Source organism: Aplidium turbinatum, chromosome 15 (genome assembly GCF_918807975.1).
Source record: "Aplidium turbinatum chromosome 15, kaAplTurb1.1, whole genome shotgun sequence".
In the NCBI taxonomy this organism is placed as follows: domain Eukaryota; kingdom Metazoa; phylum Chordata; class Ascidiacea; order Aplousobranchia; family Polyclinidae; genus Aplidium; species Aplidium turbinatum.
The window spans coordinates 18,992,252-19,053,547 of record NC_137486.1 but is presented as its reverse complement, the minus strand read 5'-3'; the positions used below and the strand labels follow the sequence as shown (position 1 = coordinate 19,053,547).

At 38.2% G+C, this 61,296-nt stretch overlaps 2 protein-coding genes across 3 annotated transcripts; both read right to left on the bottom strand.

Moving 5' to 3' along the window:
- Positions 1 to 15,140: 15,140 nt before the first annotated feature.
- On the bottom strand, positions 15,141 to 25,033 carry LOC145784331 (synaptojanin-2-binding protein-like). The gene is made up of 4 exons (XM_082596134.1): positions 24,552 to 25,033; positions 21,656 to 21,792; positions 21,097 to 21,210; positions 15,141 to 16,594 (listed from the first exon to the last, which is right to left on the bottom strand). The coding sequence occupies exons 1-4, from the start codon at positions 24,604 to 24,606 to the stop codon at positions 16,478 to 16,480; spliced, it is 423 nt and encodes a 140-aa protein (XP_082452260.1). The 5' UTR covers positions 24,607 to 25,033; the 3' UTR covers positions 15,141 to 16,477.
- An 8,781-nt stretch (positions 25,034 to 33,814) lies between these two features.
- LOC145784483 (uncharacterized) lies at positions 33,815 to 41,548 on the bottom strand. Of its 2 annotated transcripts, none has more exons than XM_082596308.1 (11): positions 41,308 to 41,548; positions 40,369 to 40,573; positions 39,803 to 39,881; positions 39,069 to 39,220; positions 38,871 to 38,921; positions 38,714 to 38,751; positions 38,095 to 38,324; positions 37,709 to 37,890; positions 37,187 to 37,286; positions 36,248 to 36,340; positions 33,815 to 35,285 (listed from the first exon to the last, which is right to left on the bottom strand). In XM_082596308.1, the coding sequence occupies exons 1-11, from the start codon at positions 41,509 to 41,511 to the stop codon at positions 35,060 to 35,062; spliced, it is 1,560 nt and encodes a 519-aa protein (XP_082452434.1). In that variant the 5' UTR covers positions 41,512 to 41,548; the 3' UTR covers positions 33,815 to 35,059. The 2 variants fall into 2 exon arrangements, with proteins under 2 accessions (XP_082452434.1, XP_082452435.1); XM_082596309.1 differs by having other exon boundaries at positions 33,815 to 35,282.
- Between the last annotated feature and the right edge of the window lie 19,748 nt (positions 41,549 to 61,296).

The following is a 61,296-nucleotide window of genomic DNA, read 5'->3' as shown; positions in this document are numbered from 1 at the left end:
AAGCATCGTCATTAAGTACGTTGCAAACAAGATAAGCATAAGTTTCGCAAAAATGTCAACAAAAAAGTGGATTCCTGTGGTTTCATTGTAACATCAAAAAATATCATGCTCTACAAAAGTACGTTAGTATGAGAAAAAAAACACCTATGCAAAAACAACAACTGTTAACTGCTAGCATGAAGGACGAGCAAGAGGACTTACACAATAGGGTGGAGTGAAAAAATGTTTTTTGTTCAAATCAAAAAGTCTAGTTTACCAAAATTCGGAGTTGACCCCAAAAACACCTTCAAACACAATTTTGGGTCGGTGCCCCCCAGGGGGTGCAAGCACACCCCCCTAAAGTTTGAAAAACCCCAATTTTATAAAAAAAAAAAATATCTCATTAACCACAGACGATAGAAAGTCGGTTGATGGCTCAAAATCATCAGAAGGTACAAGTTTATATTACCTTTAAGAGAAGTATTTTTACTAAAAGCACTACAAAGTGGTCATTTTTGCAATAATGTAATTTTAGTCGTAAATTTACGTCAAATTTGGTCGATTTTGTATATTCAGTTGATATTTTATGCTTAGTACGGTGTAAATGCGTACAGTGGCGCTTGGCTACAAAACCGCATTGTTTGTTTGTTTGTTTGTTTGTTTGTTTGTTTGTCATATTTTTACCCTGCATTGCGGGAAAGCGGACTTGAGCGCTATGCATCGGTGTACGCCTTCCGACGTACACCTGACCCACGCTGCAGCCGACTGCAATGTCTGTTTCCGGTTGTCTACTCTACTTATGACTTAAATTTGGTACTACCCATTACTCGAAATCGATCACTGGGTAGAGGCAATTATCGTAAAGTTTCTTGCCCAGAGAAACAACAGCAAGTGCGGGTGGCTGGAGTCGAACACGCAGGCTCTCGACTGCGAGCCCAACGCGCTAACCACTCGGCCACAGCTGCCGATTGTTAATGACGGATAGAGCAGGTGCTGCTATTGCTGCCACTCTCAAAGCATTTGGTATAGTAACTGACATTGATAAATCACAAGTTATTGACCGAAGTAAATTAAGGAGAGAACGACAAAAGTACAGAGAAGAAATTCAGAAGGAAGAAGAATTGCAGTTCGATATTGTGGATGGACTTTATGTTGATGGGCGAAAGGATGCCACCATTACTAGTGTGAAACAAGGGAGCAACTATCATCGAACCAGAATCATTGAAGAGCACTATGTAGTTGTCGGTGAACCCTTTGAATTTTACATCACGCATATCACACCAGAAAATGGAACTGGTCAACAAATTGCTCAAGCCGTGTATGGTGCAATTGAAGGCACAGCAATGGAAAGCATGCTAAACATCATTGGGACAGACGGAACAGCAACTATGACAGGGAAAAAATCTGGTTTCATTACTTCCCTTGAAAAAAAGCTTGGGCGTCCATTTTGCAATGGGTGGTGTGCTTGCTGCATTTCAATGAGGTCCCTCTAAGGCATATATTTCAAGAATTAGATGGTTCAACAAGTGGTCCAGAATCGTTTTCTGGAACAATTGGCAAGCAATTGAATGGAAAAGTGTCAGCTTGGGCTGTGGCGAATTTTCAGCCTATCTTAAATGACGAATTTCCTATTCTTCCCGATGAAGTAATTGAAAGTCTCAGCAGTGATCAGTATTATGCTATGCAAATGTGTCAAGCTGTTATGACAGGCGTAGTTACACAGGATATGAAATACCGTGAAGTTGGTGGATTATGCCATTCCCGTTGGTTGACCTTAGGATGTCGAATCCTGCGTTATTACGTTTCAAAGAAGAGGCCTTCAAAGAATTTGCGCACTTTGACTGAATACCTTGTTCGAGTCTATTTTCCCTATTGGTTCCGCATCAAATATCATCATGGAATTAAAGACGGGTCCAAAATTTTTTTCTTTATGCTAAATGCCATTTCTCATTTTCCAAATGTACTGGTAAACAACGTTGGACTTAAAGTTTTGCAAAACAATGCTTTTTTTCCCACCATGAAAACATAATTTTGGCAATGCTGGGAGATGATGACCGAAGCGTTCGTAGCCTATCACTGCAATAAACAAAATTCTTCAAAGCCGAAGTCAAAGCATCCATCAAGAAAGTGGTTCTGCTAAGATAGGCTACGAATGTTCATTCTTCCGAAGTAAGATGCGGGAGCCAAAGCCTATCACGATATGTCAAGTTTAGACCTTTCCGAATTTCACGAGCCGCCTGCATCAGGAACATGACGAATGAAGCTGTGCAACAAATTATGACAGATAAACTTGAGCTAAACCATCCCTGTCATAACCAGGCAGTGGAAAGGCATGTGCACTTGGTAACTGAAGCTGCTGCAAGCGTTGAAGGTTTTCACAGACGAGATGGCATGATCAGACAAAAAATTAAGTCTCGTATGCTAATGCCGTGCTTCAATACCAAAAATCAATTTAATGTCTGATGAACAATTTGCTGAAATTGATTTATGATAAATTTGAACTTGGTCGTATAACTTACACCTATTTGAACATTTTTACATCAGCTCACCGTAGTTAAGTGCATTTCTTACAGCAGTTTTCTTCGCTAAGAAAATTGTAAAGTAGCCTAAGTATTTGCCCAAAGTAGATTAAAGTACAAGTTTGCCCAACGTATTTTTTTCTGCTTTAGAAAAATTTTGCCCATACTTTTTCTTCAACACACGAATTTTTTAAGTAATATGCCAAAATTTCGCACCAATCTATCTTCACATTTTTCAAATCAAGGAAAAAATTGCTCAAATAATTTCTCAACTTTGCACCTTAGAGCAAACACTGCATTACAGTTAGCCTACCATTTTATGATATTCATATTGTTAAATGACAATGAATCTGCTTGATTTTTCACTTCTATGACACATAGGCTACTAAGCACAAAGATTAACTTAATTTACAAAATCGACCAAATTTGACGTAAATTTACGACTAAAATTACATTATTGCAAAAATGACCACTTTGTAGTGCTTTTAGTAAAAATACTTCTCTTAAAAGTAATATAAACTTGTACCTTCTGATGATTTTGAGCCATCAACCGACTTTCTATCGTCTGTGGTTAATAAGATATTATTTTTTTTTTATAAAATTGGGGTTTTTCAAACTTTAGGGGGGTGTGCCTGCACCCCCTGGGGGGCACCGACCCAAAATTGTGTTTGAAGGTGTTTTTGGGGTCAACTCCGAATTTTGGTAAACTAGACTTTTTGATTTGAAAGAAAAAAAATTTTTCACTCTACCCTATTACACAAGGCTAATAAACGCTCGTCAACCTGATATAAAAACAAAATATTGCTTGAAATTATGTTAGTAATATGGAATATTAAAAACAAATGGTCGCCGACCATCAAGACAAGCAGTTTGATATCTTTAACTAAACCGTAGGGTGGCAATTGACTAGTAGACCGCATATCGTCTCGTTGTCTCCCTGTCGGTATGGGAACTTGTGTAACTTTTGCATTGTGTATATTGCTTGCATATTTCAAACATGAATCTATATGTTCTTAACCCTTTAATGGGCGGTAGTCACGTGACATATGTTTTGAAAAAATGTTTTATTGTTAAGCTTAGTTATATACCAAAATATCAAAACCATGCCAAAACTTCTTATTTTCACTTTGGTTCATGTCGAAAACGCCCGGGAATATTTTTACCGCTGCCTATAGCTAAATGGGAATATTTTTCCCACTGCCTTGTGTGCGGTTTGTGCTAAAGCTCATTTTCAAATAAAACACAAGCTAAATCAAAGAAAAACAAAAAGATCATCAACTCATTTCAATAACACATTTTGGTTTATTTTTCATGAAATTTAGCAAAGCTATAGGTACAATGCAAAGTGGTACTTTGCATTGCATTGGTTATGCATTGCATTGGTTACAGGTTGTCAGTATTACAGTATTGGTTACTTACAGGTTACACTAAGTAGGCTACTATGCATTGGTTACAATGCAAAGAAAAACAAAAAGATCATCAACTCATTTCAATAACACATAACTTTGGTTTATTTTTCATGAAATTTAGCAAAGCAAGGTACAATGCAAAGTGGTAGGCTACTTTGCAAGTGCTGCAAGAAATTTTGCTTCGCTTGTCATGCTCAGCTGTTGAGCATAGTTTGCATCTCCTGTAAGATTCCAGCTCAGCAGGAAGGTGGCAGCCAACATTAGAAAAACGAATTTCTGGTGATACTCCAATTGCTTTGCCATTGACACTGTAGTGTTTGTTCATATAGTACACAGAGGAAAACCCTTTTTTCTTCCTTGAACTAAAGTTTTCTATGAGATGCTCTGCCACATGTTTGTTGAAGTCAATGTGTTTCATTGCGGCACCATGGTTTGCATTGAAAATGCTATAAAGCACATATGAGTTCACTAAAGCAGCATCTAACAGATAATAAAATAGCCTGAACCAGTACTTTTTTGATCTTCTTGAGACACTGTAGGACTCCTTCAGTTGATCAAAACGATCAACTCCTCTCATGTATGCAGAGTAGTCCATGACTGCTTTTGGACATGGGACACTGGCCTTGCTCCCATCTTTCTCAGTTCTGCTTACAGGTTGCAGTAAATTGGGATTATGGGCTGTTGTGAGCATTGCCACAGGCCGATTGTCTTGCCACAATACTGCACCAACATTTTCTTTAGTGAAGCCTTTATGCTCACCCCTTTTCATTTTTGGCTTTTTCTTCATTTCAGCAGGTAAATCTTTCCTGTTGGTTCGCACTGTGCCTACAAAAAAGAGATTCTTCTCTTGCAGAAACTTCATCAGGTCATGAGAAGTAAAAAAATTGTCAAATACAACAAGTAGTGATACTGTGGTAATATGTTTTATTTACGTAACTCATAAAAGTGTGGTTATATTTTATTTAGGTTATTTAAGTATGAGAATGGTTTGTTTATATTTTGAATTAAGATGAAGGCTGTCTAACTACCTGATGAAATTTCTATCTATCTAATTTATCTAGTTTGGCTATCTGACTCCATGAATTAATTTCCACAAAATTGTTATTCGAATTATAATTTTAAGTTATCAGAAGGTGTTCGTATAATGTTGTAGGTCTATAACACAATTTGAATTTAAACAGTACAGAATAATGAAATTACAGGATCGTGAAACATTATCACGAGTTATTACATTTTAATTAAACAATCAATTTAATGTTTTTCTGAGAGCTGAACTGGTCTAACTGAGCTGGTTGATGTGAGCTTGTCCGATTTGATAGAGCTCTTTGTCTAATTGAGCTGGTTTGATGTGATCGAGCTCTTTGTCTAATTGAGCTGGTTTGATGTGATAGAGCTGGTCTGATTTAATAGAGCTATCGTCAAAGGACGAACAAACCATTTTATTGTGTGCGCCCTTTTTTCTATTTTCTTTGGGAGGTGGGAGCATTTGCATGGAAAATTACAAAAACTTTAGTAAATTACGCATGGTTTGAAATGGTTCATCTTAGTTAAAGAAAGGGAATTTATATGACGAAATAATGGATCGCTACAGAGGCCCCCCCGAATTTGGGCTAAATTGGAACCATGGGTACCAAGTTTAGCTCAAATTTAAGGAGTTAAAAACGGTAAGGAATAAAATCGTAACAGATATGGTACAAAATAAGTATGTTGAAGTTGAGTGTTTGTGATAATGATGTGGTGTTGTGATTGTGGTATCGTGTCGCGACGTGATTCTGCGTGTTTCTACCGCCTTCCGCAAAGGAATGTCTGAGTTTGTGCTGTGTTGAAGAGTCCACCTCGTAGAAACATTAATTGTTTTGTAAGCGCCGTTGAAAACCGTAGCAGGCATTCATTGTTTGTCTGGCTCTTTCTGTTGAAAAGCAGACCATGCCGATTGAGTTGATGCAAATGCAGCAGCAGCCTTGTCTCCTTTTTGTTTGCTAGAGATCAACGCAGCTGGAGATCATTGACATTCGGCCTTTGCATTCGCTGTGAGGCGCTAGAGAGTCGGTTGCAAGTGGCTCTGAAGCACTTTTTTCGTTTCGGGCGGCAGTACGCATAATCACGTCCTTCTGTTGTTCATGAATATGATGCAAGATTTCTGAAAAAGGCAAAGCAAATTGATTACAAGTTCAACTTTGAAATATTTAGCGACTTGGTTTATAAGTCGACCTGTACAAAATGTAAAGATACGATTTGAAAGGCGAACAAAACTAATTAAAACAAAAGAACATAGGCATCGACAGGTCTAAATACCATTCACAAAATCGTAAATGTTCATAAGTCTGAACAGTCGTTCAGCAACTGCAAACAAAACACAGAAATAAAAAAAGATACAGTAGGCTACATGATTCAAAACCATGCGGTTGTTTCATGCAGTATGGAAAGTAATGTTTCGTGGACATATGCATGCTTGTCCAACATAGGTTAAATAGGTTAGTAACATGCCGTGCCAACCATTTGCATGCCACACTCTCAATTGCAGTCACTTCAACCATACACAATAAAACCAAAAACGTTGAGCAAACAACTTATACAAAGAGAAAGGTTGAAATTGACAACCACTGGTTGTCTGGTTCTGCGTTGGAAGAAATGCAGACAGTTGCAGAAAAAGACAACGATTTCGTATTACTTTAGAAAAGCAAATTGACCAGCTTGTATGGCCAGACATCCAAGAATTGCCGCAGTGGCTGAGGTGCATCTTTTTCCGAAGTAGGCGTACTTGAGATGGCTATATTGGAAGAAGCTGTAACTGTCCTGCAAAGAACTGCATGGTTTAAACAGCATGTATTTAGAACAAACAAAAATGACCTACAAAAATGACCTACATTGCTGCTCTGCAGACTGCAAAATAAACAATTGGACGAATGCTGGAGTGGACAATCCTTAAGACCATTCGTCTTAGCACAACAGCTTGGCACTGTTAAAAATACACAAACACTACAGTAAAAAGTTACGTAATTACAATATTAAAATACAACGTAAACGAAAGATATTGCAGCTTTGAATCACATGAGCTGCCCGTCCACTGTTCGCCGGATGACGTCACTGATTGATAAGGTTGTTGTTTAGCTACATTTCTGGGGTTCGAAGGTCCATCACTGTTGTTCACAGCGTGTGACATCATTGGTGGCGATAATAGCACTGTTGACGAAAAAACGTTATACAATAACACAATAAATCGAAAACTGTTCACCCAACCTGAACACTAAGATTTGCCACGTCAACCGTATGGGTTGTCTTGAAGATTTTCAGCAATATGCTACAAGACGGTTACCAAACGTTGATCAGACATATTTTGATAGAAATAGAAGAAATTATGCAGTGTCATTTGGGTCGAAGGAGACTGGCATCATCAATGGATTGTTTTGCTGAGTAAAAGTTTAAGTGTGATGGATAGTGCTGTTTTGTCGATCTCAGCACCAGCACACGTGACAGCGATTCTGCCTTCTCAAGAGACAAAAGATATTGCTAAATGCCAAGCAAGCTTACACAAAAAGTTCCATTGTCAGGGTAAAAAAAACAAACTGCGCATAGACAGTACCGTAGTGCAATGCAAACAAAAAACAGAAACAACGTTTCTTAAATCATGTTAGCTCCTAGTAATATTTAAAAAAAATGGGGCACACGAAAACTACAACCTCTTTGGGTGGCTTCGCATAATTTCCCCTGTCTTTGCGCCACAGAGTTATACGAACTGATTGCTTCAGCTGAAAACGTAAGGGTGGCAAAGTTGTGAAGCAAAGTCTTCACAATAATTTCTCCTATTCGGAGATCTCCTTGTCGGAGTAAAAAGACGCACAAACTCACGGATGGTTGCTTGGAAGCGACACCATAACGCTTTGCAGAGCTGTGCCTGCACGTGTACGTCTGTATAAAAAGTGAGATTGAGGCTCGAACCTCGTCATCTCGCACGCTAGTTGCATGTTTAGGTTAAGGCAAAAATAAAAAAAATATATTAAAATGAGCTAAGGATTTAAGTAACATTTGACACTGCGATTATTCTACAAAAAATTACATAATTATGTTTCCCTGTAAAGGCAACTTGTTGGCAATTAGTAGGCTTTATCTAAGCAACGTTTAAAAACATTACATTTGGCGAGTAGCGCTTCGGCATAAAATTAAATTGTCGACATCGGCTGCTGAAATGAGTAGTCTGCCGTTGAACGATTCGCTTTATTGAGCGAACAAGAAAAATCAGTTACGTTTAACAAGCAATAAATTGCCGGCATGGTGCTTTAAAAAAGTAGGCTACAATACGCTACAGAAAAATTGTTAGAAAATCGACGCGTGAAATCATAAAAGGTGACATGTTTTTACAAAATAATTGTGAGCTCGTGTTTTTTTTTTATTATTGACGTAGAAATAAAAGTTTTGTAGCATAATGTACTTACCAGAGTCTCCATATTTTGGTTATCTTGTTAAAGTTACTTTTATTTTTAAAAACCTACTTGCGTGCGGGGTAACCAATGTGGTAACAATTTATTATTGGTTATATTTAACGTATAAGGATAGTTTATATTTAAGTATGAGTTTAAGTATGAGAATGGTTTGTTTATATTTTGAATTAAGATGAAGGCTGTCTAACTACCTGATGAAATTTCTATCTATCTAATTTATCTAGTTTGGCTATCTGACTCCATGAATTAATTTCCACAAAATTGTTATTCGAATTATAATTTTAAGTTATCAGAAGGTGTTCGTATAATGTTGTAGGTCTATAACACAATTTGAATTTAAACAGTACAGAATAATGAAATTACAGGATCGTGAAACATTATCACGAGTTATTACATTTTAATTAAACAATCAATTTAATGTTTTTCTGAGAGCTGAACTGGTCTAACTGAGCTGGTTGATGTGAGCTTGTCCGATTTGATAGAGCTCTTTGTCTAATTGAGCTGGTTTGATGTGATCGTCTGATCGAGCTCTTTGTCTAATTGAGCTGGTTTGATGTGATAGAGCTGGTCTGATTTAATAGAGCTATCGTCAAAGGACGAACAAACCATTTTATTGTGTGCGCCCTTTTTTCTATTTTCTTTGGGAGGTGGGAGCATTTGCATGGAAAATTACAGAAACTTTAGTAAATTACGCATGGTTTGAAATGGTTCATCTTAGTTAAAGAAAAGGAATTTATATGACGAAATAATGGATCGCTACAGTACGTCATAATCACCACACTTGATGCCCTGACAAAGAGTTTTCACTACTCTTGAGCCAAGATTATCACCTGCAAATTGTTCGGCTTGTGTCGATTTTCCTGTATATATTTCAAACTGTGACATATATCCAGTGGCTCGGGTTCCAAATAGCGACTGTCAGAACAGCGACTGTCAATAGAGCGACCACACGACAGCGATTCATTTAAAACAGCGACTGTCAATAGAGCGACTACACGACAGCGATTCATCAAAAACAGCGACTGCCACAACAGCGACCTCACTTCTTTTATTAAATCCAAGGCTTACGCGCACATGCACTCTTTCACCCCCTCCACACATACCTTCCATCCCCCACACCTCTCTACACACGTATGCACGCACAAATAGGCAAACACTGCGTAGTGAAAGATTGAAACCAAAAGGGACTTTAAAACAACATTTTATTTGGACTATCCATAGAAGTCACATGATTTAAAAAGAAATAGGCTAGTCAAGCCAAACAACAGAAAGTCGTCAAGCCTTGCAATAAAATTCAGGGTCTAGAAAAAGATTGAAACCAAAAGGGACTTTAAAACAACCAAAAGTCTTGCAATAAAAATCAAGCCACGTTTATTTCTAAATTGTGAGCAAGGGCTCGAAGGAACTACCGCAGATCATACTGGCCTCGATTTTGCTGTACAACAGTGATTCGTGTGTTCATTGTCACGTATCTTTTCATTCGCTGAGTCAGGTCTCTGCCTTGTAGTAGCTGGGTTCGGTTTGCCCGTTGAAGGGCTTCCTCCCGTCTTAAAGCTTCGATGAATCGAAAGATGGATGGATGATGAGTTTCCGTTGATCCCTGAAACGCATTGTGCCAACTCTCTAGCTGGTTGTTGGTTCGTGGCAGTCCCGCATCTTGTCTGGCTTTCACACTCCACATATGTACGGGAAACAATGGCTGTCGTCTGTCTCCCCGTCTGTTTCTTCGGCCCACGTAGTTGTCTTCGAAGTAATTTACGAGAGGCATTACTTCTGTATTACTCATTACTGGTGAAGTAGGTACATATAGTGCCTTCACTACTTTACCTTTGCTTTGCTATTTTCTAACCCTACAAGTTAAGGTTTAAGATGACAAAATAGCAAATGAAAGTTACAGCAGCAAAGGCATAAAACAGCTTTTGCCTGGATGGTATTCACACACTTTACCCTATATTTGGTCGATTCTGACTCATGACGTTTTTGACCAAGAAGCTGAGCATCTGTACTTCCAATACCTTAGCCTACTAATTCTAACTGTAAACTTGTAAACTAAAACTACCCAAGACTAGGCAATCATTGTCAAGCTGGTGCCATACAGAACCACCCAATTTGGCCTCCAAGTCAAAACTGCCATACAGAATCACCCAATTTGGCCTCCAAGTCAAAACCTGCTGACTGGCATGATATAAATCCAAAAACTTCTCGCTATAGCTAAATTGAAAACTAGTTGTGTTCAAACTTGGCGCCTACAATAAATAAAATTCAAAAATATGCCACATAGGTGCCAGATGGGGCATTTTTATGGCACTTAAAGTGTTAAGTCGCTATCATAACAGTCGCAGTCGCTATCATAACAGTCGCTGTTTTAATGCAGTCGGCATTTATACAATCGCTGTTTGGAATGTCGCTCACTTCATTACGTCGCTATTATGAAGTCGCCATTATGACAGTCGCTGTTTTGACAGTCGCTATCCGGCCTGGATGCCATATCCAGTGACAGGATCAGCACGAACCCAAACCTTGTAGCCACGCTTAATTGGCTTTTTGGGCATATACTGCTTCATTGAGGATCGCCCCTTGAATAATACCATGGACTCATCTATGGATTGGCAGTTAGAATGTTTGTATTCTTCTTGAAATTTTGTATTCAACTGCTCAATGAGAGGGCGAACCTTTTGAAGTTTATCATAGCCAACCTGTCTATGTGGTACAGCAGTTTGATTGTCACTGACATGAAAAGCTTCAAGCAATTTCTTGAATCTTTTGCATGTCATGACATTTTTCACTGTGCCAGTTGCATAGAAAGGATCAGAAGACCAATACAAGTCTACTTGTTTCAGGCCAATAATACCCATAACAACTAAAACTCCGAGAAATGCTTTGATCTCCTCGACAGTGGTTTGAGTCCAATTTTTTATTTGTTTCTGCTGAGCATATTTATTGGTTTCATCTGTAATAAACTGCAAAAGATTGATGTCAAAAAAACGTTGAAAAAATTCTCCTGGAAGAGCACAATTGCGAAATGAATGGCAAACTTCAGGTGCAGTTGGTTCATCAAAACTCGGTAGAGATGAAAAATAAGATGAAACTTCTGTACTCCAGTTTGGTTGGTCATTATTCACAACTATATCAATGTTACTATCATCATCACTTTCGTCAGCAGTATCAGCAGCAGGAAGTGCTGACAAAGCAATATGAAGATCATTGGCAGCCCTGTCTGCAGTACGACGAGTCCTCTTAGGAAGTTGGACAATATTATTCGCAGTTTGCTTTCTTTTTGCTGTTTTTTTTGACTGCCTTGTTGTCATTGTGGATGAGTAGCTGCAAGATGGATCATTTTGTGAAGATGTGGTACCGGTAGCTGCATCAGATCGGGTTACCACTGGGCCTTGAAAAGTTATGGTATCATTGTAATCTTCATCAGAATCACCTTCATTTTCTGAATCACTTGCATGATCTGGAACATCACCATCATCGTCTTGAAAAAGTTGTTCAAGCGTTTCAGCAATGTTCATCGATCTGGGTCTTGACATTGTGGTATACACACTTAGTCTACTGCTTTAAAGCTTATCACCACGTAATACAAATATATTCCTGAAATAGTATACAGTACGATAGTAATAAGGCAAGATTTGGCTGAATGTGTGTGGTACAGGATACTGGTGCCATAGCTTATTCCAGTAGGCAGAGTCATTCAGATAATTCAAAGTGGCTATTTTTACCCACTTGTTGCCATGGTTACAATCAGGTGTTGCCAGAGTTAGGATTAAAGTTAGGAAGGGTTAAGGTAAGGGTTAGAAATAAGGTTAGAGTTTAGATCTTTGCCCAGGACTAAACAAATTTCCAAAACACAAGTTTTTGTTTTTAACATTTTTAAACTTTTCTCAAGTTAGCGTAGAATTCCTCTGGCAATTTATCTGGCAACGCTATTGTGGCAATATTTCCACTATGTAGTGTAAATACAACCACAGCCAAGATAATTTGGGCCCTGTATTAATGAGATCTTCGGCCCTAAATCAAGACACTTCTAAGAAGGATATGCTTAATCCCAAAAAATATGTGGTGGTTTCTTCAAGTTTACGGGCCCCTAAAATCATGGAGGGCCCTGGTCTAAAATTAGCCCATGGACCCCTTGTCAACAGCTATGCCGTCCAGTACAATAACATATTCTTAAATCCAACAAAAAATACTTTATTTTATTACTATCAAAATAGCATCATTGGTTGTCAACATCTATTTCTAAAATTTTATCAACCTAACAGGCAGTGGGAATATATTTCCCAGGGTAATGAGGATATAACACTGCTAAACATTGCAAACTAACATGACTCTGTTAGAAAAACTGCTGTTCTGTAACCTTGTGACATAAATTCTCATCAAAAACACCCAAAAATATTTGTTTTAAAGTTTTCTCTCTGCTCAGAATCAACATGTTAACTATCATCATCATCATCCGTTCAGTCGTTTACGACTCTCGGTCACTCTATACGTCATCTTTCTCCACATCTCTCGATCCCACGCAGCCTCCTTCAATTCATGCACTCCCATGCCACTGTCATTTACAATCGTGTCAAGCCATCTTGTTTTCAGGCGCCCCCTTCCTCTTCCTCCGCTCACCAAACCAAGCATGATGTCTTTTTCCATTGATTTGCTTCTCATTATGTGGCCAAAATATGAAAGTTTCTGCCTGACGATTCTAGCTTCTAGGGATATGTCCGGTTTAATTTGTTCAAGAATTTTCTCGTTTGTTATTTTGGCTGTCCAAGGAACACGCAGTAACCTTCTCCAACACCACAATTCAAATGCGTCAATCTTTCTTCTGTCTGTTTTGTTCATTGTTGTCCATGTTTCGCATCCGTAAGTTGCAATTGGGAATATTATAGTTTTGATCAGCTTCTTTTTTGTTTCTAATTTTATATCCTTGCTCTTCCAAATGCTATTCATGCCAACAAATGCATTTCTTCCCAGCGCTATACTTCTCCTTATCTCTGGTGAGTTATTAGAATCCCAGCTTATTTTTGAGCCTAAAAATATGAATTCATTCACTGTTTCAATTTCTTGATTTTCGATCTTGATGTTTATGTTATCTGCTTTACCAGTTGTTATAATTTTTGTTTTTTTGATGTTGAGTTTCAATCCAGCCTTTTCACTTTCCTTTTTCACTTTGATGATTAAGTCTTCAAGATCTTGTGCGTTCTCGGCCAAAAGGGTAGTGTCATCTGCATATCTCAAGTTGTTTATAATTCTGCCACCGATTTTCACTCCTATATTGGAATTACTCAACCCTGCTCTCCTCATGACCATTTCTGTGTACATATTAAATAGAGAAGGAGATAAAATGCATCCTTGGCGTGTTCCTTTTTCAATTTTAAACCAAGCTGTATTTCCGTATGCTGTTCGAACTGTAGCTTCTTGATTTTCATACAATGACCTTATGAGTTCCAGCAGATGCATTGGCGTTCCCATGTCTCTCAGACTACTCCAAAGAATGTTATGTTGGATAACAATGTTAACTATAACAATGAAAATTTCAAAAACACCTCTTTCATCAACTAAATGTTTCCTGCTTCTGTTAACCGCATGACAAAATTGACTTCGGAAACCAGAAAACAGTTTCTCACACATTCACATTGGTGGCGCTCACGATTTATCTGGAAATATATTTCCCAACGCTTGCAAAGCGCAATAAAAGTACATGGGAATATATTTCCCACGGCTTTATAAAGGCTGTCGGTATGGGAACTTGTGTAACTTTTGCATTGTGTATATTGCTTGCATATTTCAAACATGAACCTATATGTTCTTGACAAATAAAACATTGATTGATTAAATCACTAGGCCATTCTATTACTTTTGAGAAAATCAATGTTGTTTAGTAATCGTTGTTGGTCACATTTAGTGTTTTAAACAAGTCACCTGCAGGCTGCAGCACAACTCACATTTATTTCAATTCTATGGCTATTACATTCTAGTATGATTGTATCAATGACTTGTCCTAATAAAATAGATAGGCTACGTGATCAAACTAACCAAAATAAGGGGAACAGCTGACTCGAAGACCATATATCACTTCGTTGCTTCCTGTAGTCTGTTGTATCGCATCTGTGATTGCAGTGTAGCCTACTGTATGTTATCGCAATGGGCGCAAATAAAAAAAAAAACACTACAGCAGGCTACCGTAGCCTACCTACTCCAAGATACTAGAGCAAAATTGAATAGCTACTCAAGATAATTAAGTTTTCATATTATTCTGATTCATATAAAATTGAAGCAACTTGAACCGAAACAATGCAACCTACTGCAATGTGCGCTTGGCGTAGGCCTAGCCTACTTAGCGCAAGATCGTTCTTCTCATCTTGTAGCTTAGACTACATGCTTCGTCGTATGAGCTGTCTTCTTCCGAACTAAGCTTATATGTTTGGGCATAAAATCATCAGCCACTCGACAGTCTCGTCATCCAGGGCCTTCAATCTAAGCGTTCCATGTGGTGGTTGATGGATTGGGCAGCCATGGACGACATGGTCTAGTGTCTGGTCTGTGGCACCACACTCGCATCCCGGTGAGGAAGCCAGGCCCCACCTGCACATGTCTGAGTGAAAGCGACCGACGCCGGTTCGTAGACGGTTAAGCCGGACTCACGCAAGTCTTGCGACTCAAACCAGCCTACATGCTGGTTTGAGCCTACTAATTCTGCATTATCGCTACTTCCACGTGGTAGTTTTGTCTTAAACTGACACTGGACAGCGAATGAACAGGCGGTAAAGTCAAGTAGAAACTTTCAAAAACAAAGTCAGTAGGCCTAACAACATTGTATTAAATACACTTTATTGAGCGTCATCTCATAACCAACTTACCTGCTTGAAATGTGAGCTAGAGCTAGTTAGGCTACATTACAGATACGGTACCGTAGTTAAACTAATGTTACGGTAGCCCATGCAAAAAACAATTGTTGTTACTGGGGGACCTAGTTAGTAGTTATTGAATTGCAGCTTTTTCCAAAAAAGATTGGGCCTAAAAATCATTCATCTCGACCTCAAAACAACTGGCTATTTCAAACGTATCAATAGGTTATGGCGTGAAACCAGCTCAATGGCACTGCTCGTATTTGAACACATAAGTAAGTACGTAAGTCAGCAAAATTCTATGTTAATGAGAGCTTTCACTACTGCAATGCCGCAATTGCAAGCACCATGGAAAACTTGGTCGGATGTAATGAAAAATTGCGATTGATACTTTTGAATCAACTTAATTTTTTAGCTTTAAAGCTGTTTAGTTCAATCGAATGCAAGCCTAAAACATCCAAAACAATTCGGTAAATCAACAAAAGAATGCATGAGTTAAAATAAGTTAGTTTGATTTCATTTGTGACATCACAACAAAGTTGTTAAAACGATATAAGAGTGGATGTGTTTGCAACAAGATAATTTCAAGCTGGACCAGAAAAACTTTGAAAACTATTTATGCTGTAGTTGATCTAACATGGAAGTTTAACAAATAAATTCTTGTTTCTCTTTGAATTGACTTGTACTCTACAAAGTGGACGTTAATATGTTAAGGTATTCTACCTATTTTTTTCTTAAGAGTGGGTGTGTGGCAAAGTTCGGTAATTACAAACACGGAAATTTAAAAGTTATACAACTTACTGCCTTGCTGGCGCTAGGCACCCCGTGATAAGGAAGTAAACTAGGTTCCACTTCCTATGACCAAAATCGCTCGTCTTGAAAAAATATCATGGCGATCTCAGAAACATAACATTTTTTTGGTTTGTAATTTAAGACAATCTTTAAACATTTCAAGAAAATCTTAGGATAAAGCTTTTCTACGCAATCTGTACAGTAATGCTAAAAAAGAAACATGACATAAAATAGTTCACTTAACCTACTGAAGACTTCGTAATACTTTATGGAACGAAAACGGATGTACATTACCCTAACCACAACATTTACCACAACAAATTAGCAGGAAGCAAATATGGCCAATTACTTTATGCAATAAGATATTGTCTGAAGACAATAACCTGACATTGGTTAACAGATAGATGAAATTGTCGAAATTAGATACGCGCAATAGAGCATGGTTGCATAATTGCTGAAAACAGGACATCTTTTGGATTGATGATCGACTTTGGCTATCAGTATGTCCGCCAGTAATAGATTGCCGCAACCAATGAAGTGAAGCCAACAACAAGAATGAACTTGGTCATCATTGACATTCCATTCAATCGCTTGTGATTTTCATTATATTCTTCCTGCGTTGATAAAAGTAGAATAGAATATGGATGACCATTAGGGTGGGTCAAAAAAAACTTTTTGTTCCAAAACATCGCGGCAACCCCTTTAGAATTAGATTATGAGGTTGGTCCTAGAAACTCCCCCAAAAAAAATTGAGCAGGTTTGTTCAAGTATTCGCCAAGCAATGGCCCTTTGAAATTTTTAGTATGGGCCATATGGGAAAACGTATGGTAAAAAAAAAAAATTTTTTTTGGGGGGGTTTTTAAGTAATTTTTTTATCTCTATGCCCTTGCTAACATCTAAAATAATTCATTTCTGACTGAAATCACCACATATCTGGTATCGATCGATGTTTAAAAGATACAAGAAAAGTTTAATTTGATCAAAAATAGTAGCAATATTATGCCTATTGTTGTAAAGGCAATCTTAGTTGAAAGCCTGAACACTGCGTCAAGGTGTCGCCCATCATCCAGGTTTCTCGTATTTGCTGTTAGATCAGGCAAACGAAACTGAACTAAACTCCCAATACGTCAATAATTACATCTTGGAGGATGACAATGTGGCTTTTTTGAAATCTAGATAATCGCGCCTTGCCCTTTCTACGCAATGAAGAATTACATAATTTCTTTCTTCTGCATCATGGGTTAAAATCCCTTTGTACTCTTCCATAATTCTCACTTCTCGGTCTGCCACATCGTTTACAACTTTGATAATCTTTATCACATTTTCCAATCTTTTATAATTCTGAAGCTCCGGCCATCTTTCTACTGCATACTACAAGAAACCAATGTCTCCCATACTGAATTGTAGCCTATGAAACAATAAAGCAGATCTTGCACCAACAAATTCATGCAATTTTGTGTCAGCAGAGACCGAAGGAAACACTGGCTTTTGTGGAGCCAAATGAACACCATGATTTTTTTGTTAGTTGTGATACAGCTTGTAAGCATTAAGCAAGTATTTCTTTATCCTCTGTGGAAAGCTGATGTGAGCATAAAGCGAATGTCACCAGCTCTCCTGTCAAATACCACATGTGGCCCGTGAAGGCTTGTACGGCGACATTTGCAGTTCCTGAAAATTCAGTTACAAATGTATACTCCATCATTTTCTAATAAAAAGGTAAATCATTGACAGCCGCTTCAGAAGCAATGGGACACTGGAACCAATAAGGACCATAAAAAATAGCAACAAATTTTCCGAATTGTTGAAGACCTTGCAAAATGTGTGGCTCCAAGTCTAGTTGGTTTCGCAACAACAGCATCTTCAATGCGTAAATAGGTGTTGACATCCACACAACTAACAAAAAAATCATGATGTTCATTCGGCTCCACAAAAGCCAGTGTTTCCTTCGGTCTCTGTAGACACAAAATTGCATAAATTTATTGGTGCAAGATCTGCTTTATTGTTTCATAGGCTGCAATTCAGTATGGGAGACATTGGTTTCTTGAAGTATGCAGTAGAAAGATGGCCGGAGTTTCAGAATTAGAAAAGATTGGAAAAAGTGATAAAGAGTATCAAAGACAAGTTGAAAACGATGTGGCAGACCGAGAAGTGAGAATTATGGAAGAGTACAAAGGGATTTTAACCCATGGTGCAGAAGAAAGAAATGTAATTCTTCATTGCGTAGAAAGGGCAAGGCGGGATTATCTAGATTTCAAAAAAGCCACATTGTCATCCTCCAAGATGTAATTATTGACGTATTGGGAGTTTAGTTCAGTTTCGTTTGCCTGATCTAACAGCAAATAAGAGAAACCTGGATGATGGGCGACACCTTGACGCAGTGTTAAGGCTTTCAACTAAGATTTCCCTTACAAAAATAGGCATAATATTGATTGATTGAATCTTTATCCTCGGACTGGGAATGCTTCTTGCAGAGCTTAATGCTGGCCATTTCGCATACTTGTAGAGGCTTTGAATCACTGACGCAGGCCCGGTCACTGAGATTGACAGAGTGAAGTTTCCGATTGTTGAAGTCTTGTTGCCGGGGAACTATTCCATCCATTAGATGCCGCTGAATGGAGAGCAGTCCTTAACGTGCGTTGCTCAAGCGCACACCCCGAGAGTCGAACCAGCGCCGCTTGATCTTGAAGCTTCTTCGTTCCAGAAGTGACGCGCTAACCAATTGAGCTATCGGGGCGGGCTATTGCTACTATTTTTGATCAAATTAAACTTTTCTTGTATCTTTTAAACATCGATTGATACCAGATATGTAGTGATTTCAGTCAGAAATGAATTATTTTAGATGTTAGCAAGGGCATAGAGATAAAAAAAACACTTAAAAACTCCCCAAAAAAACAATTTTTTTTACCATACGTTTTCCCATATGGCCCATACTGAAAATTTCAAAGGGCCATTGCTTGGCGAATACTTGAACAAACCTGCTCAAATTTTTTTTGGGGAGTTTCTAGGACCAACCTCATCAGTACGGTAATTACGAGTCGGTTCGTTAAAACCAGGGCTGTGGAGTCGAAGGGATTTTAAAGTGTCCGGAGTCGGCCACTTATAAACCGAGGAGTCGGAGACGTATATTTTTCGCCGGCTCTACAGGCTGATTTAAATAACTAGTCTACTGCAAAATGACAAAATTACACTTAATAAAACCATTTATTACTTTAAAGCTTCATTATCTTAAATTTTTAAAATCATTTTACTTTTATATTCTGAAAACGACCTACCCTGGCTAATAAAAACGATCCTTTTTACAATATAGACGTTGAATCAATGGTAAAAAGACCAATTTTGCTAACGGGAATAACTATACAAAAAAAAATATTTTGAGAAGTTTTTTTTACCAGTTCTGTCAGTTTTAGGTTAATCTGCGTGTGCTTTTGGATTGAAGTCTCCTACAAGTCAGCAGTTGTGAAGTGAGCAAATGGCAGTTGAGCAAGTGGCAACTGAGCTAGCAACATTTCAGCAAGTGGCTGAAGTTGACAAATGATGAAACTGAGCAAATCGAAGCTTGGCATGTCACAAAATCAGTTTAACAAGCGATGACCAAGCAAGTCCAACTGAGCAAGCAAATCTCACTTGCTGACTTGGCAGTAGCTGAAATGTACTTGCTGAGTTGTGACATGGCTAGTGGTCTGACGACTTCTGGATTCATCAAGAAGGACTCAACTAATCTGTAGAGATTAAATACATATTGCCAAAATAGTGGCAAACAACGTCTGAGCAATGCTGTAATAGAAAACAAACTTGCTGCTCAAAGCCAGAACAAGCAATAGCTCTTTAGAAAACGGTTTGTGATTGGTGGTATCAAGGCTTACGTCCAGTGGTGAAGATTTAGATTGAGTGGACCGAAAGGCAGTTGCTATATTTATCGTCAGGCAATCCTTTGAGTGTCTAGTCAAAGACACAGCCACATGTTCTTGAGCGGTTTCGAACCGGCGTCCTTTCGAACGTCGAACCAGGGATCTTACCACCAGGCTATACAGTATACGGGTCTGCTACTATTCGGTGAGTCCGATTCGGTGAGTTCCTAACCTCTAACTCTAACCCCTAGCCCTAAAACGGCAATGATAATTAGGCTACGGTACCCAATAATTTAAAAAAAAAATTGAAAAAAATCCCCCGTTAAGGGATCGGACTCACCGAATCGGACTCACCGAAACGGGCCATTCCGACAGTATACAGTCAACAACGTTTATGACATAATTTATAAATCCAACACACGAGTGTGGGAAATGCAAAGAAGATCGGTATATTTGACGGAACGGACAGGAAATGATAAAATCGAGTTCGCTAAAGAGTTTTGCGATCTGGAAGATATGTTAGATTCGGAATGGCCCGTTTCGGTGAGTCCGATTGGGTGAGTCCAACTCGGTGATTCCGTTTCCAATTCGGTGATTTTTTGATTTTTTTTTAAATTATGGGGTACCGTAGTTTTATTATCATTGCCGTTTTAGGGTTAGGGGTTCGGGGTCAGGAACTCACCGAATTGGATTCACCGAATAGTAGCAGATCCTGTTAGATTAGACGCCGGGGGCAGATATGATACGAGGTGGATGGAAAAAGTTCAGACAAATATCAGGAACAAATTTGCGCCAAGTTGAAAGGAACACTGTATATATATGTCGTCGTGTGTGAGAAGTGTGATGCGGTTGAACGCAGAGAATATCAGACGTATGCAACAGATGATGGAGATTGATTAGGATGATGTGTGGCAAAACCCTTTGTGATAAAATCCCCAGTGATGTGTTGAGAGAGTGGACTGGCATTGAGAGTATTGCTCAATATCTCAAAGGGCATCGACTCACGAGAATGGGGCATCTTAAACGAATGGATGAGGAATGTGTTGTAGAAAAAGTATAAAAATTAATTGGGGATGCATGAAGAAGACCGAAAAAAAAACATGAGAGGAAACAGTAAATGGTTATAAGATACCATAAGGAAAAGTTTAACTATTGATGATGAAAATAACCGAACAAAATGAAATGTCATTGCAGAAAAACTGGACAACCCTGATAATTCGGATAATATCAAGCCCCTTGCTGGTGAATAAATGATACATCCAACATACCACTAACTGCTTTTCTGCACTACTCCAAACCAAAAGTTCAACATCTTCACCGGCATTGATGAAGAAATCTACTGCCGCAGAATGCTTTACGTTCAAAAGAGATTCTCCATTAATCTGAAACAAGCATGTAGAAAGTAAGAACTACGGTGTAGTGTGGCTTCTAGATGAAACTAGATGGCTTCAACCAATTGATGCATACTAATGCAAAAGTAAGGATATTAGTTGCGCTACACCATCATGGGCAAATTGATTCACGCTAATTGCTTGCTTTAAAAATACGTTTAAATAATTCCATGAAAACCTTGTCAAAAATGAAATAAATCTTATGCCGCAAAACGGCACATGAACTATTCATAGGAACCAGATTTGAATTGTGATTCGTTCTAAGCTGTCAACCTACACACAAGCACGTAAGACAATTCCTATGCAGATATGACTTAAACCAAGTCTAAATAAGTGATGGCTATCGTCGACTGTCAGACTAAGTGATGGCTACCGTCAAAGCTAGAGATGCAAACGCCACTATGTTTAGTCCTGCAATAATTTCAGCTACCGGTACCTTAATGATCTTGTCTCCTTCCTTCAGTCTTCCATCTTTTGCAGCAGAGCCACTGTCACGAATCTTTGTTACAAATATTCCGTAGTCATTTGGCAGATGAGGTTGATCGATACCTCCTCGTACATTGAAACCAAGTCCTAATAAAGCACAACTGCTGTTAAAAAAGCAAAATAATAAACCATAATAAATTTGTTAGCATTAACACAAAAAATCTTGCATTTATCACTGCATCTAAACAATAAACAAACAATAGTGAAATAAAATAAACACTATACAGGCTATGAATATAAAGGAATAAGTTATGATTACCAGCTCTTGAAAACAAATACATTATTGAGTTTGATAAGATAAAAAACACAACAGATGTAGGTCTACGTCTTTTAGGTGCAGACAGTTAGACGCCTGTCAAATAGGTGTATGCATGGTGGCTTCAAAATATTTAGATGCGGCCCCCGGCCATTTAGGTGCTATTCGGTGTGTCAAATTACATTCATAATCATTTATCAGAAATGCTTAACTTTTACAGATATTTAAACTTTCTCAGAGAAGTTCAATTTAAGCTTTAATCATAATCAAGCTAATTATATTGCCCTAATGCTCTATCATGCTTTTCATATTTCAATACCGTATCTGATAATTCAATGTGTAAATACAGTGACATTCGCGAAGAGCGTCAGGGTTTATATTTCACCAACAGATAGCCTAGGCAACCTTAAACCTTGGTCAGACTACAATGTAACATTTGGCTACTCTTAGGTTTTACAATGTCCAGGACTGTGCAAGAGATGAAGAGAAAAATACATGTCCAGGGCTGCGATTTTTTCTTTCTTGTCGAACGACCAAAAGTTCTACGCTTGTTTGTCGAATAGTAATATGACGTCACAAGAGTCAGATTATAAGCGTTTGGTCACGAGTTACCGCACAAGTTGTGTGGTATCAGAGTCACTTACTTTAAGTTTTTAATCGCACGCTGGTTGAGTGATTCCATCTACGACGGCAAAAACATTGCCGTCGCCAAATCAACACACCTTTGATTGCTGCGACAATTGCCGTATGCTTTAATTTTTAATCAAATGAAATTTTATGCGCTTCTTCATCGCGTGTCACACGGCGGTAGCCCAGAGCATCACGCAAGCTATTTTATGCGCTGACAATGCTCTTGTGAACTGTAAAAAGTTTGCAACCTTATAAATACCGGCTTATTGTTACGCAAAAGTTATTCTTTCATCGAATGCTTATTGTTTACCGGTGTCGTTGCGAATATAAATCATCGTGAAAGAAGATACAGTTAAAAAGTGGATTTACCTGCTATAGATTATCAAACAAAAGGAAAATTTAGTGTGGTATTTTGCAAAATTTGTAAAGAATTTTATGACGGAAACAAATCGGAATTAGAAAAGCTACGGGGTCAAGTTAAAAAAGTAGTACAAAATTGGATAAACGGTTCTTCGGCAGAAAAGAAAAATAATGCTTCTGATCATATGGCATTGCGCGTTCATGAACGGGCAGTTTTGCGTCTTCAAGTATTCCAGTGACGATGCGACAGCTTCATCCTCCCATACGGCGTCTTATGATTCCGATTCTGACAGCTAGTTCTTTATCAAACAGACTCGTGTTTGCTCGCAGTATCTCAATTGTGCCGAAATTATGTTAACGTAAATCGAGGCAATCATCTCGCAGTGAGATATTAATTTGTTACCGGTACCTGGTTGAATAATTAACGATATTTTATGATATTTCAAAGTTGCTAGATGTCGAATTAATGTAAAACAAACGTAAATTTCTTCTTGGGCATTGTTACGCAGGCAGCCAAATTCGTTATTTTTGCATTGACTTCACGTCTGTAGATGTTGAATCAATGTAAAAATGATGATTTTTGCTGTCCGGGTACACAATGTAACCCGCCAGAAAAAAAAATTAAATTGATTTGTGCTGACTCGAACATTGAATCAACCCAAAATTAACTTACTTTTCCCCGTGAGTTATTCAACGTGACAGCGTGCGTATCGCTACTTTTGGTATTACTACATCACTACAAATCAAACAGTGCGGTCGTGACTCGTGATAGACTATACTCTAGTATATTTTTCGCTTCTCGTTTTTTCGATTCAACGTCTGCAGACGTTGAATCAATGTAAAAACGACGGGTTTTGCCAGCTGGGTTGTGTGCTTTTGTGAATGCAAATGCAAAATCGCCCATTACGTAATCACAGAAACCCTTTTAGTGGATGGAAGTCAAGTTGCAGCCGTGTTTATCCGTCTACTATTCTTTATTCACATTGCAAAACATTTCTGCAATCTTGGAACAACAAGTGCATAAGTCAGACATAAATACAAACTTGCAAACACGTTGACAACTAAAAGTAGCCTACTTCGGTTATTTTATCTATAAAAGAAACCCATTGTGTCGAATAGCACAAAACGTGTGTGGCGAAATGCCAGGCGTTGGAACTTCGATCAAAGCATTCTCCCGCAGTGTTGAAAATGGCGGCGGTGACGCCTTGGGACTTTCTCATGTGAAGCGACGCTTTTAGACCTTGCTTTGAAAGTAGCCTACCTGGCGCAAAAAAGTTTACATAAGTCAGCACTCTTATGATTGCATCACGTGATGCCCCCCCCCCCCGATTGTTCCTCGACCTGACGACGTTCAGTCCTCTCTCAGTTTTTTTTCCTGTTTATTTTCCTTTTTTTTTTTTCGTTTTTTTTTTTTTTTTCATAAGGCACGGCGTTTGTCGAATAGTGATGGCGTGTGTCGAGTGACCTCGTCACCGAAAAAAGCAAAAATCGCAGCCCTGTACATGTCTTAGAAGTAGGTGGCATAAAACCTACAAGACTTTAAAAAATGAAACACAACATTTGTTACTTTTTTAAATAAGTTTAATATCTTGTTACTTACCAGTTCCACCTCGTGTTAGGTTAATAACAATGGGTTCTGGTCTAGGTTTTGACATATTTTATTTTGAATTGTGCTTACTATCACAAGCCTTTGAAGCAAAATAAAAAAACTAAAAAAGTTATTCTAATCCTGCTTTTAAACATGCCTATGGTGTTTTATAGTTGAAATAAATGAACAGTTTCTTTATAGCATGTACACTGTACAGTTGTACACTTAAGTGCAGGTTCTAACTGAAAATAAACTTTTATCACCTTTTTATCCCACATTTGTATTCTACCTTTATAAAAATATTGATTGTCTGTCTGAACTAACAGAAACCAAACTTAACAAACTCATATTCACGCTTGGTAGTTATAGCTTGCATTTATAAGAGATTTGGGTAGGAAACTACGGAATGGCCCGATTTGGTGAGTCTGATTAGGTGAGTCCGATTCAGTGAGTCCGATTCAGTGAGTCTGGTTCGGTGAGCCCGATTCGGTGAGTCCGATCCCTATTCGGTGATTTTTTCAATTTTTTTTTTAATTATTGGGTACTGTAGCCTAATTATCATTGCCGTTTTAGGGTTAGGGGTTAGAAGTTAGGAACTCACCGAATCGGACTCACAGAATAGTAGCAGACCCAGGAAACCGACTGTGCAGGCTTTTACACAAAACAGATTGAAGTAAGTTTCATTCATTAGTTAATTATTTATAAATTCTATTTACTAAAGTAGCATCGCTGTATAGAATGATGCCACTACACAAAACAATTTCACATAGTATGAGTTGCTGCCAATCACATTGCATAAATCTCTCTAATTAAACAATTAAAACCCAACAATCACATGGCATGAAATATAATATAATAATAATAACATAAAAATTTAAATTAAATAAACTAAACAATTGTTCACTTATATATTTGTTCACTGGAAGCACTGCCTTCCACAAAAGCTTAAATAGCACTTCCAATGATGAATTGACTTCAGTTTCCGTTTGTTTGTATTTCTGACCATCACAATGAAAAACAATGAAATGGGTTAATCATATCAGCCATATATATGCCAGACGTTTTGATATAATTAACTGATCGATACGTTTTTAAACCACTTTTTCAAGAAAAGAGTTTTATTGCGATCAGGCGATATTGCTGGGAATGCGCGTGTGCTAACTCGGTTGCACTGGCCTTCACAACTGTGTGGTTTAATCCTACAACTGTTTGCAAGTCTCTATATTTACTATATTCACAATATATGGTACATTGCCTCTGAGGCTAGTATATGCTTATGTTCTGTGGAGCATGATATTTGACTTCAATATGCGCTCGACGTGCTTTAGGCCAATACATCCCTCCATATCTTTTTGCAAAACGTCAAGTCATGCTCGAGCATGCATAATAAACATATGAAGGCGGCAGCAATTAAACAAAACAATTTGCAAAACTAAAGCTCTTAAATTATACATTAGGTGTTGCCACCACGCCACATTTAAACCTGATCGTCCTGTCTTGGTATCAAACATATATACCGTCTGCGTTTTATCGCTTCTACCTTTTTGTAGACCCCTGCTAGGTTTAGCATATATGCTGTTGTTTTTCATTGAGATGGTTGTAAATAAGAAGGAAACTGAATATTGATAAAACTATTTCTTTTAAACAATATTGTTACTTTTTACAGCCACCAAACTAACTTGTTAACAGCAAATGTGTGGTGACTCGAAGCAAAGATCACTTGCAAGTTTGTTCGGAAAATGTTGTCACATCCCCTTATGACGAATGAAACCTTCTTCAAAGAAATTCTCAATTTCCGGTAAATTTTAAAAAACTCTAATTTTATTACTCATATTTGAATTGAAAAGACATAAAAAATTGAGCTGAAGGCTATTCAAATGAAAAATTCACCACAAAAAAGCAGCAATGATTGAGTCGCTTCGAATAAGAATTTAGTTTAAAAAAAGCACTTCCAGGCAGCAGCAAAGTGATATCCTTCCGAATAATAAACTATGAAACATTGCACAAGGTACCAATTCAATTGAAAAAAAACTCTTCAATTTAGTAGTTTTATATGCAATTTTTTTTGTCTCTAGTCTATGTTTTAAAAGAAAAGAATAAGTCATTTGCGTTTATCTTTAAGAATAAGCCACTGCGTTTATCTTTAAAGATCTTTGTAATGTCACAAGACAAACTTTGATCGCCTGTGTCTTTGTTTCCAGCATGCTATTTTTAGATCTATTGCAGTGTGATCATATTTTTCGCCTTTAGCAAAGTCCACATGTGCAAAACATCTTTGGGTCGCAATGTCTTGCGCATGAGATTACGGTGCCTGGATTACAGTCCTTGTTTTTCTTTTAATGGCACGCACCTGCCTGTTGACCTAATTTTCTTTGCTTCATTTTTGCACGTGGCAGACAGTTATGTGAAAGAAAAAAAGGACATTCTCCTTTTGCTGATCGGTAAACATTTCTCTTGTGACCCATTGAAACTTGTGACAATGTGACATTCAATGAAATTTTTTTCCAAATTGGATTGTTAATGAATGGAATAAGTTACCCGAGAAAATTGTCACAGCACCTAGTTTGAATAGTTTTAAAGCAAGACTTGGATCACCGCTGGAAGAACAGAGAAGTTAAATTTGACCCACTTGAATAGTCATATTTTGCAAGTACTGGCCGGTGGCCACCTCCACTAAAGTTGATATTCAATAGGTCTACCGTACATCTTGTTACACGGTGTCTCCATTCCAGGTGTTTTTTGTCTTATGTTTTTAGTGTTATGCTGTGCCTTTATATGATATGCTCTAAGACTAGGTAATATTGACTCGTTTTTCTTGGTGTTTTTTCTCTTGTTTATGACTTCCTTGTTAGTATTCTATTTCATTTTTTTTACTACTTTTGCTACGTAAGTTATCATGAAGGTGAAATTGCAACACCATCATTATTATATTATCATTGTCTTTGTTCAGATATTTGTAAGCAAAGACAATAATACAATTAAGGCAGTGGCTATTTAACCGGCGCCGGTCTTTGAATCTGAAACACTATTTGACCGGTCATGACGTCACTATGTAGGCACTTCTTTCTTTTTCTCTTTCAAAGCAGAAGACGAGAAGAGTGCCTATATAAGTTATAAATTTGACAAGTACCGGTATGTTCCACTGATTGAAAGTCGTTGAAAAGTCGAAATGTACCCCTGAGGGTACATGTACCCCAGTTTGGGAACCCCTGGCCTATAGTATATGTGCGTACTTGCAACGATTTGTTTCAAAGACCTCTGAAAATTGTACGGTATATATTTGTTAAATTAAACAGTTACCGTACCGTATATAACCTAGGTACGTACTCCTCTTTCATTAGAAAGATATTTTCCTACTTTTAAGCATATGTAATAATTTGGGGGTAATGCTGTGTGTATTAAAAGTACTATAGCGCAGGGCTTCCCAAACTGGGGGTCGCGACCCTAGTTTTCTGAATCTGAATATGCCAAACATAGCAGAAATCTTGAAAATGGTATCGTAGCTTGGTTAAATGACAAAACGCAGACTTTATAACTGCATGATGCCAAAACAGGCAATCAATTTAAATGGTACAGTCGCAACACCTGTCTATTTGTATGTACTACGGTAATAGGTTTGTATATGTATATATAATAGGTTTAGGTCTGACTGCTAGCAATAGTCACCTCAGCAACTCAGAGAGCTAAATGTTTATAACTGTCATTTCACTGACCAGTGACGAATATTGAACAATAAATATCAACTGCCTAGCAATTTCCAATTCAAAAACAGCAACGCAATAGCTAATGGCGCCCGCAGCGAAACTCCACAGTTTTGCAAACGCTGACGTTACAAAATAGAAAACAGAGTTGCCAGGTAGTCGGATAGATCAGTTCAGTTTTTTTATTTCTGCATCACAACGAAAAAACAATATACAGTACCACAAAAATAGCAGAGGTCTAAGAAAAGGTAGAAGCGACAAAAACGCGGACGTTGTAACGTGCATGATACCAAAGCAGGACGATCAGTGTAAAATATGGTGCGGTCGCAACACTCTATGATCTCAGATCTCAGAGAGTTTTTAGTATCAGACTCAAAATGGTCCATATCACAAGTGACAATACATACATAAAAAGTAAAAACTTAGCAGAAATTCGTCTCTGAAAAGCTTTGTCATAATGTAGGCCTACTATATACAAAAATTGATAGTAACAGACCGTTTGCATTATTTCGTAAATTCATTGGTTGAAGATAACTGATGATAGGGTAACTTGAAGATAACTTACGTATTTAATATTATGTGCACTGTTCTAAAAAATAATTAAGCTAACAAGTTTGCAGAATGGGTCCACAGTCGGGTGAAAGTTGAATGATTTTAAACTTATCCAAACAGAATATCCATCAAAGCATAAATCACGGAATTCAGTAATTATTAGGCTACCTACCAATCAAATTGACCTATTTCAGGTAGGTTACCTATATGACGTCTTACGGTAATGGTAGGCACTTAAACATGCCGTAAACTGGGGATACTTTGAACAGCTTTCGTCTTTTTTATATCGTAAAATTTTACACTCTGAACCAACCGTCCTGATATTGCAATATATTAGGGCTATATACATATACCCCCATTGACATGTGCAAGGAATGTTAAAAAAATTTTGCACAACTTACCTTTTTTGAAATTATGTGGTGTTCAAAGTTTCACGAGATTTTGGGGTTACTTTGAACGAGCACTAAATTCCTTTCTGTGTTCAATATTGCTTTGCGTATCACACTGCTTTGAACAGAAAATTGTATTTTAAACACACAAGTCAACGAATATCAGTGACGTTCGGTGGCTTAAAACCGTTGGGAAAGCAACTTGGAAATATGCTGCAGCAAGGTAGTAGGCACGAAGGGCGTAACCGTCGGGCGAAGCCCGATAGCAACACTTCCAGTGAGGGGTCTGGGGGGCCTCCCCCAGATATTTTTGAAAAACACTTCCAATTTGGTGCGCTCTGAGAGCATTTTCAAAACAAATCAAAAATAAAAATCTGTCAAATTGTGCTTCGCCTATGTCGTGATCATACATCCATTTAATGTTTAGAAGTCATGAACAATTTTAATTTTAACGTTGCAGGACCAAAATAAAGTGTTAGACATGGAATAATAGTTGTCTAAATAATTAATTCGTCATGAAAGTTCATTCTCAGATATTCAGTTAGGCCTACACTACAAAAACTAACAGTTAGGCCTAAACATTACAACCGCAAGCAATTTGTACAAAAAGCTGGATAAGTTTGCCTCCTGCGTGTAGAAGCTTAACGAACTAAATATTGCATCCGCACATGAACGTTCATTGGCGAAGTAACGTTATATCAACGCTGTAAAAAGAGCAAAGGCATGACTATGAAAGCTAGCAGGCTAACGTAGGCCTACATGGCAAGGAGACATCAAAAACAGCAACAATCTTTTCGCCTTTATGATGCTGTGCTGTGTACCGTGACGAGAGACCATTCTGTGCGTATGACGAGTTAGTCTAGCCATTGTACGCATTGACGTCACTGGGAAAGCAACTACAACCATAACACATCTGATTGGCTAAGCAGCTGGTGGCGTTTTGCAAAACGAGGGAGGATTGGATAAAACGAAGGCGTTTTTTGACGTTTTTGTACGTGGGGAAAGCAACTTGGAAAGTTGATTTCTCTGGAGCCTCAGTGATTGTTTCTGACAGGAGCGTTTGCGTTAATTGGCATTTATAGGCAAGACATGCGGTTTGGTGAGGACTTAGACTACTCACAAGCGTTACGAGTAATTCTAGTCACGAACACAGTAATTTTCAAGTTAAAATAAACGTGATAAAAATAACAAGAAGTTAAACCTAGAATTCAGTCATTATATTTTGCATAGTTTTCGCTCAGGTAAGCACTGCTTTCCTTGCTTTCCCTCACCGATCGTCACTGACGAATATATACACACAACAATCATTTTATGACATTTAACCTTATCTGGGGGTTATTTGAGACAAGGGGCAGGATTCCTCCAAATAGTGTTCAGGGTTTATTATCTCCATTCTTTTTCAAGGTCAGGGAATCGGAACAGGCCACGATTGTTAACAGGAATAGCCTCAAAGTTACGTTTTAAAACGTCTCTCCATTCATAATCGATTTCATCTGTGAACGTAGGCCAATTCTATCCTACGTTTTTGCATTTCCTCAGTATGGTTGGTTTGGTTGGTTTTTGAATCTTTATCCTCGGACTGACAAAGCCTTGATGGTTATTCCTGGTAGTTTTGCATACAGTCCTGTTGCTGGGGAATTATTTGTCTTTTTTTTCCTCAGAAACGGTAGAGTTGGAGCTTGCTCCAACTTCCAGATCATTTTTATCGCAGTTGGATAGACTTGCATCACTCATTATCTCTTCATCGTCTTCGTTTCTTTCCTCACTTGCGATAGAAGCCTCATCTCTTGGCACACATTTTTTCTTACTGCTTAGAACACTTACTTCTGGATCACGTGCATCTTCATTGTGAATGCTTTTACCCGGTTCCACAGCCATTTTTCTTGTTCAAAAACACCGTTCAAAGTAACCCCATCAGTAAAATAAAAGCTTAGCTAGCCAGAAAACCCTGATTTTCGGAACAACTGAAAATTATACAAAAAAATCCTTTTAGATCTAAGATCTTGATGATATTTCCAACATCTGGTTAAAAAACTGAGCTGAAATGCCTTCAAACGGCTGAGAACCAGATAGAAGTTGGAACACAACACTTCGGTAGCCACTTTAACAAGTCGAAATTCTGCCACTGCGAATGACTATAATGCAACCGCCAACCAATCAGAACATGTTATCAGAGGCTACCGTCCAATTGTGACCCTTCTAGCACGCATCCAGAGAGTTAATGCTTGTTTTGAACTTTATTTGGTAATTACAGAAGAAAAAGAGCAATAGCAGTGGTGGGAATCGAACCCGCGTCAATGAAATGACTACTTTCTAGCCCTAACCCTTAAGCCAACCAGCTGACAAAAATCCATCACTTAATTTGCTTTCTATCATCTTCTTTTCGCCATTTTTACGTCACTTAAGCCGTAGCTTATGATTGGTTGGCGGTTTCATTCTAGTCAAGTTTAGTGGCAGAATTTCGACTTGTTAAAGTGGCTACCCAACACTTCACCATGCTGTTTTGCTAGAATCATTCATTTATGAAATTGTGCATTGGAGCGTGAAGTAAATTAAGTCTCGAACCAAATTTCCAAACTTAATCGAAAATAATTTTACCATGGACTACGAAAAAGTGACTGCTAACCCGAAATTCCGCTTTGTTAGGCAGTTATTAACAAAACTATTACCCTGTCAACTAATTTGTGGGAACTGTTCAAAGTTTACCCCCGTTTCAAAGTATCCCCATTTTACGGTACAAATTTTTGGTAAGACAAATGAATCATTGGACTAATCAGAAGTTACAGAAACAGCCTTTCAACCATTAAATAGTTAAAGGTAATACAGAGAAAAACCGCAAACATTTCTGATAGAAAGTAAAATCAGTGAATGCTGTGCCGTCTCTCCAGCGTGGTCTAGTGGATTAAGGCTATAGGGAATCCATTTCGCTGATGTGGGTTCGTTCGTGTTTTAATCTATAGCCTATCCTTTACTGGCAAAACCTTGATAGGTTATTCCTGATAGTTTCGCATACTTGCAGAGGCTTTTGACGCAAGGCCGGTTACCGAGATTGACAGAGTAAAGTTTCCGATTGTAGAAGTGTTGTTGCCGGGGAATTATTCTATAGGCTACATGGTCATCTCTCATAATGTGTCTTCTCGTCACATAGATTTAATAAAACTAAACTCATGAGTTTCTCAGGCGAAATTGGAGCTGGATTGCAGCATTTTTTTCCGCAGCCTTGTCTCGGGGTAGGCAGGGCCGGATTTAGCTGATGGGGGGCCCAGGGCACTTTTAGATCGGGGGGCCCCCGTGCAAAAAAATTTTTCGCGCCGTAGGCGCGAAAAACCACCTCTACGTCTACACTACTATTAATCCAGCACTGTACAGCATTTTGCAGAAACTTTAAAGACTGAAAGAAAAAATAACAACACAAAAATACATTTTTTCCACGTAGGGAGGCCCTTCAAAAGTCGGGAGGCCCGGGGCACCTGCCCCTTCTGCCCCCCCCTAAATCCGGGCCTGGGGGTAGGCTATGCGCTTTCGCAACGCATTTTAAATAGACATAGTCTACAGTTTTCCAATCAGCCGTAGGCTACCTAGTGGATGGGATAACCGGATAAGTCACAGACAACTTTGAACAAGCGGAAACATCATATTGTCAAGTTCAATAATTGGTGGGCATCAGCGGTTTTAAGCTTTAAATAAGCCTACGAAGCTGCCAGGAGATTTCAAACTAGCTGTTTTATGTTAGTCCGAAAATGAACATTCGCACAACCAATAGCCCACAGCAAAATGGACTGCCATACTTGGATTTTCGCATTGGTTGTAGAGACCTCTCTTATAACCTCCTCGGACTGATAAAGCCACTTGGGAAGCTCAATCTGGTAGAAAAAGTTGAGAGAATGATGTTCCACTCATAACACAAGGGTTTCTGCCTGCTCAAAGCGACACATACAACATGCAGTTTGGTTGGTTTTGAGGCTTTATCCTTGATAGGTTATTCCTTGTAGTTTCGCATACTTAAGTAGAAGCTCTTGACGCAGGGCAGGTTACCGAGATAGGCGGAGTGAAGTTTTCCGATTGTCGTCGAAGTGTTTTAGGCCTATTTCATTCACTAGGTGCCGCTGAATGGAGAGCGGTCCAGAAAGTGCGTTGCTCAAGCACACACCCCGAGAGTCGAACCAGCGCCGCGTGATTTCAGTTATACCAGCACTCTCCATCCCTCCTGGAGCAGACCTCTGAAGAAAGGCAAGGGTCACATTGAACAGGATCAGATGTGACGTTGGCTGCACTGGAGCTAATCTGTTTAGGTGGGGGTTGCATAATACGCCGATATGTGTCTGCGGAGCGGTAGAACAAACAATGCAACACATACTCCACGAATGTTCCATCTTACGCCCCCCAAGTGGAATCATTGGTATTCGACAACTGGACCCAACTACCGTATCTTGGCTGCACGAGGAGGCATTGCCAATCTAAACTACTACAAGTCAAACGAGAGAAGAAGATCTTGAGCCCGGCGCGTAACCACGAGGAGCCAACGGTTCAACGTCTTTCAAAAAACGTAGCCTACAGCAGACGTTTTAAGCTTTTAGAAAAGCTTTCAAACTAATAACAAAGTTCTTTCAAAACCTGACGCATCATCTGTAACGTATTGTTTTCATTTCGAATTGTTTTCAAATATACCAGAGGCAGGCGCACGCACGAAAAGACAACGGTATGCGTATTTGAAATCTGTAGATCGCTGCAGCAGATGGGGTGTTTTGAGAGTAGCAGAACTAGCTGACGGCAGTCATAGTGACCCTTCTTGCATTCAGCCAGAGAGTTGATTCTTGCTTTGAATTTTGTTTGGTAATTACAGAAGTTAAAAGAGTAATGGCAGGGGTGGGAATCAAACTCACGTCATTAAAATGACACTACTTTCCTAACAATGCTGCCGACGGCGAAACGTTCACTTAATTTACTTTCTAACGTGAATGAGTCACATGACTGCAATCAGCTGATTTAAATCTTGCCTTCTGATTGGTTAATAAAACACATGTGTTGAAGCGACCTGCAGATTGCAAATACGCCAACGGTATTGGTAAAAGAAAAGCAAAAAAAAACTTTGAGTGGCATCGCATATAGTGCTAGGGACATCATTGAATTAAAAACCCACCGAAATGCCTGAACAAAGTGAGTTTTTACATCATTGATGTAAAAACTAATTAATTGTTTGAACAAAGTGAACATCGCAAGTTCCTGCATACGGCAGTAGGTACGCAAAGTAGTCTACAAAACGGAAAGCTGTAATGATCATCGGATATTTTAAGTCAATACTTCATCGGCAAGATTGCTGCATTTGAATACCTACAGCAGTCTACTGCATTTGTATAGGGAAAGTTATTTGTTTGAAACCAGTGAGTACATAACTTACACAGCTCCTGCAGGTAAGCTGTGCGTTTTCAATGAGAGGATACACAACACAGACCAGCGAACCAACACAAAGAGATGCAAAAAGTTTTTCTCAAAGCACTGAGTGATAACAAGCTACAAAAATGCAATGTGACAAAGCAGTTTATAAAAAAAATACCGTACTCAAAACGTACAGATTTTCAGTGCTGTACTTGACATTTTTACTTGAAAATAAAAACAAAAAGTTAATGGTATTTGGTACGTTGGCTTTGGCATATGTTAAATTGTTTTGAGAAATCGCGGTAAGAGGAGGCGAAATGCAACATTAAAAATACAGTTGGAGAACTTGCAAGTAAAAATACACATTCTGCAGAAGGCAGTGCACAAAAGCTCAAGATATCGGAATGGCTTAGGCATGCAAGTAGAAAAGAAAAACTTGACACTAAGCAGTGTTCTGAAAATGTTTCAAGAAGCCGAAAGCTACGCAATGAAGATAATAATTTTACTCCCACGGTGGTGGACTGTAACTTCGAAGTTCTCTCGATGATTCCTTCACATACGATTGTTTAAGAGGAGAATCATTTCCTCCGGCCTCTCTTCTTTCCTCCTCGTCTCTTCTTCTTGATCTCTCATCTCGCTTCCTGGGTTCTGGGTTGCTGCGTTTTGAACCGAGTCTACTCCGAAGATCTTTAGGAAGACGCTCAAGGACATTGACATCCGGTGATCTCCTATGGGGATGATAATCACAACTATTATCTACAAATCAACTTACAAATTTTCAATTTACATGAAAAACCAACAAGCACGTCAGAGGTGGCACCAGTGATGCAGCTAGAAATAAAATTTTAGGAGGAGAAAAGAAATTGTTGGGAGGATAAATGTCATTTAACATCAATTGCAATGATATTAAAACTTTTTTGTGGGAGAAAATTGCCCTCCCAAGCCCCCATGACTACGTCCTAGGGTTACACGTATGTACTCCATGCTGCAGGGCACAGTGATAATATTTGACAAAATATCGTTTTAACAGCTGCTCTTCATCTCCGATATTACAGTTTGATACTGACCCATCGCTACATAAGGAAACAAATGATTCAACAAAAACGTTTCTAAAAAAGTTAAAAGCAGAAAAGTAGGCTTAAAAACAATTGAGCTTATTCAGGAAGTAAATGTTAGAAGTATGACACAAAATGTTTGCTTTTGTTTCCAGTCAAATTTATCAGAGGATGCAATTACATTTTGAAAATTTTGAAAATATATCTGTTCAAATAACCTCAAACATGTCGACACAACTCCAAAACGTTTTGCTTTGTTTTTTTATTTCATGGATGAATTAATTTTTTCGAGCGGTGAGAGCCCTGGTAAGAAATTCGACAGGGCACCGGTTCGACACCGCTCAAGAGCATATGGGTGTGTCTTTGGCAAGACACTTAAAATAAAGGGCATGCCTGAAGATGGACAGGAAGATTGGCTTCCTTGCCTTCCCATCCACCAATTTAAATCATACCACCTGCGCATTAGCCTGGGTACGACAAAACGAATTCATTTAATATCTTTGCAACCACCACATGTTTGTTGCAACAAATGATAGAAAACTACTGACAACAATTCTTAAAAGACATTGTACAATACTTGGAGACATATACGCAGATCCTGCTTAACCATTGTAGGCTTAGAAAGCTTTACTTGCCTGGAGCGGTAACTTTCTTCATAACTTCGCTTCCCCAGTCTAGATTGAACGGAATTATTGCTCACAGCTGATTTGAAACTTCCAGATTTCTCCCTGAACAATGCCATAATTTACCCTTTGTTTGTAATGAGCACACAAAGTAAGATTTAATAGATAAAGTAACAAACAGTAAAAAAACAAGCTATAGAATAGATGAAAAACTAACCATGGCCACCTGGAGATGCGGCCTGATTTGTCACATTTTGCAGATTTTGATTACAGCTACTGCTAGTGCTTGACTGACATTTTTTGAGATGTTTTTACTTTTTGCGGTTTCGTAATGACAAAAAAACTTTTTTGTTGCCTTGGGGAAGCAGTAGCAAATGAGAAAAAGTAAGTTGAAAAACGCAAAATCAGACTGTTATTGAAAATTAACAGTCTGACTAAAATTTACAAAATCAAATTTTTTTTGTTTTTTAACATGTGAGGATGTTAAAACCTATTGTGTCATCTGGGGAAAAGAATAAAGAAAGCGTAAAAATCTAATTTTTAGAAAAAAGTTATTTAAACGTTCGCCCAAAGTTAGAAAAACCTGAAAATTTCTGCAAAATGTGACAAATCAGGCCGTATCTTTAGGTGGCCATGAACTAACCCAGTATAACATTACGTTCAACAGTATTGGCGTCTTGTAAAGAAAGGGGCGTTCGCTGTCAATTCTTGCTACAAATCGGCTGCTGAGAAACAGCATTGGCGTCTATTGAGTTTTCGTATTCACAAATCACCTTGAAATTGGGACTATTGTCTTAAATAAAAATATAAAGTTTCGTGACATACGCATTTGGGCAAATAAAACTTTTTAGATCTGTGTTGTATCTTTTTCTGGTACTATCAATTTTATCTGACGCATAATACGACATTATTACTACATTATCAAGTAATTATTAAACAACAACACCGAACCTTGCGGCCTTTACCCGTTCATCGACCTGGTCGGCCACCATCGTCCCGTACTCTTCGTCAGAATCATCGTCATCACTTCCGTCAGAGTGCAAGTCTTTCACTTAATATAATAAACCTTATACATTTTTTTTAAACTTATAGCAGTTTCACAAAAACTAATGTGTTTTTGTATATGCAGAGAAAGATTCATCACAGATGCGTTCCTTTCAGTGTTTGTAAAGCAAGCTCATTGAAGCTCAACATCCACTTTCTCAACTGGTGTACAGTGTACAGTTCACTGTACAATGCAGTAAGATAGCGGTGAACCACAACCGCCGAAGACGCTCTGCACTGTATGATAGAAACTGGATTCAGAAAACAAAACAGGAAATTATTTAAAGATGAATCAAACGCCAGTTAAGTTTGATTCACTCTATCGATAAAATACATAAATACAAACCAAAAAAATCGATAACTCTTTTTGGGTGGGGAAATAAAACTTGTCCAGTTAAATGTAGGCCTAGTCAGTTTTTGAAAACCAACCTGTTGAACGAACGAGTGATTCGTCTTCCTTTTCCAACTTGCTCTTATACTCCTTACTCCTCCTCATCCGTTTGGATGAGACGCCTTTTGCTTCGTCGTCCTTGTAGTATTTGTCACGGTACTCTTGACTTGTTGGGACATTCAAACCACGAAGCTCACGCATGGTGCTTTTCATGTGGTACCTTGTTGATTATATAAAAGAAATTCAGATCAAAAAAACGTCTTCTCAACATTAAAAAAACAAAGTAGGTAAAAATTATCAAGTTCTAAATTGACAAATAGAGAACATTCATAAAATTTGTGCCACACAAACGTGGAAACTTTTCAAATTCTATCAGCACAATGTAAATGTTAATTAATAATAAATTTATTTGCAATCGGATTACTTTTTTCTATAAGTGGAAGTGAGCAATCCTTTGGTCCCCCCAAAGTGTGGGTTGCCATGCTTCATGTAGTACTTGCTCTTCTTGGCAGCGGATGACTCCTTGCGGTCACCAACAACTGCATAACGAACCTCCAAGTGTGCTTTCTGCTTATTCTTAACGAAAGGTTCGTGACATTTCCTTAGTGGGTTCAGAGGCACGTCAGCAGGTGGTGGTTGAACAGCAGGTTCTGTCTAAAAGAATAATCCAGAATAAAAAGATTCGAGCTGAAACGTGAGCAAGCTGATAGTCATATCACCATTGCATCATGTAGCCTGATGAATTTACTTATTTCATGCTGACAACTAAAATGAGAGAGTCATTTCTTAATGCGGATTTTCAAGTATGCCATACAAGTTAGCCAGGACTTCACTGCACGCTCTTGGTTGATATGAAACTGGAGACCTTTCGAGCGCCAAACAAACTCTCAGTCTTTCATGAATCCAACTTGAAAGAATGAAATCAATGTAGTCACAGAAATGAGAAAAATTAATAAAATCTGTGTTGGTTGGTGAAAACTAGTGCTGCCCTACAGATCATAAGAACATATTTTTGACATAGTGATAAGAACTTGTTAACTTACTGTTGGAGTAGCAGATTCTTCCACATCCATTTCCATGTCTAAGATATAACCTGTGTTACTGCGTTAGGACATTTACAAATGTGACATTACAATAGAAACTCAATGCTGGGGTAATACTGTGTCACTGTCATTAATTTCCAATTAGTCAATGACTTACCATCTAAATCTAAGTCATCTTCATCTTCCTCAAGTTGTGTGGACTCTGTTTCTGTGTTAATAAAGAAAACTTTTGTTATGTGGTGTTTATGTTGAAATACAAAACAAATCCACGTCAAACTTCTACAAGAAACAAAGCGATAAAAAACACAACCACTAAAAAATCTTACAATGAAGTGCAAGTTCAAATTCATTTAACCTTTAACAGCTGTTTTCTTCACTTCAGCGTAGTCATGAGAATGAGCAACCTTCTCCATGGCAATGGCACACCACTTTTGTTCGGTCCATACCACATTGCAAGAGTTATCGTTGACCCATTCAATATGCCTTGGGTTTGTTTTTCCAAAGTAGCTACAAAAATTTGAAAAATATTTCATTATCTTATCAGAAAGTTTGATCAATAATGATTGGAGAAATAAGGCCGAAAGAAGTAATTATATAATTATCATGTCCATGTTGTTGAGTTAAATAGTAAAACTTTCACATTCTTTTGTACATACAGTTAGTTTTATTACCTTCGCAAGCAATCCACATGTAAAGTAAACGTAAGGATAAAACGATCGATGAAAGTTAACTCTAAAAACATTCATTAGTTTTAAATTGTAACCCTATTTCAGAAAGTAGCATATTTATTTTTATTGAAATAGAGCACTATAAGGACGTTTTATTTATTAAATGCTTAAATTTTTGTTTGCAAACATTGTTTTATCATGCATAAATGATTAAAATATACACTAAGGCTGGGTTTTTTGTTTCGGTCATTGACCGATTTTTTAGCAAAATGTCCGAAAAAATATAGTCAATTTGGTCAAAAAGTCCGAAAAAATACTATAATATATATAATTATATATATGACCAAGAATGACTAAAAATGACCGAAAAGTCTCAGCGAAAAAAGAAACCCAGCACTCGGGTGTTCAGCGCATGACTCACGCAAAGATATCTTCAGTGCTCATTGAGTTGACTCCTATCATATGTATAGTATCAAGTCGAATGAAATTATCATCTTCAGCTGAAAGAAAATGATCATATATCAAATTATATTCCATGCAATAAGTTAATCTTTGTAAATCATTAATTAAAAAAAAATGTGCACACACACTCACACAGTATAATGAAATAGAATGTGCAAAATCAAAGAGCAGTGGAGTATGGGTCTGCTACTATTCGGTGAGTCCGATTCGGTGAGTCCGATTCGGTGAGTCCGATTCGGTGAGTTCCTAACTTCTAACCCCTAACCTTAACTCCTAACCCCTAACCCTAAAACGGCAATGATAATTAGGCTATGGTACCTGATAATTTAAAAAAAAAATTGAAAAAATCCCCCGTTAAGGGATTGGACTCACCGAATCGGACTAACCGAATCGGACTCACCGAATCGGACTCACCGAAACGAGCCATTCCAGTGGAGTATAACATAACGCAATCATTTACAAGAACGAAAATGTGTTTATAACTAGCAAGTCATGCAGTTATCAAGTTATGTATCATTTTCTTACCAGAAACATCTTCATTATATGCAGCAATTTTGTCAGTATAAGGTTTCGATTTGGCAAGCAGCTGGTCATTATTTTCAGGAAGTTCCTCTGTTCTGACCAAGGGAGAGTTAAATCGCTGAGCTCGTTTTTTGCGATTTGCTTCTGCCTCTTCAAACGACAAACCAAGCTCTGCAGCGCCACCAAATGTCTTGTTTTCATAAATTTTCTAAACAAAAATGAAATTAGGCTACACTGTTTGAATGTGCAATATTATATATGTAGGCTTACATATATAAAACTAATAATTTAATACAATTGTTTACTATCACTACAAAATACATAGCCTAGTGTAAATAATATAATAATCTGCATTCATGCTGACATTTTGCCAATTAAACATAAGTATAAACGTAGACTAATCAATCAATAATCTGGAGCTTCTAAATACCCATCAATCAGTTTATGATTGCCATTTGTCTGTATTGTCAGGGTTGCCAGTTCTAATCGGACCAGTTTTGAAAATTATGGTTTAGATTACAATTGGGGGATAGGGTTAAGATCATGGCCCGACAATTCTTTAGAATGTCTGCCAATTCCTGATAATATTCAAGGGTTGTCAGATCCACACGTTTTGCCCTCCAAACTAAATTACTTTTGCTTCCCAGTTGCAAGAAATTGTTGGCAGCTGTAGGTTGTGATATCGTTGATTCCTTGATTTTCTATTATGTCGAGTCGACTTTAATTATAAAATAAATGGCCTACTATTTTTAGTTAAAAACATACTGCAACACTGACAATGTGTGATGATGGGTATTTAGAGGTACCGGTACTGATGTATTAACATAATGGCGATAGGGAATTAACTTGAAATTAAAAAACTTTACTAGTGCTCTGACATACACACAACATATTATACAGTTAGTCTACTATCATAGTTAAAATAGGTTTGATGAATGCTACCTTTCGAGGGAACAAATTTAAGCGAGGCTTAATTGTGGCAGAGCTTTCATCCACCATTTTGTCATTGTTCTCTTCAAGGTTACCATATTCAATCTCAGGTACAGAAGTTTCATCATCCTCTTCTTCATTGTCAACAGAGATTGTTAAGTTAGGCACCAATGAATTATCATCACCAATCTCAACAACTTGAACATCAGCTGACATGACTCCAAGATTATTCACTGTATTAAGTTTCTTTTACTTGCAGTCTTGAATAAATTAAAGGAATAAAAACAAAGAGTAAGTGGTTTATTTTTTTGTTAAATCAACAAAAGTTTTCTCTATTGTTACCCAAAAATGGGTGCAACCTAATTCGCACCATGAACAATGCGTAGGCTACCGTCAGTTCGTACCTTGAAAAGATCAAGAGAAAAAATTTAAAAAAGCCGTAGTCGCTGATCGCAGTTTCCGCTAACATTTTAAAAGGGTTAGGGTATCTGAGTATCGGTATCCGCAAACAAACAAACAGAAAAAATCGAGAGAAAAAAATACAACATCGCTAATCGCAGTTTCCGCAAACATTTTAAATTTCCGGTAATGCAAACATTGTAAAATTTCCAGTAAAGATTCTAAGAGTTTGCCGAAGTCGCAGATCGCAGTTTCCGCAAACATTTTAAAAGGGTTGTAAAGGGCTGATTGGAGTTTCCGCAAACATTTAAAAGGGTTAAGGTTTAGTGCTAGGGTGTTTCTGCAAACAAACAAACTGAAAAGATCGAGAGAAAAAAATGGAACAAAGCCGAAGTCGTTGATCGCAGTTTCCGCAAACATTTTAAAATTTCCGCCTTCCGGTAATGATCCTAAGAGTTTGTCGAAGTCGCTGATTGCAATTTCCGCAAACATTTTAAAAGGGTTAGGGAATAGGGTTGATCGCAGTTTCCGCAAACATTTTAAAATTCCTTTAAATGATCCTTAGAGTTTTTGTTTGTTTGCGGAAAATTTTAAAATGTTTGCGGAAACTGCGATCAGCGACTTCGGCTTTTTTAATTTTTTCTCTCGATCTTTTCATGGTACGAACTGTCGGTACGAATTGTTCATGGTACAAATTAGGTTGCATCTAGAGATGTAAAACAACGTTTTTTTTTTGTTTTTAAAAAAAACGAGCTCGTTTTTTTTGTTTTTTATTCGTTTTTTTTGTATTTTTTACCTATTTTTTTATTAAATGTCACAATATGCAGCAATTAGGGTAAACTCATTGCAATAGCGTCTCTTTCAACAAAAAAATAGTCTCATAACTCGTATAACATCTTTCAAATGAGACAATATGTCTCTCAAGTCTCAACACACGAGCCATAAAGGTTTCTCATCGTCTCAAATAGTAACACAGTGTCCTATGGTTGGCACATCTCAAGTATTGTCTGTAATTTGGTTCAGCCAGTTGTTAAATGCAGTACCACACTCGTGTACAGTTTCGAAGCCACCTGGGATTTTGGTTAATGGGCATGTTACGTTAGGACCAGGTGGTCAGGGTCCTGTTTCTCTACTTCACAAAGGCACTTTTCACCAGCACACCACACCATTACCAGTACAACGTCAAGAGATTGTTCCAGTTGATGTGCATTTGGTGCAAACGTGATGAAAATCACACAAGCGGTTCTCGAGTTATAAGTGAAATAACCTTAGCCACTAAGTGGCTTTATAGATAAGGAGCAATAGAAAAACGGCCATATCTCAAGAACCGCTCAACATATTTACATAAGTTTTAGCTCTACCCCCATGTTTTATGGGGTGGGCTATCTGTTTATGAATATTAAAACAAGTTTTGGCTACTACTTTTTGAGCTAAAAAGAAATTAACCTCTTGTCGTTACGCACCAATAAAACCATGGTGCGTAAATTAAAAAAAAAAATAATTGGGTAGAAGAAAGATTGATGACAAGTTTGGCAAAAGCAGTGTAGTGCTAAAGTCCCAACTTTTAGCCCAAATCACATTTAAATGTAGTGAAAGATGGAAACGTTTTGATGTTTTTTTATTTTCCCTGAAGAGATTCAATAATCCTTTGTGACATCATAGTCATGTTTGTTTTCCCTTAATCACACCATTGTGCTGTCATAGACATGTTTAAAAGAAGTATGGTTATTGGTTGCACTTAATCCATCCAATTTGAACTAGTTTGCAGAACTTTGAGACTTTAGCACTTTTTTTGTTTTTGCCTAACTTTTCGTCAATCTTTCCTCTGCCCAATAAAAAAAATTAAAGTTTGCATCATGGTTTTATTGGTGCGTAACGACAAGAGGTCAATTTCTTTTTATCTCAAAAAACAGTAGGCCTAGTTCTCAAATAAAATAAGTTTTCATCTTTGATGTTTGTTTTGTATCTTTATCCTGCATTGTGGGAATATGGGTAAAACTTTATTCTTGTCAGGAAAAGCATTATAAAGCATTTATTCACTATGTGAACACTGAGCACTGAGCAGTGCTGAAAAACTCCACTTTAAAGGAAAAATTTCTTCATTCAAGGTTGGTAGAATGGTAGTTACTAGCAATAGTCAACATGGGTGGTGGGCATTTGAAAGGAACATTAACCTAAACCTTTTCTGACAAATGCACTAACTTTTGACAGCTAAAAATATCAGTGATAAGGTCTCTTGCATTATATGTCCCAAATAATCTGCAAGAAGCATCAATGACGAAGTGTCCAATCCAAGATCTTACAACACACGAAAAGAATACTTCTGTTTCAACATTTATAAAGCATATACATCATTGGCAAGCTATCAGTTACAAAACATGTTTAAACAAGCTATTGGCAATAGCTTGCATTAGTAAATTACCACGTCCACAAACAAGGTAAATGTGTGTACTGAATACTGCCACCTTGTTTTGTCAAAATTTCGTCAACCCATTGAGTGTGTACAAGAATAACCAGTACCACAGTATACTAACATCATAGGCTAACTTCCATAAAAGGAAAAAGAAATTAACTCATCTACATTATGTCATGTATCAAATATCATTAATTCAATGTTTGTCAGGTCTACTGCCACAAACATGCCAGAGAATGAAGAAGAAAGCGAAACAACATAGGTCCTCATAGGACTATGCAAGAACATATGCTGCCAAACACAAACACTTAGGAATTTCAGCACACCAATAAAACTATTTTTAGTAATTTAATGTTTTTCAAGAGCACTATAATGAAACTAAGCTGTAAATTGCAAAAAAATTGCAACTTTTTCAGAAAAATATGAAAAAAAACAAAAAAAACCAAAAAACGAGTGCTTTTTTGGCTCAAGTTTTTTTTGAAAAAAAACACGTTTTGGTTCGTTTTTTTTGCATTTACATCTCTAGTTGCATTCCCCAAAAATCATGATAGAAAGTTTGATTTTCTGATTAAAATGAGACCACAGTTAAAAAATTAAAAATAGCTGTTTCAAAATAGAGTAGCCTATTTTGTGATCGCTCAAACATGAAATTATTCAAGAATAGGAAGTCTGATTTGTAAATTGAGATAACGGATGTTTAGCATAAATGATTAGATCATAATACAACAGTATTTTTAGCAGTTCTCCTTCTAGCTGAGTGATTTCAAACACACCTTTACTTTTCAATCTGTACCGTACCATATTTATCGTATACAATCACTCAAACATGGCAGTTCAATGAACTCGAGTTTGATTTTATTGAACTATTTTTATATGCGCATTTGTTAAACTCCATAATACTTTCAGTGAGTGATGCTGTTAACCTAAAGAATACCAAAAGGAGCCTCGGCTGGATAACCTTGCATTTTTTTTTAAGGCCGCTTGGAGTATTGTCTGTTTTGTGTGCCTGTTTTGCATATTCATTGTATGCAGTATTTATCTGCATTGCTGTTTTTACGCTCCAAAATTTATAATTACCATAGATGGCTGTTCTTATTTATAGTCTGATTACCTCCCAAACTACATTTAGTCAGACCTATAGGCTACCGTATAACAAGCATCCTGACTTGCCACATGTTATTATTCTTCCTTCAAATGCATACCACAACCATTAGGATATTTGTTACTGAAATAGCCATTCAGTGCATAAAATAGCAATAACTAAAACAGCCTAAGCTAAAACAAGCAACGCTTGCAACAAGCAAAACTAGGAATCTAGGATAGTGATTTGAATTTGGAAAAACTACCGTATCATCTTCCAAATTCCAATCCAATCAAAGTTGACAATCTGAATCTGACCGCAATCTCAGCGTTGCCACAAACGCAATGATACAATATTTTCAACAGTGCGAAAAACATTTAAAAAAACAGTAAAAAACATTAAAAAACAGTTTTTACAATTCTTTTTTAATGCTTTTTATTTGTGCTTTTATAGAGTACTGATGAAGCCGCCTTAACGGCGGCGAAAGCTCTACCAATAAATTTTTGTAGTTACCAAACCTGGTTGATTTTTTATTGATTAATATACGTTTGGTTGAATCCTTTTACATGGATCCTACAATTATTTATGATTAGCAATTCCCAAAACAACCAGAAGCCAGAACTGAGGTTAAGAGTCTGCAGAAACCTATTATTAGGCCTACTAATACAATATTTTCAATGGGTTTAGAAATGTTTTTATGTTTTTATGATAAAATTTGAAAAAAGTCATGTAGGCTACATTTAGGATTTGATCCGGATTCCATTCAGATCCGTCGAAAAGATCCGTCGGCAGCAGTGGCCGAGTGGTTGGCGCGTTGGGCTCGCAGTCGAGAGCCTGCATGTTCGACTCCAGCCACCCGCACTTGCTGTTGTTTCTCTGGGCAAGAAACTTTACGATAATTGCCTCTACCCAGTGATCGATTTCGAGTAATGGGTAGTACCAAATTTAAGTCATAATTAGAGTAGACAACCGGAAACAGACAGTGCCGTTGACTGCAGCATGGGTCAGGTGTACGTCGGAAGGCGTACACCGATGCATAGCGCTCAAGTCGCTTTTCCGCAATGCAGGATAAAGATATGAAAAAAAAGCAGTAATAGATACAGGTTCAGATCTTGTTCCTGTAGGCAGGGCCGTGCGAGCACTATCTTGTCTCTCCCCTGAAATGTATACTGGTAGCCCCCTATGTTTAGTGATTGCTCTTGAAAATAGGCCAAGAAATCGTTTAGGGTGACAAACTGTTGCAATGTGGGGAAAAATTTACATTCATAATTTTAGCAAAGAGTAGCCTAAACAACTTTTAAGATTTTATAGAAAAAATAGTTAATAGGCTACCTGCCGACAGTGCAGAAGTGGATCAAGGATAAAAGTTGGAAAAGGACCAGAGTTTTAAAAAATTAAAATTTATAACATAAATAAACAATACAATGCAAAACTAACTGTCCAAATAGATAAAACGGAAAAGGAGTGTGGAGAGCTTGCCTCCCAAACAATTTCGACAAATATAATCTTGTTTTGGTCACTTTTTGGGCATTTTAGGAGCAATAATTTTTTTATCAAGATGCACACTTTGTATGTAACCAAATTCATCAAATTAAAATTGGATTGGGTAGAAGTTTTGTTTAAAATTTAAGTTAGTCAATCATTTAAAAAAAATAATTATTCACAACCACAGAAGGATTTCAATGATTTATCTCTTAAAAGTTTGTATCCTAGGTGTTACGGACAATTTTCATATCAAACGTCACATAGAACCGTTGTCTACTAAACCTGACGTCTTACGTCATGGACTGTTGCTAGAAAATAGCAAAGATTACATCATCGTTAAATCTTGAATTGCACAACCGTTTGCAGCTGCAGCATAACACTAACTTACATCATCGTTAAATCTTTAATTACTTGAACAGGTGTAAGCTAAACTTGAACAGCTGCTTGAATTGCTTATCATTATTAGGTCACAGTAACTGCGTACGTGCGTTTGAAATATTGCAATCTATTCTCGTCATTTTTAAAATTGTTGCTTGAAGAGTGGTCCAATATTTAACTGTTTGCTTAGTGCTTGCCAGCTGGACGAATTTCCGTCTTTATCCAAGTAATTTGTTTTGTAGTGACAAGTTTAGTGGTGTATCGCGTTGCAGCTCGTTTCGACGGCCAGTGGGCTATTTTTTACAGAGATACAATTCTTGAATAGACGTTTCAGAAGAGTTTTTCTATTTGGTCATTACATACAGACGAACGGATCCGTGAATCTTATGTTACAATTTTCCCACGAAGAGATTATGGTTTATCGCTGTGACCACTAGGCTATACCGTAGGCCTATAGCTTAGTGTGTTGCAACCTTTCAGCAGGTCAGAACTTCGCACATTCTATCCGAGGTGTCCCCACCTTCACAGATAACGTATTCACTTTATAACCTATCACAATTCACAAATGGCTTCTGGAACAAAAAAGCTTCATGATCAGGTGGACATCTAATGGAAGGAATAATTCCCCGGCAACAAGACTTATTATCAATCATCGATTGAGTGTCTGTTGTAGAAAGCTGCGTTCGGTTGTTTATGCGCATCATATTCGTGATTAATTATCGTCACTTATATGTAGGATACTCAATTACTCATGATAATTTTATGCTGCTTTTTTATTCAAGAGGAAATGACGAATATAGCGCAACCTTGACGGCATGTGGTGACTGTAGGCTATAGGCTATTGTGATTGCGTAGAACTAGACTACAAAAAAGATTTACAGAGAAACATCTGGCCATTTGATAAACTAGACAACCTGTTTAGTTCTTGCAGGACCAAGCAATGTTCAACACGATTTAAAACGCTAACACCGTAGTTCTCAAACTGTTGACAGCAAAGTATTTTAAAGTTGAAAATGGATTTCGTCATGAATTTGAATCATTATTTTGTATCATAAATGTAGGCTATAAGGCCCAAACATCGCATTGCCTCAAGTTTTGATCGATTTGTTTAGGAGCCTACTGTAGTAAATTAGCCAAGATAGAAGAATTGTATCAGTTTCTGCATAAACTAAAGCAGAAGATTCGCTTGTCTTAGAGAACGAGACGACAGACTGCCTGTTCTCCAGCAGCATCTTGGTATAGTCCAGAAAAACATCGCCAATCTATTGTAAGGTGATGATAGCAGGATAGAGGAACCACGTGGGCCTGGGCCCACCTACTTTATTTTCTGGGTGGGCCTGGCCCACCTACTTATGAAAGCCAAGTTTCTTTGAAAAGGTAGCGAAAACGGCAAATCAGAGAGGGAGTTTCAAAAAAAGGTCTTCACTCATTTGATACACAGTAGTTTGATTATCTTTGATAGCTCAATGATGAAATCCAATCTTCAAACTTTTTTGTTGAGTCCATTATTGATGTGCAGCACGTGTGGGTGTGGTTGCGTGTGACTGGTGTAGCAATCTATCAATCAATATAATTATTCTTTATGCTCTCTATGTTTAGAACTCTGATATTAGTACATGCACGTAGCTTACTGTGTAATGTTGCATATTATTACTCCCAGGTGGTATTATGTGTGTATTGTTGCCTTTTTATTTGTGTGTACACTGTACATCGCCACATTTTGTACAGCGATATAGAGCAATTCAACAATTCTGTAAATTTTTTGACCAAATCCGGCCCAAAAATGGAAAATTTTGCCTGTTGGCACGAAAGGCAATTCTGAAAACGCAATGTGTAAACCAGGGGTTGGCAACCTTTTTCTAACAGCGGGTTAAAGCCAGAGATGTAGCCTACGTATACGCCGCATAGCCTACTTGAAGTTGGATTGACTTTGACTGCTGCGCCTCTGGGCCCACCTACTTTTAAAATGGTTCCGCCATCCCTGGATGATAGGCTCTAGCGATCACCGCGACAACTTTAGCTGACAAAATGAGTGGTAAAATTGCAATCGTTTTCATTTGCTAATTGTTATCAGGTGATCGATAGACCTAACTTTAAAAATGAAGCACATTCATAAATTGATGTTGATTTTTTGTGCATGTTTTCCTTCCCTGAAGAAATGTGACAAGCTTGTGTGCCGGTCCTACAGTTCAGAAACTAATAGCAAGCTATTGGAAAATGAGTGTACCGGGCAAACTATTGCCGTGACTGAGGTTATTCCGTGTCAAAAGAACGTTAATGGAGTCGAAACAAAAGAAATTGAAGCAGTTGTCCAAAACTTAAGTATGTAGTTAGGCTACGTACCGTACTAACTATGACAACTTAAAGACGGTTTTTGTGATTTGCATAAAAAAACTGCATCACAAACAGGGAATCAATAGTGTTTTACATTGATTCAACGTCTGCAGACATTTCATCATCATTAAGTTTTTTCATCTCGTCGAGGTTTAGAGGCAATGAGGCGCCAAGTTCCTCTCTTGTGAGACTTTTCTACTGCAGTTTTCTAAAGTCCTGACCTGACCATTCTTCAATGTCATTACCGGTAGGCTAGTCCAAATTCTTGGTGCCCTATTTCGTTTGGCGTTCATTTTTCCTTCTAGTAGCATTTAATCAATGTAAAAAACGGTTGATCTACTGTCTGAAAAATACAAAGAATTAGCTCACTGAGAAGTGAAGGGAAAGCCTTTGCTACGAGCCCCCAATAAACTAGCCCTGCATAATCACTGTAGGCTATTACTAATTAAGCAATTATTATTATTGCTAAGTGCAGCCTGAACCCTTGCTTTTACACGCAAAATAGAACACTTTTTTCTCCAAAAAAGTTTGAATAAAATTGTGTTTTTTTATTCATTAAAGTTTGGTTTAATTAGACACCATTTTAATATCGGAAATTATTTTCAGATATGGAAATCTTTACTCTGAAGCAACAAGTAAAGTTACTGCGAGGTAGGCCTAGTAGTTTTCTCTGAAGTTTAACGTAGCTTATGACATGTCTAAAAGTTGTATACTAACTATTCATAAAAGTTAGATTTAATTAGAAACCATTTTAATACCGGAAGTTATTTTCAGGTAACGACACCTTGGCTCTGAAACGACAAGTACAGTTATTGCGAGGTATAGTGGATATATATAGGCTAATATAAAAAAACCGCATACGTCAATTCAAAGTACAACTTAGTCAAAGTGAACTGACTGAAATAAAAATTAATTTTAGGTTGTGAGTTGATAAGAGGTTTCGCTTGTTGATTGAATCTTTATAAGACTTGGAAAGCTTCTTTGAAAGCTTAATCTTGGCAGTTTCGCAGACTGTAGTAGAGGCTTTGAACCACTTAAGCAAGCCCGGTCACTAAGATTGACAGAGTGATATTTCCGATTGTTGAAGTCTTGTTGCCGGGGAATTATTTCATCCATTGGATGCCACTGAATGGAAAGTAGTCCTTAACGTGTGTTGCTTGAGCGCACATCGCGAGTATCGAACCAGCGCCGCTTGATCGAAGCTTCTTCGTTCCAGAAGTCACGCGCTAACCAACTGAGCTATTGGGGCAGACGTGTTGTTGTCTGTAATTGTTTCATCCACAAGATGCCGCTAAATAGACCGCAGTTTATGAAATGAGTTTTTCAAGCGCACATTTCTGGAGCTCAATCAGGAGCCTTCTGCTTGATCATGCTGTTTCTTCATTCAAATTGTTTGCGCTTAACCAACTGACCCATCAAGACTGATAAAATTAATCAACATGCAGTAGCAATAGACTCATTTCATCTTAAGACATAGGTTATTCTAACTTTCATCTATTTGTGCTTTAGAGAAGCATACTGCAGAGCTGGGAAGGATTAAGCGACGCCAAAGTAAAAATTCTACAAGTTTTCACATAAATATCATCACTTGTGACTTTTCTTCAAACCCGCATGTGTTTTTTTTTGTACAGCTGCAAGTCATGTGATTTAATTTGCCCAATGGTTTTCTTAAAGGAGGAGTTTTAATATTTGCTGGTAACAGTTAAAATGACGTTGAGCAATCTAAAGATGAAACCTAAACACATTTATTTTAAGACATAAAAATTATATCAAATGAGTCAGATCGAGAATCAAATTGTAAAATTAAAAGAGATAAAGGAGAATTTGGTCATCATTATTCGTTATCCTCAACAAGCTATGTAACATTAAACGTAGCCTATTAGCCTATTTATTATTTATTGTTTATTATTTAATTATTATTGTTATCGTTATTGTTATTATTATTATTTATTATTATTATGATTATTATTGTTAAGTTATTTATTGTTATTATTTATTTAACATAACATTTTTTGCATGTGACAAATGTTCGATTCTAGTTTAAAACAAGTTTGTTGACATAGTTAGGCTATACTTGCAGGTGTATAGGCCTAAGCTCCTCTCAGAAATGATTATATTTTATTGAGCCTACGAGCCTATTCTATAATTCAATGCAATTTTTCAGACAGAAAATTGGTGGAGTTAAGTGGACAAATAGAAAAGTTACGCGAAGGTATTGGTAGCCTGATTTCTTTCAATGCTTTTACAAATTTTCGTTTTACTTTTTGAGTAGCATAGCATGCTGTGAAATGTGATCAAACCTAAGATATAAAATTTATAAAAAGGCTTGTTTGACTCGTTCTTCTAATTGATGGTGATTGTAGCAGAGGCGGATTCACAAAGTAAAATTAGAGAAGGAGGAGATTTCAACAAAACAAAATAATGTGCAGGTGTGTTGCAAATACACTAAGTTATAAATAAAGCTACTTCTCTGTGTTCTGCTGTTTTCTGTGTTTCGCTCCCCCCCCCCCTCCCCCAATCCACCAGATCCGCTATTGAGTTGTATAATGTCAGATTTGTTGAAAGTGTGTGTAGTATTGTGTGGGCTTTCAGTTAAACTTCAAAAATCCATCTGAGATGTCACTGCATTTCCGTATAAAGCTTATAAGTTACAAGGTAGGCTATATGTCACCTCATACCTCTGCAGAAATTGGTCAGTTCGATTGTGAGATACCGGTAGTTCATGCGCAAAGTGTTTATTTCTGAATCTTTTAAATAATTAATATCTTTGGTTTTTGAGAAGCTCTATCGGTAGACTTTATCGGTGAGGCCCTGCTGAAACCATGTGTTCCCAATGCTGCACTAGGTTAATCACAATTTTTTTTTGTAAAATTGAGAACATTGATGTGTTTTTTCTTTGATATTTTTTGGGGTACGTGACCAACTTTTGATGGCGACACGACAAGTTACAAGTAACATTTATTGGACGCTCTTGGCTTATGCCGATTGAGCACTTTACTGGAGGCACCTTGCAGTGCATTGCGCAAAGCTCACTGCTTGCAGTTTGAGCACTTTAGCAAGGTTGGCGGTAGTACCATTTTTGGAGCTTGGGTTCCACAAATGAGAAAACTTCACACGGAGGTATATATATCTCCGTAGTCATACCCAGTGTACCTACCTAGTACCTACTACTAGGCTGGAAGGTGATAGAAAAGATAGAAAAAAAAAAGCTGGAAGGCCGAAATTGCGCAAAGAAAAAAAGGCCGAAATGATATGCACTGTCTGCAGTTTGTTGGTATTAAGCGCATGGTTGTAAGTGCTTGATCAATTTATTTTGTGCATAAAGACATAGTTTCAACTATAGCTAGAACATTTGACGACCATTTTGATCGAGTGATCTTGGGACTCAGTAGCAACCTTTTTGCGACCTGATACTGGGTTACCCTAGTAGACTATCTAAAATATTTTTTTATAAACAGAGTTAAATTGCACAGTATGTCGTTGGTACAATGGCGGCAATGGCTACATATACAAACTAACTCCAAGTCTCCAATTCTGGCGGAAAAGCCAAAGAACCTGCAAAAATCTTGGTGGAAGATTAGCCGTGGTTGGAATTCAAAACAACTTTACAAAGTAAGAAATAAACAAATTTACCAGCAAGTGCTCATATGAAAGTAAGCTTATAAACTACGGCTCAGTTTATTTTCTCGTAACATTGTTACAACACAAGAGTCATTGTATCGGTGATTAACGGTATACAGCACCCACCGACGATATAAGCCGTAGACCAGCGGTCATCAACTGGCAGCCCTGTAGACTAGTCTTTAAAATCTATTTTCTCACTTTTAGATTTGTGCTTTGTACGTTGAAAAACTACTTTCGTGTTTTCGATAAATAAAGCAGTAAGATGCTTAAATACGAGTCCTAAACGTGTGCTTGAATGTAGCTAAAATTTTCCCTTTTAATCGCTTTCTATTGGTTTCAGGAGTATTTTGCAAGGATTGGAGATTTATTTTGCACATGTTTGGGTTGGGTTAAATGATCTAAAGGCAGAAGGTACGTTCCGTTGGATTGATGGAACCAAAAACGGTGCCAAAGCAACTTCAGAAAACACCCCCTGGGGTAAAGATGAACCCAATGACGGTTATGGAAACGAAGATTGTGGTGAAGTGGTTCCCAGTCGGTCTTACAAACTGAACGACTGGAACTGCAAATCTAAGCTACTTGGCTTGTGTGAACGAGCAAGGGAGATATAAAATTTGAAACTATTTCGGGACTGCCCCGTAACAAGAACTACACATTTCACCTTCTTATCTTGAGTGATTCATTGCTAAGAGCAAATCCCCACCTGTATTGCAAAGGTCACACCATCTAAAGAATAGAAAATGAAAAAGCTTAGAAAAAGAACAATCAAAAATACATTAATCAAATAATTGCACACAGCCATTGGCATAAACTATACAAACATGGTTATAGTAGTAGTAGCCTATAGGCCTAGGCTACAAGCCAGGGAGCAGCTGCCCTCCTGTTGCAAATAATATTGCTAACTTGGGAAAATAATCTACAATGATTTGAACAAAGGTTGCAGAACATAAAACCCTAAAATAACATGAATTGAAAAAATTACTAGTTGCTCAACATATGTAGCCTAACGTAAACTTTTCATTAGGCTCATAAATATTTATATGTAATATGCATTTTTACTGTAGGCCTACTATAACGTTCATACCCTTTAACAGCAGCTACCACTCTTGATCGAAGAGATCGAGTGGTTGCTTGAATAGAGCCCGCTGCTGCGGAGTCAGGAGATTTTATAGCAAACCTTTTTCGATGAAAGATGACTCTCGAACTAATGTGCGATTTTGGCTTAGACAATGAGACGATGAAGCACATCCACACCAACTGCCCCCTTAGCCCTTTCTATGGCAAAAATTATCTAAAAAAAAATTAGGCTACAGGCAATGGTCTTATCTGACTCCGACACTGGCGATACTAGCTATGAATTAATACTGTACTACTGTTCCAGACAATGGTTCACCTAATCAAACGTCATATAAAAAACCGTTCAAGTCTACTGAATATTACGTCATGGAAGTTGCTAGAAAATCTGCCAAAATTGCACCATCGTTCATAAGACTTGTTCATAAGACATCGTTCATCGTTCATACTTCGTTCATCGTTCATAAGACATAATGCCTCACTGTCAAACCTGTTTGGACCTGTTTGGGCCTGTTTCAGTTTGAAACCTGTTTAAACAGGAAATATTACATCAGCTTTAAACACCTGTTTGAATGACTTCATAATTGTCTTTCATTATTGCGTCACAGTAGCCTACTGCATATGTGAGTTTGAGATATTGCTATCTATTCTGGTCATTCGTAAAATGATTGTTTGAAAGTTGGCCGCACATTTAACTGTTGGCTTAGTGCTTGCTAGCTGGACAAAAGTTCCGTCTTTTATCCAAGTAATCTGTTCTGTAGTGACAGTTTTAGAGGCGTACGGTGTTGCGTCTCATTTTCGATAGCCGCGGGATAATTTTACAGGAATACACTTTTGAAAAGACGTTTCGAAAGAGTGTTTATTTTTCGGTCATTACATGCAGACGAACGGATTTGGGAATCTTATGTTACAATTTTCCCACGAAGAGATTATGGTTTACCGCTGTGACCATAAAAAATAAAAGACGAGTTCTTGTCAGTTGGTAGGTGAAGAAGAACTTGAAGCAAGAAATAATAAAAGAAGATCTTGTTGGTTGGTAGTCTACAGAAGCAAAAGAAAATTAAAGACATTTCTTCTCAGTTTGGTACTGAAGAAAAATAACTTTGACATTTATTGGCAAGAAAGAAGATTAAAGACAATCCATCTGTGCTTGTAGATTCAAGTGGAAGAATCCAAGCAAGTTTTGTGGACTTTTGGACTTCATATACTCGTACAGCTACGGTATCGTGCATTTAAATTCTTTTTTGTATTTTTACGGTCTTTGCAGTTAAGTTTTTTATAACTACTGTAATAATTTGTGTGTTTGCGTAACTTAATTTTTTAATTGTTAAATTTAGCCCCAACATTTATTATGTCTACACTCGGTGGCGACAGGGACTCGGCCGCCGTCGATTCGACTGAGTTTAAGCCTAATGATGTTCTTTGCGGTCGGGCAGGCCATTCTGGGGAGGGACCCAGTAACGATGAAGCTAAGTCAGTTCGAGAGGCCCGGCATCTTAGACGGGATATTTTGACTCAAATTGGGGAACTTTCTGTAGCCCTAGGTTCTATGAGTGATAAGCAGGAACTGTTAATTTTTCGATCTAAGTTCTCTACTTTAGAAGAGGAATTAAGGCATTTCCATGCTCTTTTGAGTAAAATTGTTAACTCTGCAATCTTGGCAGAATTTCGTGATAGGGTAGATCCCGAATTTAACTCGTTAAAACATAACTTCGAACAAAAAGAAAGTGAGTTCTCAGATAGGTTGGATGCTGACATACATCCTGAGGATAGCGCCTCAAATGTAAGCACTAGGATGTCTGAGAGCTCGTCACGGATAGTTACACAAATTAACCTACAGTTAAAACGAGAGGAGCTCCAGATACAAGCTGAGGCCGAAGCAAGAGCTGCTGAGGCCATCGCGAGAGCTGAGGCCATACGAGCTGAGGCTGCAGCGAGAGCTGAGGCCGCACGAGCTGAGGCCATCGCGAGAGCTGCTGAGGCCGAAGCGAGAGCTGCTGAGGCCGCCGCGAAAGCTGAAGCTAGAGCTGCTGAGTTCGCACTCAAAGACGCTCAGTTGAGGGCCGAACAACGAAAAGAGGTAGTTTTAGCTGAATATCGTTCTGAGTTGGGCTCCCGGCGTTGCTCTAGGAAGGGCTCTTCTAGGCATTCCAGAAATGAACATCAATCGCAGTTTAATTTACATAACCTTTTCCAAAGGCCGTTCAACCTGTGGGTGGACCAGGGCAATCCACACGTTTTCCAGCTGTTTCAGGAGGTCTTGGGGCCGCGGCTAAGGGTCTTCCGAATGCTGTAGAGCCAAGGTCTGTGAATTACAACCGAACTCCTCCCCCAGAGCGTACAGGTCACGGGGCCGCCATTAGCAGTAATGCTTTGCCCCCTTCACAGTTTTCTGCGCCGCTAGTTGTTGATCGCCCAGCTACACGTAATTTGGGTGGTTGTGAGAGGCGTATCGTGTCTCCTGATTTTAACGTGTGTGAGGATCGTGATCGGGCTGTGCATGTGACTGAGCCCCCTCAGCCCCTTAAGGGATATAGCTTGTCTTCTCCCGCGAAATCGAGTTCTCAGCAGCAGGATTGCTTTTTTGAATACCAAAATAGTAGGACGTTTTTCGATAAGGCGGCCTTGATTGGTTACGATGGTAATAATATGCCATTTATCTTCTTTAAAAATCGTGTTACGGCCTTAATGGCAGCTTCGCCCTTTAAACGAACACGTTTGACTTTGTTACAAGCAGCTTGTGTTAGAACAGCTGCGCAAACGATTGCTAATTTGGTTTCCGACACTCCTGGCTTGTCAGAGGAAGACAGGATAGAAATGTCATTAGCTCGCTTGTCTCAACGTTTTGGAGTTCGTGGAGGTCTTTTCGCCGAACCGGAAATTAGAAAGTATCGTTATGGTAGCAAATTGAATTCAATCTCTTCCAGTGATTTGAAAGAGTTTAAAGATGAATTGTCGCAGTGTCTGCTTTACGCGCAAGCTTATGGTCAGCGTGATAAATTGGAAGGACGTTTTGTTTTGGATTTGGCTAAGCGACTCCCGTTTGACGCTAAGCAGCGTTATCTTGACTTTTTAGGTGATCAGTATGGTAGCACTGAGGAACCTACTTTTCAGAGTTTGTTTGATTTTGTAGTACGGGAGGAAACGCGCAAGTCGACTGATTTTAGCATTATGCTAATGGGCGATTCTGGTGAGTCGCAGCATTTTAAAAAGTTTGGCAAAGGAAAATTGCCTTCTTGTCCGGTTAGGCAGACGTCGGTAAAACCCCATCATAATGTGATTTCAGGGAGTTCGCAGTACTCGACTGCTGTTGGCGCACCGCGCGGTGGTGTGGCCAGACGTAGTGACTTGCCGGCATGTATTTGTGGTTCGTCACGTGGTCAAGTTGAATATCATTTTTTGTCTAATTGTAAAGAATTTTTGCGCTTGACACCTAAAGATCGGAGAGATGTCATTGTGAAAGCTGGCAAATGCTTGAATTGTTTGCGCCAGCATATGGTTAGGGATTGCGTTCATGCAAATAACTGTCGTAAGTGTGGGCCTAACAACGATAGGAAACACTATTTTCTTCTGCATGAATTTTATGTGACGTCACGTGATTCTCTGGATTCGGTCGGCAAAGATGATACTGGTGCCAGAGTTCCTGTGCGTAATGTTAAGATTGGAAATGTTAAAGCAGCTTTTAACCGCGTTACTGCTGCTCGTGTTTTAAATCCAATGACTGGCAAATCGAAGTTGGTGTATTGTCAGCATGATCCTGGTTCGCAGTTGACGTTTGTTTCGAGTGATTTGGTGTGCGAACTTCGTCTTAAACCGTACAATAAAGCGTCGTTTAAAATGGATACCCTGGCTGGTCAGAAACCTACTTGTGCTAACCTTGTTAAACTCAACATCCAGTCGTTAGAGACAGATGAACTGTTTTGTGATATAACTTCGGTGGTTAACCCAGCTTGGGCTGACGATGTTAAAACTTTACCGCATAAACAAGATTTAAATGGTTTCCGTCATTTTCATGACGTGAATATGTTTCATTTGAATGATTGTAGTACTGTAGATGTACTGATTGGCAACGACAACGCTTATTTGATGTGGGCCAAAAAAGAGCGTGTTGGTGAAAATCGTAGTGAACCGCATGCTTTACTCACTCCTCTCGGCTGGTTGGCTTGTGGTGGTAAGTCACCCTTAGATGAAAGCGTTGCTAACGTGTGCAGAGTGCAGACGTCTTCAGAGTCGGATGTCATCTCTGGCTTTCAGCGTAAAATTGAGTCTCGTGATATGGAAATAGCAGACCTGAATAAAGTCATTCAGGATTTGACGTTGCAAAATGAAACCTGTGAATTGTCTCGCAATGACATTTTGGCTAGAGAACTTGTTGAACCGAATATTGAGTTGAAAGATGGTCGATTTGAGATACCTGTTCCGTTGAAGGAAGATATTGATCTACCTAACAATTTTGTGTTGGCGTCAGATAGAGCTGCTGCTTTAAGGAAGAAGGCTTTAAAACAACCTGAACTTCGTGATTTCCTTACTGACACCATGAAAGATCTTAAATCTAATGGCTATATTGAGCGTGCTGGTGAAGCAGGAAATGTCAAGGGATTTGAATGGTATTTACCATACTTTGTGACATCACAATTAAAAAAGCGTATTGTTTACGATGGCAAGTCTGAATTTCGAGGAACTTGTGTTAATGATGTAATGTTTTCGGGTCCTGACTTGTTAAACCCTCTGGTAGATGTCTTGGCTAGATTTCGGCTTGGTAGATTTGGTCTCATGGCTGATGTGACGAAATGCTTCTTTCAAATAAAGTTACCTGAGTCGCAAAGGGATTTGTTTCGTATATTGTGGTTTGAAGATGATGACCTTGAGAGTGGTAGGATGGTACTCTTTCGTTTTTGTGTACACCCTTGGGGAATAAAGAGTAGCCCATATATCGCTTGCTTGGCTATAAAGAAAATGATCGAGCAAAATCCCAGCAGCGCTGATGAATTGACTCTCTGCAATATTGCAAATAATATGTACATGGATGATTTTATATTTTCGGCTGATAGCTTAAAGGAAGCTCAGCAAATCACTCATGAATCAATTGCTTTGTTTGATAGCCGTGGGTTTAAACTTGTTAAGTGGAGTGCTAACAAGGAGGCTATGATTGTCTTGTCAAATTTGGATAATGAGATGCTTTCACCTTTGATTCGTGACATTGACTTTCAGACTGAAAATATGACTTTGCCATCAGCGAAGACATTGGGTTGTGTGTGGCAAACCGAGTCTGACGAGATGCGTATCGCATGTTCCTTAAAGCCCTTAGCTAAACACACGCGCCGAAGTATGCTCAGTCAGCTTGGACAAAATTTTGATCCGCTAGGCTTTGGAGCGCCATTTTTTCTAAAAGCACGCCTTATACTTCAGCAATTGGCGATAGACAAGTTTGATTGGGACACCGAGGTCCCTGATAGCTTTGTTAAAGAGTGGGAGTCGTGGCTTCGCTTTTTGGACCTGCTTAAGGATTTTTCGTTACCGAGATGGTATTTTGCAAACTCTGGTGTGTGCAGTCCGGATGATATTGTTTCATATCAATTGCATGGGTTTAGTGATGCTTCGAATCAAGCTTTCTCTTCTGTTGTTTACTTACGTAGACTGGTTAACGGAGTTCCGAGTGTGTCTTTCGTTCTGGGTAAATCTACCATTGTTGTAAAAAATCAGTTTTCTTGGCCGATGGCTAGGAAAGAGCTTGTTGCCGCTTTAAATACAGCAAGACTCGTGAAGCAGGCCTACGAGGCATTGAAGATGCCCGACTGCCTTAAGTATTTTTGGTGTGATTCTCGTACTGTGTTGCAGTGGGTTAAAAACCCTGATTTACGTTTGAATAAGTTTATTACGCGTCGAGTTGAGCATATTTTATTGTTGTCTGGAGCCCAGGATTGGCGTTTTTGCCCTACCGATATGAACCCAGCTGATGTTGGCACAAGGCCAAATCTTATTACAAAGAAAGAATTTCGAGAGTTGTGGTTAAATGGTTCTAGTCTTCTCTACCAGTGTGAGGAAATTCCATCTGTAGAAAATGCCACTCCAGTACCTGTCCATAGCCTATATCTTCGTGACGAAGAGCAGTCGCTTGACGTTGGACAGGGTGGTCTTCACAGATTGATCGAGGCCGCACCTCTTTTGTATGTTATGAAAAAGAGAATCGCTTATTTGGTTGCTTTTGTTGAATTTTTGTGCTGTAAAACGAGAAAGCGTAGCTTTGTGAAGCCAAAACTGGATGCATCTTATCTTAACAGTGCTTCAGAGTTGGCTGTGAAGTTTGTTCAGAATAGCGTGTATGGCGATGTGGTACATTTAATGACCAAACGATCGCCGGATGCCCTTGAGGAAGTGATAAAGCGAGGTAGTGTTGGCGCTTCGCAACGTGAGAAGGAACGCTTGAAAGAATTACGTTCACTTAAAAAGTACAGACCTTGTGTAGATGACGCTGGTGTAATCCGCATTGAAGGGCGCTTAAGTAATTCTCCCGAGATCTCTCTTGAAGCAAAGCATCCAATTGTTTTGCCTTTGTCGCGGTACTCCCCTCCATGGAACCCAAATAATAATGTGTTTTGTGCATCACTGGGGAGACAAGCTCGTAGTAGCACGTGATTGGTCCTCTCTTCCACAGTTCTGGAATGTGACGTTAGATTTAGTGAGAGCGCAGTGTTTGTTTCTTCGTTATGAGAGATGCGCTCCTCTCTTGTAAGAAGCCATTTTTATTTCTGAAACTTGAAAAAGAAAGTTAGTTCGTTTTGGACGTCTGCTTAACGGTCGCTTATTACAGTCCAGCACTGGATATATGTTTAAATGCATAATCGATTTATTTCGGATCTGGTATCAAAGTAATGATTATATATTGAAGATACAACCCTCAACCTTTGGATGTACAGTAACGTGGAATAAACTACTGGACGCAGTGAACAGTGAATACGGTAATAAGTAGGCTACACAGTTATTGTTATACAGTTACACGGTCGCGTCGCCGAAGCGACTTCCATCACAGTTGCTTCGTAGACCGTGTGGCGCTTAGCAAAGGGCTAAGCTGGTGACCCCAACCCATCCATAAGCGGAAAGGCGACATTGGTGACCCCGACGTGATTGGATTTGGAACGTTGCAACAATTTTTTATGTAACTTAACTTGGCCTAATTCAACCAACATGGAGTTTATTGTTATTGTAGTGTCAC

Coding starts and splice junctions, on each gene's coding strand:
- LOC145784331 (XM_082596134.1), bottom strand. CDS start 24,606: ATGTCAAAACCTAGACCAGAACCCATTGTTATTAACCTAACACGAGGT. Junction 21,793..24,551: donor CCTAACACGAGGTGGAACTG/GTAAGTAACAAG, acceptor GTGCTTTATTAG/GACTTGGTTTCAATGTACGA. Junction 16,595..21,096: donor GTGCAGAAAAGCAGTTAGTG/GTATGTTGGATG, acceptor TTATCAACGCAG/GAAGAATATAATGAAAATCA.
- LOC145784483 (XM_082596308.1), bottom strand. CDS start 41,511: ATGTCAGCTGATGTTCAAGTTGTTGAGATTGGTGATGATAATTCATTG. Junction 39,221..39,802: donor AGCACTGAAGATATCTTTGC/GTGAGTCATGCG, acceptor AAATTTTTGTAG/CTACTTTGGAAAAACAAACC. Junction 37,287..37,708: donor ATCACTCGTTCGTTCAACAG/GTTGGTTTTCAA, acceptor TATTATATTAAG/TGAAAGACTTGCACTCTGAC.